The 69,432-nt window shown below is 39.0% G+C and overlaps 2 protein-coding genes across 2 annotated transcripts; one reads left to right on the plus strand and one right to left on the minus strand.

The window, feature by feature from the left end:
* The first annotated feature begins 29,275 nt into the window (after positions 1-29,275).
* Positions 29,276-31,419, plus strand: LOC139354301 (apical junction molecule ajm-1-like). Its single transcript, XM_070998522.1, has 3 exons — positions 29,276-30,299; positions 31,120-31,305; positions 31,370-31,419. Exons 1-3 carry the CDS (start codon positions 29,276-29,278, stop codon positions 31,417-31,419), a joined length of 1,260 nt encoding a protein of 419 aa, XP_070854623.1.
* A 19,928-nt stretch (positions 31,420-51,347) lies between these two features.
* On the minus strand, positions 51,348-53,690 carry LOC139354302 (cylicin-2-like). The gene is made up of 4 exons (XM_070998523.1): positions 53,578-53,690; positions 52,040-52,217; positions 51,526-51,749; positions 51,348-51,450 (listed from the first exon to the last, which is right to left on the minus strand). The coding sequence occupies exons 1-4, from the start codon at positions 53,688-53,690 to the stop codon at positions 51,348-51,350; spliced, it is 618 nt and encodes a 205-aa protein (XP_070854624.1).
* Positions 53,691-69,432: the final 15,742 nt, after the last annotated feature.

Here is a 69,432-nt window from a genome sequence, read left to right on the forward strand (position 1 = left end):
TATAACTATAACTATAACTATAACTATAACTATAACTATAACTATAACTATAACTATAACTATAACTATAACTATAACTATAACTATAACTATAACTATAACTATAACTATAACTATAACTATAACTATAACTTAACTATAACTATAACTATAACTATAACTATAACTATAACTATAACTATAACTATAACTATAACTATAACTATAACTATAACTATAACTATAACTATAACTATAACTATAACTATAACTATAACTATAACTATAACTATAACTATAACTATAACTATAACTATAACTATAACTATAACTATAACTATAACTATAACTATAACTATAACTATAACTATAACTATAACTATAACTATAACTATAACTATAACTATAACTATAACTATAACTATAACTATAACTATAACTATAACTATAACTATAACTATAACTATAACTATAACTATAACTATAACTATAACTATAACTATAACTATAACTATAACTATAACTATAACTATAACTATAACTATAACTATAACTATAACTATAACTATAACTATAACTATAACTATAACTATAACTATAACTATAACTATAACTATAACTATAACTATAACTATAACTATAACTATAACTATAACTATAACTATAACTATAACTATAACTATAACTATAACTATAACTATAACTATAACTATAACTATAACTATAACTATAACTATAACTATAACTATAACTATAACTATAACTATAACTATAACTATAACTATAACTATAACTATAACTATAACTATAACTATAACTATAACTATAACTATAACTATAACTATAACTATAACTATAACTATAACTATAACTATAACTATAACTATAACTATAACTATAAGTATAACTATAACTATAACTATAACTATAACTATAACTATAACTATAACTATAACTATAACTATAACTATAACTATAACTATAACTATAACTATAACTATAACTATAACTATAACTATAACTATATGTGTGCTTAGGTATTGCGCTGAGACTTTGTGTAGACCATTGCACAAACTGTTTACTTTGTCTTTAGAAACATCCGATTTCCCACACAGATGGAAGGAATCGTTTGTTATCCCGCCTCATAAAAAATGGAGTAAATTGAACGCATGTAATTACAGAGGTATTTCAAAGCTATCAGCTATACCGAAGCTCTTTGAGAACATTATTACGCCTCATTTACAACACAGTTGTAGGTCCCTTATTTCATCTTGTCGACGCGGATTTATAAAACGTAGGTCAACGACAACCAACATTTTGGAGTTTACTTCATTTGTTATAAGAGGTTTTAGAAAGAATCGTCAGACTGATGTGGTCTACACTGATTTTTGTAAGGCGTTTGATTCTGTAAGTCACCCGATTTTAGTCCGGAAATTGGACCTTTTGGGGTTTTCAGGTGATCTTCTTATGTGGATTTTAAGTTATTTGAATGATAGGACTCAAAGGGTCTTTTTAAAAACTCTTTGTCATCCCTAATCCGAGTTACTTCCGGTGTACCACAAGGAAGTCATCTTGGTCCGCTCCTGTTTACATTATTTATAAATGACCTTCCATTAGTCTTAACGAAGTCACGGGTTCTTATGTACGCAGATGACGTTAAGTTGTGCCTGCAATATAATGACCCCGCACAAAGTTTAGCTTTACAATCGGATCTAAATGCATTTCAAACATGGTGCATGGATAATGAATTGAATTTAAATGGTTCTAAGTGTAAACTAATGACCTTTTTTCGTGTCAGCCCCCACTACTCAACGTATACTTTGAGTGGTTGTGCTTTAGATAAGATAACGCATGCTGACGACCTTGGAGTCTACATGGATCCTAGACTTAAATTTTCCGATCACATTACTACTATGGTAAATAAAGCCAGGGGCGTGCTTGCATTTATCAAAAGGTGGTCGAAGGAATTCGATGATCCCTATGTCACAAAGACCTTGTTTATTTCATTAGTCCGACCAACTCTTGAGTACTGCGCTCCTGTTTGGAGTCCCCAATATGGGGTGCATATAGACCGGATTGAGTCTGTGCAAAAAAACTTCTTAATATTTGCCTTACGGAGACTTAACTGGGATACAAGCCTAATACTACCGTCCTACTCTAGTAGACTACTTCTAATTAACTTACCATCGTTAGCTAACCGTAGAACTATGCTTGGTATTACGTTTATTAGAAATCTTATTCATGGTGATGTAGAGAGTCCCGAGTTACTGGGTCGCCTGCATTTTAATGTGCCAAATAGATTCACTAGAAACTATATTCCTTTAGTATTAAATCACTGTATCTCTAATTACGCAATGCATGAACCTTTTAGAGTACTTTGCAATGATTATAATAGACTATATCATCTAATATCTACTACTGACTCACTTCCTATCTTTAAATCAATAATACTATCCTCCCTAGTAACTAATTAGTTTTACTTGATGTATTTTGTCTATTCGTATATTGACCTGTATTTTTAATTGTCTATTGTTACATTGTCTTTTTCTTTGTCCGCGATTATGTTTACTCGCACAAAACGGTGATGGGCTCCGCGCGTAACAAGCTTTGCTTGGTGTCGCAGGGCCACTTGTTTGTACTGACCATAGTGCATCAACGTCCAAGATTATAAAACTATAACCATAACTATAACTATAACTATAACTATAACTATAACTATAACTATAACTATAACTATAACTATAACTATAACTATAACTATAACTATAACTATAACTATAACTATAACTATAACTATAACTATAACTATAACTATAACTATAACTATAACTATAACTATAACTATAACTATAACTATAACTATAACTATAACTATAACTATAACTATAACTATAACTATAACTATAACTATAACTATAACTATAACTATAACTTAACTATAACTATAACTATACTTAGCTATAACTATAACTATAACTATAACTATAACTAGTAACTATAGCTATAAACTATAACTATAACTATAAACTATAACTATAACTATAACTATAACTATAACTATAACTATAACTATAACTATACTAACTATAACTATAACTATAACTATAACTATAACTATAACTATAACTATAACTATAACTATAACTATAACTATAACTATAACTATAACTATAACTATAACTATAACTATAACTATAACCTATAACTATAACTATAACTATAACTATAACTATAACTATAACTATAACTATAACTATAACTATAACTATAACTATAACAATAACTATAACTATAACTATAACTATAACTATAACTATAACTATAACTATAACTATAACTATAACTATAACTATAACTATAACTATAACTATAACTATAACTATAACTATAACTATAACATATAACTATAACTATAACTATAACTATAACTAAAAACTATAACTATAACTATAACTATAACTATAACTATAACCTACTAACTATAACTATAACTTAACTATAACTATAACTATAACTATAACTAAACTATAAATATAACTATAACTATAACTATAACTATAACTATAACTATAACTATAACTATAACTATAACTATAACTATAACTATAACTATAACTATAACTATAACTATAACTATAACTATAACTAAAACTATAACTATAACTATAACTATAACTATAAACTATAAACTATAACTATAACTATAACTATAACTATAACTATAACTAACTATAACTATAACTATAAACTATAACTATAACTATAACTATAACTATAACTATAACTATAACTATAACTATAACTATAACTATAACTATAACTATAACTATAACTATAACTATAACTATAACTATAACTATAACTAACAATAACTATAACTATAACTATAACTATAACTATAACTATAACTATAACTATAACTATAACTATAACTATAACTATAACTATAACTATAACTATAACTATAACTATAACTATAACTATAACTATAACTATAACTATACTAAACTATAACTATAACTATAACTATAACTATAACTTATAACTATAACTATAAAACTATAACTATAACTATAACTATAACTATAACTATAACTATAACTATAACTATAACTATAACTATAACTATAACTATAACTATAACTATAACTATAACTATAACAATAACTATAACTATAACTATAAACTATAACTATAACTATAACTATAACTATAACTATACTATAACTATAACTATAACTATAACTATACTATAACTATAACTATAACTATAACTAAAAACTATAACTATAACTATAACTAATTAACTATAACTATAACTATAACTATAACTATAACTATAACTATAACTATAACTATAACTATAACTATAACTATAACTATAACTATAACTATAACTATAACTATAACTATAACTATAACTATAACTATAACTAACTATAACTATAACTATAACTATAACTATAACTATAACTATAAACTATAACTATAACTATAACTATAACTATAACTTAACTATAACTATAACTATAACTATAACTATAACTATAACTATATACTATAACTATAACTATAACTATAACTATAACTATAACTATAACTATAACTATAACTATAACTATAACTATAACTATAACTATAAACTATAACTATAAACTATAACTATAACTATAACTATAACTATAACTTAATATAACTATAACTATAACTATAACTATAACTATAACTATAACTATAAACTATAACTATAACTATAACTATAACTATAACTATAACTATAACTATAACTATAACTATAACTATAACTATAACTATAACTATAACTATAACTATAACTATAACTATAACTATAACTATAACTATAACTATAACTATAACTATAACTATATAACTATAACTATAACTATAACTATAACTATAACTATAACTATAACTATAACTATAACTATAACTATAAACTAATAACTATAACTATAACTATAACTATAACTATAACTATAACTATAACTATAACTATAACTATAACTATAACTATAACTATAACTATAACTATAACTATAACTATAACTATAACTATAACTATAACTATAACTATAACTATAACTATAACTATAACTATAACTATAACTATAACTATAACTATAACTATAACTATAACTATAACTATAACTATAACTATAACTATAACTATAACTATAACTATAACTATAACTATAACTATAACTTATAACTATAACTATAACTATAACTATAACTATAACTATAACTATAACTATAACTATAACTATAACTATAACTATAACTATAACTATAACTATAACTATAACTATAACTATAACTATAACTATAACTAACTATAACTATAACTATAACTAACTATAACTATAACTATAACTATAACTATAACTGGATGTGTGCTTAGGTATTGCGCTGAGACTTTGTGTAGACCATTGCACAAACTGTTTACTTTGTCTTTAGAAACATCCGATTTCCCACACAGATGGAAGGAATCGTTTGTTATCCCGCCTCATAAAAAATGGAGTAAATTGAACGCATGTAATTACAGAGGTATTTCAAAGCTATCAGCTATACCGAAGCTCTTTGAGAACATTATTACGCCTCATTTACAACACAGTTGTAGGTCCCTTATTTCATCTTGTCAACACGGATTTATAAAACGTAGGTCAACGACAACCAACCTTTTGGAGTTTACTTCATTTGTTATAAGAGGTTTTAGAAAGAATCGTCAGACTGATGTGGTCTACACTGATTTTAGTAAGGCGTTTGATTCTGTAAGTCACCCGATTTTAGTCCGGAAATTGGACCTTTTGGGGTTTTCAGGTGATCTTCTTATGTGGATTTTAAGTTATTTGAATGATAGGACTCAAAGGGTCTTTTTAAAAACTCTTTGTCATCCCTAATCCGCGTTACTTCCGGTGTACCACAAGGAAGTCATCTTGGTCCGCTCCTGTTTACATTATTTATAAATGACCTTCCATTAGTCTTAACGAAGTCACGGGTTCTTATGTACGCAGATGACGTTAAGTTGTGCCTGCAATATAATGACCCCGCACAAAGTTTAGCTTTACAATCGGATCTAAATGCATTTCAAACATGGTGCATGGATAATGAATTGAATTTAAATGGTTCTAAGTGTAAACTAATGACCTTTTTTCGTGTCAGCCCCCACTACTCACGTATACTTTGAGTGGTTGTGCTTTAGATAAGATAACGCATGCTGACGACCTTGGAGTCTACATGGATCCTAGACTTAAATTTTCCGATCACATTACTACTATGGTAAATAAAGCCAGGGGCGTGCTTGCATTTATCAAAAGGTGGTCGAAGGAATTCGATGATCCCTATGTCACAAAGACCTTGTTTATTTCATTAGTCCGACCAACTCTTGAGTACTGCGCTCCTGTTTGGAGTCCCCAATATGGGGTGTATATAGACCGGATTGAGTCTGTGCAAAAAAACTTCTTAATATTTGCCTTACGGAGACTTAACTGGGATACAAGCCTAATACTACCATCCTACTCTAGTAGACTACTTCTAATTAACTTACCATCGTTAGCTAACCGTAGAACTATGCTTGGTATTACGTTTATTAGAAATCTTATTCATGGTGATGTAGAGAGTCCCGAGTTACTGTGTCGCCTGCATTTTAATGTACCAAGTAGATTCACTAGAAACTATATTCCTTTAGTATTAAATCACTGTATCTCTAATTACGCAATGCATGAACCTTTTAGAGTACTTTGCAATGATTATAATAGACTATATCATCTAATATCTACTACTGACTCACTTCCTATCTTTAAATCAATAATACTATCCTCCCTAGTAACTAATTAGTTTTACTTGATGTATTTTGTCTATTCGTATATTGACCTGTATTTTTAATTGTCTATTGTTACATTGTCTTTTTCTTTGTCCGCGATTATGTTTACTCGCACAAAACGGTGATGGGCTCCGCGCGTAACAAGCTTTGCTTGGTGTCGCAGGGCCACTTGTTTGTACTGACCATAGTGCATCAACGTCCAAGATTATAAACTATAACTATAACTATAACTATAACTATAACTATAACTATAAACTATAACTATAACTATAACTATAACTATAACTATAACTATAACTATAACTATAACTATAACTATAACTATAACTATAACTATAACTATAACTATAACTATAACTATAACTATAACTATAACTATAACTATAACTATAACTATAACTATAACTATAACTATAACTATAACTATAACTATAACTATAACTATAACTATAACTATAACTATACATAACTATAACTATAACTATAACTATAACTATAACTATAACTATAACTATAACTATAACTATAACTATAACTATAACTATAACTATAACTATAACTATAACTATAACTATAACTATAACTATAACTATAACTATAACTATAACTATAACTATAACTATAACTATAACTATAAACTATAACTATAACTATAACTATTAACTATAACTATAACTATAACTATAACTATAACTATAACTATAACTATAACTATAACTATAACTATAACTATAACTATAACTATAACTATAACTATAACTATAACTATAACTATAACTATAACTATAACTATAACTATAACTATAACTATAACTAAATATAACTATAACTATAACTATAACTAACTAAACTATAACTATAACTATAACTATAACTATAACTATAACTATAACTATAACTATAACTATAACTATAACTATAACTATAACTATAACTATAACTATAACTATAACTATAACTATAACTATAACTATAACTATAACTATAACTATAACTATAACTATAACTATAACTATAACTATAACTATAACTATAACTATAACTATAACTATAACTATAACTATAACTATAACTATAACTATAACTATAACTATAACTATAACTATAACTATAACTATAACTATAACTATAACTATAACTATAACTATAACTATAACTATAACTATAACTATAACTATAACTATAACTATAACTATAACTATAACTATAACTATAACTATAACTATAACTATAACTATAACTATAACTATAACTATAACTATAACTATAACTATAACTATAACTATAACTATAACTATAACTATAACTATAACTATAACTATAACTATAACTATAACTATAACTATAACTAAACTATAACTATAACTATAACTATAACTATAACTATAACTATAACTATAACTATAACTATAACTATAACTATAACTATAACTATAACTATAACTATAACTATAACTATAACTATAACTATAACTATAACTATAACTATAACTATAACTATAACTATAACTATAACTATAACTATAACTATAACTATAACTATAACTATAACTATAACTATAACTATAACTATAACTATAACTATAACTATAACTATAACTATAACTATAACTATAACTATAACTATAACTATAACTATAACTATAACTATAACTATAACTATAACTATAACTATAACTATAACTATAACTATAACTATAACTATAACTATAACTATAACTATAACTATAACTATAACTATAACTATAACTATAACTATAACTATAACTATAACTATAACTATAACTATAACTATAACTATAACTATAACTATAACTATAACTATAACTATAACTATAACTATAACTATAACTATAACTATAACTATAACTATAACTATAACTATAACTATAACTATAACTATAACTATAACTATAACTATAACTATAACTATAACTATAACTATAACTATAACTATAACTATAACTATAACTATAACTATAACTATAACTATAACTATAACTATAACTATAACTATAACTATAACTATAACTATAACTATAACTATAACTATAACTATAACTATAACTATAACTATAACTATAACTATAACTATAACTATAACTATAACTATAACTATAACTATAACTATAACTATAACTATAACTATAACTATAACTATAACTATAACTATAACTATAACTATAACTATAACTATAACTATAACTATAACTATAACTATAACTATAACTATAACTATAACTATAACTATAACTATAACTATAACTATAACTATAACTATAACTATAACTATAACTATAACTATAACTATAACTATAACTATAACTATAACTATAACTATAACTATAACTATAACTATAACTATAACTATAACTATAACTATAACTATAACTATAACTATAACTATAACTATAACTATAACTATAACTATAACTATAACTATAACTATAACTATAACTATAACTATAACTATAACTATAACTATAACTATAACTATAACTATAACTATAACTATAACTATAACTATAACTATAACTATAACTATAACTATAACTATAACTATAACTATAACTATAACTATAACTATAACTATAACTATAACTATAACTATAACTATAACTATAACTATAACTATAACTATAACTATAACTATAACTATAACTATAACTATAACTATAACTATAACTATAACTATAACTATAACTATAACTATAACTATAACTATAACTATAACTATAACTATAACTATAACTATAACTATAACTATAACTATAACTATAACTATAACTATAACTATAACTATAACTATAACTATAACTATAACTATAACTATAACTATAACTATAACTATAACTATAACTATAACTATAACTATAACTATAACTATAACTATAACTATAACTATAACTATAACTATAACTATAACTATAACTATAACTATAACTATAACTATAACTATAACTATAACTATAACTATAACTATAACTATAACTATAACTATAACTATAACTATAACTATAACTATAACTATAACTATAACTATAACTATAACTATAACTATAACTATAACTATAACTATAACTATAACTATAACTATAACTATAACTATAACTATAACTATAACTATAACTATAACTATAACTATAACTATAACTATAACTATAACTATAACTATAACTATAACTATAACTATAACTATAACTATAACTATAACTATAACTATAACTATAACTATAACTATAACTATAACTATAACTATAACTATAACTATAACTATAACTATAACTATAACTATAACTATAACTATAACTATAACTATAACTATAACTATAACTATAACTATAACTATAACTATAACTATAACTATAACTATAACTATAACTATAACTATAACTATAACTATAACTATAACTATAACTATAACTATAACTATAACTATAACTATAACTATAACTATAACTATAACTATAACTATAACTATAACTATAACTATAACTATAACTATAACTATAACTATAACTATAACTATAACTATAACTATAACTATAACTATAACTATAACTATAACTATAACTATAACTATAACTATAACTATAACTATAACTATAACTATAACTATAACTATAACTATAACTATAACTATAACTATAACTATAACTATAACTATAACTATAACTATAACTATAACTATAACTATAACTATAACTATAACTATAACTATAACTATATCTATAACTATAACTATAACTATAACTATAACTATAACTATAACTATAACTATAACTATAACTATAACTATAACTATAACTATAACTATAACTATAACTATAACTATAACTATAACTATAACTATAACTATAACTATAACTATAACTATAACTATAACTATAACTATAACTATAACTATAACTATAACTATAACTATAACTATAACTATAACTATAACTATAACTATAACTATAACTATAACTTTAACTATAACTATAACTATAACTATAACTATAACTATAACTATAACTATAACTATAACTATAACTATAACTATAACTATAACTATAACTATAACTATAACTATAACTATAACTATAACTATAACTATAACTATAACTATAACTATAACTATAACTATAACTATAACTATAACTATAACTATAACTATAACTATAACTATAACTATAACTATAACTATAACTATAACTATAACTATAACTATAACTATAACTATAACTATAACTATAACTATAACTATAACTATAACTATAACTATAACTATAACTAAAACTATAACTATAACTATAACTATAACTATAACTATAACTATAACTATAACTATAACTATAACTATAACTATAACTATAACTATAACTATAACTATAACTATAACTATAACTATAACTATAACTATAACTATAACTATAACTATAACTATAACTATAACTATAACTATAACTGGATGTGTGCTTAGGTATTGCGCTGAGACTTTGTGTAGACCATTGCACAAATTGTTTACTTTGTCTTTAGAAACATCCGATTTCCCACACAGATGGAAGGAATCGTTTGTTATCCCGCCTCATAAAAAATGGAGTAAATTGAACGCATGTAATTACAGAGGTATTTCAAAGCTATCAGCTATACCGAAGCTCTTTGAGAACATTATTACGCCTCATTTACAACACAGTTGTAGGTCCCTTATTTCATCTTGTCAACACGGATTTATAAAACGTAGGTCAACGACAACCAACCTTTTGGAGTTTACTTCGAATCGTCAGACTGATGTGGTCTACACTGATTTTAGTAAGGCGTTTGATTCTGTAAGTCACCCGATTTTAGTCCGGAAATTGGACCTTTTGGGGTTTTCAGGTGATCTTCTTATGTGGATTTTAAGTTATTTGAATGATAGGACTCAAAGGGTCTTTTTAAAAACTCTTTGTCATCCCTAATCCGCGTTACTTCCGGTGTACCACAAGGAAGTCATCTTGGTCCGCTCCTGTTTACATTATTTATAAATGACCTTCCATTAGTCTTAACGAAGTCACGGGTTCTTATGTACGCAGATGACGTTAAGTTGTGCCTGCAATATAATGACCCCGCACAAAGTTTAGCTTTACAATCGGATCTAAATGCATTTCAAACATGGTGCATGGATAATGAATTGAATTTAAATGGTTCTAAGTGTAAACTAATGACCTTTTTTCGTGTCAGCCCCCACTACTCAACGTATACTTTGAGTGGTTGTGCTTTAGATAAGATAACGCATGCTGACGACCTTGGAGTCTACATGGATCCTAGACTTAAATTTTCCGATCACATTACTACTATGGTAAATAAAGCCAGGGGCGTGCTTGCATTTATCAAAAGGTGGTCGAAGGAATTCGATGATCCCTATGTCACAAAGACCTTGTTTATTTCATTAGTCCGACCAACTCTTGAGTACTGCGCTCCTGTTTGGAGTCCCCAATATGGGGTGCATATAGACCGGATTGAGTCTGTGCAAAAAAACTTCTTAATATTTGCCTTACGGAGACTTAACTGGGATACAAGCCTAATACTACCGTCCTACTCTAGTAGACTACTTCTAATTAACTTACCATCGTTCGCTAACCGTAGAACTATGCTTGGTATTACGTTTATTAGAAATCTTATTCATGGTGATGTAGAGAGTCCCGAGTTACTGGGTCGCCTGCATTTTAATGTGCCAAATAGATTCACTAGAAACTATATTCCTTTAGTATTAAATCACTGTATCTCTAATTACGCAATGCATGAACCTTTTAGAGTACTTTGCAATGATTATAATAGACTATATCATCTAATATCTACTACTGACTCACTTCCTATCTTTAAATCAATAATACTATCCTCCCTAGTAACTAATTAGTTTTACTTGATGTATTTTGTCTATTCGTATATTGACCTGTATTTATACCCGTTACTCGTAGAGTAAAAGGGTATACTAGATTCGTCGGAAAGTATGTAACAGGCAGAAGGAAGCGTTTCCGACCCCATAAAGTATATATATTCTTGATCAGGATCACTAGCCGAGTCGATGTAGCCATGTCCGTCTGTCCGTCTGTCCGTCTGTCTGTCCGGATGAACGCTGAGATCTCGGAAGCTATGAGAGCTAGGCTATTGAGATTTGGCGTACAGATTCCTGAGCTTCTTACGCAGCGCAAGTTTGTTTCAGTAGACTGCCACGCCCACTCTAACGCCCACAAACCGCCCAAAACTGTAACTAGAAGTTTTGATGCTAGATAGAAAATTTTAACTGAAATGTATTAGTCTTGTCAATACCTATCGATTGACCCAAAAAAAAATTTGCTACGCCCACTCTAACGCCCACAAACCTCCCAAGAAAAAAAGCTATGACGTCAGAGCCAGACAATGCGAAATGTTTTTACGCGTGTATGTGTGTGTATGTAAATAGTTGCCGGCCGAGCTTAGCGGCAAAGAAAAAAGACCTGCCGGCGCTCAGAGAGAGCAAAGTGCGCGGCTAACTTGTTCTATTGAATAATGAACAATTTATCCATTTGTCCCATTGACGGGCAAAAACCTTTAAAGATCTGTAAATCTTTATTTATCTCTTTCAATGAATATGTATTAGTTTAATAAATACCTATAGATTTTCCCAAAAAACTTTCCCGTTTTCAGTCCAATGCCCTCAAACCAAGGTAGTTAAGACAAGCCTACATACACATGTATTTATGCATGTGTGTGGGTGTAAAAATTGCAAACTAATATCCGGGGCGAATAGAACTTTTTCAAACAAAGCTATTCAACCAAATATTTTATTGAATACCTAGTGCAAACATTTGTGTATATTTAAATGTACAGAATGTGCCTTAAAATTGTGTATGTTTAGCAAGCATACATAAATATAAATGTTTTTTGTCTATTTTATGTGTTGCTTTCTCAGCAGAGCCGAAAAAAGAGAGCAAGGGAGAGAGAACAAAGTGCGCGGCTAACTTATTCAATTAAATATTGAACAAAAAAATAAACTATTTGTCCTTTTTTCTTTCTGTCCTCCAACCACTTATAGCTGTAATTTTGTTGATTGCTTATGTTCAACGAACATACATATATTAATACAAATGTTTTTATTCTATTTTATGTTGTGCTCTCTCTTTCTTGGCGCAGGCTGTAACAAATGCTGGTCAAAAAAACAACGGCAATTACAGCGCTGCCAACGCTAAGAGAGAGCAGGTCAAAAAAAAAGAGAATGAAAAGCGCTGCCAACGATAAGAGCGTACAGTGCGCAGCTAACTTATTTTATTGAATATTAAACAATTTACTCCTGTTCTCTACCCTAACACCAATTCATTGGTCTAACAATTTCAATTACCTATTTCTGATTATTGTTAGATTTAAATTGCTGAAAAGCAACAGCATGGGCGCGGGAGGGAGGGCTTTTGCTCTTTGCATTTTTCCCTTCTTAGTTCATTTTTATGCGCCAAAAGAGAGGTATATTTGGGGGAAAAGGACCGAAATCCGTGCACGTTAAATTGGCGGGCTAAAAGTTTACAGCGCTGTACATATTTCTGTTGTCTTTTAAAAGATATGTATGTATGTTTATTTATGTTGTTTGTATGTTTAATCAATGCCTTTGATTGTCAAACAAAATAGCCAGTTCACTCCAACGCCCACAAACCGACGTCACTCAGACAATGTACATATGTATGTATACATCATTTTATTTCTGCATGTTTGTATGTAAATAGTTGCAAACTGAATTAAGCAGCGATTAGAACTTTTAAATTGAACATGTAACATTTAAATTGAAGAAAACATTATAGGCTCTAAAATTGTTCATATTAAGCAAACATACATATTAACGTTTTCAGTATATTTTATATTTTGCTCGTCGTTTTAGACTCCCCTGTTTTCTACCCTTACACCATGTTATTGGTCTACTTAATTCCGATTAGGTTAATATAAGATTTAAGTGCCTGACAAACAATGGTATGGGCGCGGGAGGGAGGGCTTTTCGCTCTTTGCATTTTCTCACCGCAGTGCATTCACATGGGCCAAATGAGACGGAAGATTGAAGTAAAAGGACCGAAAATCCGAGCACGTAAAATTGGCGCGAAAAACTTTACAGCTCTGTAAATCGTTCTGTCTTCAGATATGTATCAGATCAGATATGCATATGCACTGTTTTAACCAATACCTATAGACTGTCTTATAAAATATTTGCCACGCCCACTCCAACGCCTACAAATTTCCCAAGGAGTTAGGAAAAGCAATGACGTCAGGCCAGATAATGACATATATTTACATATGTATGTTTGGGTGTAAATAGTTGCAAACTGAATTGCGCGGCGAATATAACTCTTTTAAACTACATATGTATGTTTTGCTCTCTCTTTCTCGGCGCAAGCTGAAACAAAAAGAATGATAATGTAAAGCGCTGCCAATGCAAAGAGAGAGCAGAGTGCGTGGCTCACATGTTATATTGAATATTTGACAATTTAAACTATTTATCCTTTTCCCGTCTTTCCTCTGGCCAATTTACTTATTGCTATTATTTTGCTGTCTGTTGTTGCTTAACAAACATACATTAATATAAATGTTTTCAGTCTGTTTTATGTCTTGCTCTCTCTTCCTTGGCGCAGGCTAAAACAAAAGCGGGACAACAAAATGAGAATGAAAAGCGCTGCCAACGCTAAGAGAGAGAACAGTGCGCGGCTAACTTGTTCTATTGAATATTTAGCAATTCAAACTATTTGTCCTTTTCCCCTCTGTCCTCTGGCCAATTTACTTAATGCTATTATTTTGTTGTTTGTTGATGCTTAACAAACATACATTAATATAAATGTTTTCAATCTGTTTTGTCTTGCTCTCTCTTACTTGGCGCAGGCTGAAACAAAAGCGGGACAAGAAAATGAGAATGAAAAGCGCTGTCAACGCTAAGAGAGAGCACAGTGCGCGGCTAACTTACTCTATTGAATAATAAGCAACTTAATTTTGTTCCCCTTTTGGCTTTACCCGAACACCAGTTCATTGGTCTACCACTTGTATTTACCAAATTCCAATCAGGTTAATGTATGATTTAAATTGCAAAAACAATAGAAAGGCGCGGGAGGGAGGGCTTTTTGCTCCTAGCATTTTCTCTCTTTGTGCATTTTTATGCGCCAGAAGAGAAGTATATTTCGGGGAAAAGGACCGAAAATCCGTGCCCATAAAATTGGCGGGCAAAAACTTTACAGCGCTGTAAATCTTCTGTTAGCTCTTTAGTCTACGACTAACCATCGTAAGCGAATATACTGCCCGTGTGCCGAATGCGATTTTTGCTAATTTTTCAAGTGTCCAATTTAATGGAGATTTAGCGTCGCTTGTGAACGGTTGTGTTTACTCTTGTACTCCGAATTTTTGTCTATTCTGTGATTTTTTGCGAGTGTTTTGTGTTTGTTTACTAACAAAGCTTAGTCTAACCGCTGGGTTAGTGTGTTTAGTGTTTTTTACTAGATCTCCCAGTGATTATAGTTATTTTAACATTTATATTAGATTTGTTTTATCTACTAGCTTTGTTAGTGTAATTCTTATACTCACTAAACTTGCTAAAACTCTTCGATTCTCACTCTCTCTCCCGCTCTATATTACAACTGTAACTTAAACTCTCTCTGAACCTGCCAAATTTCTGGTAGACTTTTGGTGTGCTATTCTCTTGTCTCTCTCTCTCTCTCTCTTGCTTGCTTTACATTGTAACTGTTCCTGCGTAAAGTTGTCAGTGTCCCACAAGCAACGCTCAATCGATAGAAGATTTTTTCTCTCGTGCTCTCTTACGTTTAAATTATTACGCGATCTCGCGCTCTTATTTTTTTTCGTGTTTTGTGCCTTTGTGGTTTTGGAATTTGATCCCAGTGCCAAATTTACTCGAGGTATTTTTCATATATTATTTTATTTTATTTAATCTCCTTAAAATGGCTCTTGTCTGCTCTAAGAAAAATTGTACTCTTTCGTCTTCAACTAAAGACCCTTTTATTTTCTGCTGGCTCTGCGAGTCGATAATGCACGTTAAATGCGCAGGATTTACTGGTAGAGTCAAAGACTTCATTGATCAGAATTCTGGACTCATGTGGTCATGTGGATCCTGCAAGGAAATGGTTGTTGAGATGAGCGGCTTTATGAAGCAGACTCGAGACAGCCTTTTGAATCTCTCTGGTGCTTTTAAACAGCTCAATAAGGGGTTCAATTCCGTTTGTGCCCAATTTAATAATAAAAAATTACTAACTGAGTCACCTCAACGTAAAAAAAAAAAGCTCAGAGGCAGTTAATACGGTCACGGTATCCACCCCAAATCCGAACTTGGTGGCTGCAGCAGTCTCTGTTGACACTGTGGTAAGTGAACCTACTGCGCCTATGGATACAGCTGTTTTAGGTGAAGTCACTGCTTCTCGAAGTCGGGTGGTAAAAAAACCTTCAGTGCCGGCTACGGTGCCGACCGTACCTATAGGTACAGAAGTTAGCGTTTCTGGCTCTCAGCTTAGTGAGGTGCAATCTGCTGCTGGGGGACGTAAGAAATTATCAGTTGTTCCACATAGAAAACAATTATTTGTTTAAGGTACTACTTTCTGAAAGCTTTTGGCTTAATGATGATTTAGTAATAAAAGATAAAAGATATAACTATAACTATAACTATAACTATAACTATAACTATAACTATAACTATAACTATAACTATAACTATAACTATAACTATAAGTATAACTATAACTATAACTATAACTATAACTATAACTATAACTATAACTATAACTATAACTATAACTATAACTATAACTATAACTATAACTATAACTATAACTATAACTATAACTATAACTATAACTATAACTATAACTATAACTATAACTATAACTATAACTATAACTATAACTATAACTATAACTATAACTATAACTATAACTATAACTATAACTATAACTATAACTATAACTATAACTATAACTATAACTATAACTATAACTATAACTATAACTATAACTATAACTATAACTATAACTATAACTATAACTATAACTATAACTATAACTATAACTATAACTATAACTATAACTATAACTATAACTATAACTATAACTATAACTATAACTATAACTATAACTATAACTATAACTATAACTATAACTATAACTATAACTATAACTATAACTATAACTATAACTATAACTATAACTATAACTATAACTATAACTATAACTATAACTATAACTATAACTATAACTATAACTATAACTATAACTATAACTATAACTATAACTATAACTATAACTATAACTATAACTATAACTATAACTATAACTATAACTATAACTATAACTATAACTATAACTATAACTATAACTATAACTATAACTATAACTATAACTATAACTATAACTATAACTATAACTATAACTATAACTATAACTATAACTATAACTATAACTATAACTATAACTATAACTATAACTATAACTATAACTATAACTATAACTATAACTATAACTATAACTATAACTATAACTATAACTATAACTATAACTATAACTATAACTATAACTATAACTATAACTATAACTATAACTATAACTATAACTATAACTATAACTATAACTATAACTATAACTATAACTATAACTATAACTATAACTATAACTATAACTATAACTATAACTATAACTATAACTATAACTATAACTATAACTATAACTATAACTATAACTATAACTATAACTATAACTATAACTATAACTATAACTATAACTATAACTATAACTATAACTATAACTATAACTATAACTATAACTATAACTATAACTATAACTATAACTATAACTATAACTATAACTATAACTATAACTATAACTATAACTATAACTATAACTATAACTATAACTATAACTATAACTATAACTATAACTATAACTATAACTATAACTATAACTATAACTATAACTATAACTATAACTATAACTATAACTATAACTATAACTATAACTATAACTATAACTATAACTATAACTATAACTATAACTATAACTATAACTATAACTATAACTATAACTATAACTATAACTATAACTATAACTATAACTATAACTATAACTATAACTATAACTATAACTATAACTATAACTATAACTATAACTATAACTATAACTATAACTATAACTATAACTATAACTATAACTATAACTATAACTATAACTATAACTATAACTATAACTATAACTATAACTATAACTATAACTATAACTATAACTATAACTATAACTATAACTGGATGTGTGCTTAGGTATTGCGCTGAGACTTTGTGTAGACCATTGCACAAACTGTTTACTTTGTCTTTAGAAACATCCGATTTCCCACACAGATGGAAGGAATCGTTTGTTATCCCGCCTCATAAAAAATTGAGTAAATTGAACGCATGTAATTACAGAGGTATTTCAAAGCTATCAGCTATACCGAAGCTCTTTGAGAACATTATTACGCCTCATTTACAACACAGTTGTAGGTCCCTTATTTCATCTTGTCAACACGGATTTATAAAACGTAGGTCAACGACAACCAACCTTTTGGAGTTTACTTCATTTGTTATAAGAGGTTTTAGAAAGAATCGTCAGACTGATGTGGTCTACACTGATTTTAGTAAGGCGTTTGATTCTGTAAGTCACCCGATTTTAGTCCTGAAATTGGACCTTTTGGGGTTTTCAGGTGATCTTCTTATGTGGATTTTAAGTTATTTGAATGATAGGACTCAAAGGGTATTTTTAAAAACTCTTTGTCATCCCTAATCCGCGTTACTTCCGGTGTACCACAAGGAAGTCATCTTGGTCCGCTCCTGTTTACATTATTTATAAATGACCTTCCATTAGTCTTAACGAAGTCACGGGTTCTTATGTACGCAGATGACGTTAAGTTGTGCCTGCAATATAATGACCCCGCACAAAGTTTAGCTTTACAATCGGATCTAAATGCATTTCAAACATGGTGCATGGATAATGAATTGAATTTAAATGGTTCTAAGTGTAAACTAATGACCTTTTTTCGTGTCAGCCCCCACTACTCAACGTATACTTTGAGTGGTTGTGCTTTAGATAAGATAACGCATGCTGACGACCTTGGAGTCTACATGGATCCTAGACTTAAATTTTCCGATCACATTACTACTATGGTAAATAAAGCCAGGGGCGTGCTTGCATTTATCAAAAGGTGGTCGAAGGAATTCGATGATCCCTATGTCACAAAGACCTTGTTTATTTCATTAGTCCGACCAACTCTTGAGTACTGCGCTCCTGTTTGGAGTCCCCAATATGGGGTGCATATAGACCGGATTGAGTCTGTGCAAAAAAACTTCTTAATATTTGCCTTACGGAGACTTAACTGGGATACAAGCCTAATACTACCGTCCTACTCTAGTAGACTACTTCTAATTAACTTACCATCGTTCGCTAACCGTAGAACTATGCTTGGTATTACGTTTATTAGAAATCTTATTCATGGTGATGTAGAGAGTCCCGAGTTACTGGGTCGCCTGCATTTTAATGTGCCAAATAGATTCACTAGAAACTATATTCCTTTAGTATTAAATCACTGTATCTCTAATTACGCAATGCATGAACCTTTTAGAGTACTTTGCAATGATTATAATAGACTATATCATCTAATATCTACTACTGACTCACTTCCTATCTTTAAATCAATAATACTATCCTCCCTAGTAACTAATTAGTTTTACTTGATGTATTTTGTCTATTCGTATATTGACCTGTATTTATACCCGTTACTCGTAGAGTAAAAGGGTATACTAGATTCGTCGGAAAGTATGTAACAGGCAGAAGGAAGCGTTTCCGACCCCATAAAGTATATATATTCTTGATCAGGATCACTAGCCGAGTCGATGTAGCCATGTCCGTCTGTCCGTCTGTCCGTCTGTCTGTCCGGATGAACGCTGAGATCTCGGAAGCTATGAGAGCTAGGCTATTGAGATTTGGCGTACAGATTCCTGAGCTTCTTACGCAGCGCAAGTTTGTTTCAGTAGACTGCCACGCCCACTCTAACGCCCACAAACCGCCCAAAACTGTAACTAGAAGTTTTGATGCTAGATAGAAAATTTTAACTGAAATGTATTAGTCTTGTCAATACCTATCGATTGACCCAAAAAAAAATTTGCTACGCCCACTCTAACGCCCACAAACCTCCCAAGAAAAAAAGCTATGACGTCAGAGCCAGACAATGCGAAATGTTTTTACGCGTGTATGTGTGTGTATGTAAATAGTTGCCGGCCGAGCTTAGCGGCAAAGAAAAAAGACCTGCCGGCGCTCAGAGAGAGCAAAGTGCGCGGCTAACTTGTTCTATTGAATAATGAACAATTTATCCATTTGTCCCATTGACGGGCAAAAACCTTTAAAGATCTGTAAATCTTTATTTATCTCTTTCAATGAATATGTATTAGTTTAATAAATACCTATAGATTTTCCCAAAAAACTTTCCCGTTTTCAGTCCAATGCCCTCAAACCAAGGTAGTTAAGACAAGCCTACATACACATGTATTTATGCATGTGTGTGGGTGTAAAAATTGCAAACTAATATCCGGGGCGAATAGAACTTTTTCAAACAAAGCTATTCAACCAAATATTTTATTGAATACCTAGTGCAAACATTTGTGTATATTTAAATGTACAGAATGTGCCTTAAAATTGTGTATGTTTAGCAAGCATACATAAATATAAATGTTTTTTGTCTATTTTATGTGTTGCTTTCTCAGCAGAGCCGAAAAAAGAGAGCAAGGGAGAGAGAACAAAGTGCGCGGCTAACTTATTCAATTAAATATTGAACAAAAAAATAAACTATTTGTCCTTTTTTCTTTCTGTCCTCCAACCACTTATAGCTGTAATTTTGTTGATTGCTTATGTTCAACGAACATACATATATTAATACAAATGTTTTTATTCTATTTTATGTTGTGCTCTCTCTTTCTTGGCGCAGGCTGTAACAAATGCTGGTCAAAAAAACAACGGCAATTACAGCGCTGCCAACGCTAAGAGAGAGCAGGTCAAAAAAAAGAGAATGAAAAGCGCTGCCAACGATAAGAGCGTACAGTGCGCAGCTAACTTATTTTATTGAATATTAAACAATTTACTCCTGTTCTCTACCCTAACACCAATTCATTGGTCTAACAATTTCAATTACCTATTTCTGATTATTGTTAGATTTAAATTGCTGAAAAGCAACAGCATGGGCGCGGGAGGGAGGGCTTTTGCTCTTTGCATTTTTCCCTTCTTAGTTCATTTTTATGCGCCAAAAGAGAGGTATATTTGGGGGAAAAGGACCGAAATCCGTGCACGTTAAATTGGCGGGCTAAAAGTTTACAGCGCTGTACATATTTCTGTTGTCTTTTAAAAGATATGTATGTATGTTTATTTATGTTGTTTGTATGTTTAATCAATGCCTTTGATTGTCAAACAAAATAGCCAGTTCACTCCAACGCCCACAAACCGACGTCACTCAGACAATGTACATATGTATGTATACATCATTTTATTTCTGCATGTTTGTATGTAAATAGTTGCAAACTGAATTAAGCAGCGATTAGAACTTTTAAATTGAACATGAAACATTTAAATTGAAGAAAACATTATAGGCTCTAAAATTGTTCATATTAAGCAAACATACATATTAACGTTTTCAGTATATTTTATATTTTGCTCGTCGTTTTAGACTCCCCTGTTTTCTACCCTTACACCATGTTATTGGTCTACTTAATTCCGATTAGGTTAATATAAGATTTAAGTGCCTGACAAACAATGGTATGGGCGCGGGAGGGAGGGCTTTTCGCTCTTTGCATTTTCTCACCGCAGTGCATTCACATGGGCCAAATGAGACGGAAGATTGAAGTAAAAGGACCGAAAATCCGAGCACGTAAAATTGGCGCGAAAAACTTTACAGCTCTGTAAATCGTTCTGTCTTCAGATATGTATCAGATCAGATATGCATATGCACTGTTTTAACCAATACCTATAGACTGTCTTATAAAATATTTGCCACGCCCACTCCAACGCCTACAAATTTCCCAAGGAGTTAGGAAAAGCAATGACGTCAGGCCAGATAATGACATATATTTACATATGTATGTTTGGGTGTAAATAGTTGCAAACTGAATTGCGCGGCGAATATAACTCTTTTAAACTACATATGTATGTTTTGCTCTCTCTTTCTCGGCGCAAGCTGAAACAAAAAGAATGATAATGTAAAGCGCTGCCAATGCAAAGAGAGAGCAGAGTGCGTGGCTCACATGTTATATTGAATATTTGACAATTTAAACTATTTATCCTTTTCCCGTCTTTCCTCTGGCCAATTTACTTATTGCTATTATTTTGCTGTCTGTTGTTGCTTAACAAACATACATTAATATAAATGTTTTCAGTCTGTTTTATGTCTTGCTCTCTCTTCCTTGGCGCAGGCTAAAACAAAAGCGGGACAACAAAATGAGAATGAAAAGCGCTGCCAACGCTAAGAGAGAGAACAGTGCGCGGCTAACTTGTTCTATTGAATATTTAGCAATTCAAACTATTTGTCCTTTTCCCCTCTGTCCTCTGGCCAATTTACTTATTGCTATTATTGTGTTGTTTGTTGATGCTTAACAAACATACATTAATATAAATGTTTTCAATCTGTTTTGTCTTGCTCTCTCTTACTTGGCGCAGGCTGAAACAAAAGCGGGACAAGAAAATGAGAATGAAAAGCGCTGTCAACGCTAAGAGAGAGCACAGTGCGCGGCTAACTTACTCTATTGAATAATAAGCAACTTAATTTTGTTCCCCTTTTGGCTTTACCCGAACACCAGTTCATTGGTCTACCACTTGTATTTACCAAATTCCAATCAGGTTAATGTATGATTTAAATTGCAAAAACAATAGAAAGGCGCGGGAGGGAGGGCTTTTTGCTCCTAGCATTTTCTCTCTTTGTGCATTTTTATGCGCCAGAAGAGAAGTATATTTCGGGGAAAAGGACCGAAAATCCGTGCCCATAAAATTGGCGGGCAAAAACTTTACAGCGCTGTAAATCTTCTGTTAGCTCTTTAGTCTACGACTAACCATCGTAAGCGAATATACTGCCCGTGTGCCGAATGCGATTTTTGCTAATTTTTCAAGTGTCCAATTTAATGGAGATTTAGCGTCGCTTGTGAACGGTTGTGTTTACTCTTGTACTCCGAATTTTTGTCTATTCTGTGATTTTTTGCGAGTGTTTTGTGTTTGTTTACTAACAAAGCTTAGTCTAACCGCTGGGTTAGTGTGTTTAGTGTTTTTTACTAGATCTCCCAGTGATTATAGTTATTTTAACATTTATATTAGATTTGTTTTATCTACTAGCTTTGTTAGTGTAATTCTTATACTCACTAAACTTGCTAAAACTCTTCGATTCTCACTCTCTCTCCCGCTCTATATTACAACTGTAACTTAAACTCTCTCTGAACCTGCCAAATTTCTGGTAGACTTTTGGTGTGCTATTCTCTTGTCTTTCTCTCTCTCTCTCTTGCTTGCTTTACATTGTAACTGTTCCTGCGTAAAGTTGTCAGTGTCCCACAAGCAACGCTCAATCGATAGAAGATTTTTTCTCTCGTGCTCTCTTACGTTTAAATTATTACGCGATCTCGCGCTCTTATTTTTTTTCGTGTTTTGTGCCTTTGTGGTTTTGGAATTTGATCCCAGTGCCAAATTTACTCGAGGTATTTATCATATATTATTTTATTTTATTTAATCTCCTTAAAATGGCTCTTGTCTGCTCTAAGAAAAATTGTACTCTTTCGTCTTCAACTAAAGACCCTTTTATTTTCTGCTGGCTCTGCGAGTCGATAATGCACGTTAAATGCGCAGGATTTACTGGTAGAGTCAAAAACTTCATTGATCAGAATTCAGGACTCATGTGGTCATGTGGATCCTGCAAGGAAATGGTTGTTGAGATGAGCGGCTTTATGAAGCAGACTCGAGACAGCCTTTTGAATCTCTCTGGTGCTTTTAAACAGCTCAATAAGGGGTTCAATTCCGTTTGTGCCCAATTTAATAATAAAAAATTACTAACTGAGTCACCTCAACGTAAAAAAAAAAAGCTCAGAGGCAGTTAATACGGTCACGGTATCCACCCCAAATCCGAACTTGGTGGCTGCAGCAGTCTCTGTTGACACTGTGGTAAGTGAACCTACTGCGCCTATGGATACAGCTGTTTTAGGTGAAGTCACTGCTTCTCGAAGTCGGGTGGTAAAAAAACCTTCAGTGCCGGCTACGGTGCCGACCGTACCTATAGGTACAGAAGTTACCGTTTCTGGCTCTCAGCTTAGTGAGGTGCAATCTGCTGCTGGGGGACGTAAGAAATTATCAGTTGTTCCACATAGAAAACAATTATTTGTTTAAGGTACTACATTTTGAAAGCTTTTGGCTTAATGATGATTTAGTAATAAAAGAATTTGCTCCCAATAAACCGAGAACAAATAACAGACCTTCCACTGCGCCAAAAAACTAAAAAGTTTATTTTTGGCTTATCAAAATGTTAGGGGACTAAATATGAAGCTACCCAAGCTTTATGCTGACTCCTCTGCATTTACTGCTGATATTTTGGCTTTTACGGAAACTTGGCTGAAACCAGAGATATCTGACAATGAAGTTCTGTCAAACAATTTTAATGCCTATAGGACCGATCGCCCCTCACGTAGGGGAGGCGGTGTGCTGATTGCCGTTAGCACTAGCCTAACATCCGAGAGAATTCACTCTGATACTCCTAATGAAATTGAATTTGTTAGTGTGAAAGTTTCCTTGCAATCATTCTCAATATTTGTTACATGTTCCTATATTCCACCTGGCTCTGATTTAATAATTTATGAGCACCACCTGTCTGCGATAAAATCTGTTCTATCCCTTCTTTCTAACAGTGACCTTTTGATTGTTTTGGGTGACTTTAATCTCCCTGATATTTCTTGGTCTCCTCCTACTGACTCACTAGTCGCTATACCTCTATCCGCCCATGATTTTGTTGATGGTCTTTTAGAATTATCGTTACAGCAAGTAAGCTTTATACGGAATTCATTAAATAGACAACTAGATCTTGTGTTTGTTTCAGACCCGTCTGAAGTCACGGTATCTAGAATTGACGCTCTTGTTGTACCTGAAGACCGATATCATCCAACAATGGAATTGACAATCTGTCTCCCATGCGTTGATACCCTCTCTCCTTTAGTTTCTCAAACTAAAGTGAGATGTTTCCGAAAATGTAACTATAAAAAACTTAACGACATGATTTCTCAATATAATTGGACAGAATTGTACAATTGTATGGATATTGAAAGTGCCACTGAACACTTCTATATAGTGTTAAATACCTTTTTTAATGAATGCGTTCCTGATAGGTTTCCTTCAAAGACAAACAGGCCACCTTGGTTTACCAATGCGCTTCAAAGACTTAAAAACCTTAAGACAAACACTTATAAAAAGTATAAGAAATCGGGTAAGTCATCTGATTTTTCGAAATATGTGGTGGCGCGATCGGATTTTAATGTTCTCAATAGTCATTGCTATTCTATGTATTTAAGTCGATGTAAATTTGAATTTTCAAATGATCCGAAGCAGTTTTATAACTTTGTCAATGCCAAGCGTAAGTCGTCAGCATTGCCTTCATCGGTACGTTTTAACTCAATGGAGGCATCGACGGATTCTGAAATTGCTGATTTATTTGCCGAGTTTTTCCAAACTACTTATAGTTCGGCTGCTTGGTCAAATTCTAACTACCCTAATCCCTTAAATAAGGCAAATTGCATCTTTACCCCTGAAATTACGGAAATTTCTCTCGTAAGAGACTTAGAAAAAACAACGCCAACTTATTCTCCCGGTCCTGATGGACTCCCCGGGTGTGTGCTTAAGTTTTGTGCGTCAACCATATGTAAACCGATTCTTAAACTTTTTAATTTGTCTATTTCATCGTCAGTTTTTCCTACTATCTGGAAGGACTCTTTTATCATTCCACTTCACAAAAAGGGTGCGAAGGCGGATGTCCAGAATTACAGAGGTATTTCTAAATTGTCGGCAATTCCTAAAGCATTTGAACGTATTATTACTTCTCATTTGCAACATTTATGTTCCTCGCTAATATCACCGTGTCAGCATGGTTTTGTTAAGCGAAGATCGACCACCACCAACCTTCTGGAATTGTCATCTATTGTAATAAATGGATTTAAGAATAAAATGCAGACTGACGTTATATACACTGATTTTAGTAAGGCCTTTGCCTCTGTCAACCACTCTCTTCTCTTATTCAAATTAAATCAGCTTGGGTTTCCATGTAATCTATTAACTTGGACTTCAAGTTATTTGAATGGTAGGACTCAGAGGGTTATATTCAAGAACGCTGCCTCAAAACTGATCTATGTGACATCTGGAGTGCCTCAGGGTAGTCATTTGGGCCCTTTGCTGTTTACTTTGTTTATTAACGATCTTCCCTCTATCATAACACACTCTCGTGTACTAATGTATGCTGATGATGTTAAGCTTTGTTTATCACATAATGATATAGCGTCGGGTTTCAACTTACAGTCAGATATTGATTGTTTTCAGGGATGGTGTGAGTATAACCTTTTAAATTTGAACTGCCTTAAATGCAACGTTATGACTTTTCATAGGGGTACTCCTACTTTTGTAAGTTACTCTCTTCAAAATACGCCACTCGACCGTATAAATTCAGTTAAGGACTTAGGCGTTCTTCTGGACCCAAAACTTAAATTTGACTGCCACATAATGTCCACTGTCAGCAAGGCCATGAGTGTTCTTGGGTTTATAAAGCGTTGGTCAAAAGAATTTGATGATTGACAACCAAATTATTATTTACCTCCCTTGTCCGTCCTATTTTGAAATATTGTTCTTCGGTTTGGAGTCCACAATATCAAGTGCATATTGACCGTATTGAGTCGGTACAAAAAACATTTCTTCTTTTTGCCCTTCGTAGTTTGAACTGGGATCAAAACATAAGGCTACCTTCCTATCAGAGTAGATTACTATTGCTTAATTTACCTACCCTTGCAAATCGTAGAACAATGCTTGGTACTATTTTTATGCAAAATCTTATAAGAGGTGATATTGATTCTATAGAACTTGTAAACCGCCTAACTTTCAATGTTCCTGTTAGACTAACACGAAATTATTATCCCCTAAATTTGCCAAGATGTACATCTAATTTTTGTCTGCACGAGCCCTTTCGCGTTCTATGTAATAATTATAACAACCTTTATCATTTAATTTGCACTTCAACTTCTATCCCGGTATTAAAAACTAATATTTGAACTCATTTTCTTCATTCTTAGATGCTTCCTTTATTTTCATTTGTGTCCCGTCTCTATTTGTTTTTTGTATCTTCCTCGCGAACTCGTATGTTTTGCCCAAATTGATAAAAGGGCCCCACGCGTAACAAGCACGTGCTTGGTATCGTTGGGCCACTTGTTTGAACTGCTCGTAGTGCATCAACGTCCATCATATAAAAGCGATATTCCTAACGTAAATTAACCTTTGCAAGCAATTTAACGTAAACTCAAAAAATTAATTTTCCTTTGCTAAGAAGTTAACGTAAATTTGTGTTTTTCCTTTGCTAAAAAGTTAACGTAAATTTGTGTTTTTGCGCGCACGCGAATTGTTGCTGCTTTTGCCGACGTCGCTGCCGCGATTTGCTGATGACTGGTTGCTGCGCACTTTGCTAAGTACCATTTTTAAAGTAATTTTATTAACAATAACAAACATTTCTATTTTCATATTATAAATTTTTTTCTGGTAAATTTCCATTTAAAATTGTTTTCATTTGTTCATTTTTCATTTTTCATTTTAAAGTAGTTTCTTTGACAATTATAAATATTTATATTTTCATATTTAAAATTTTTTCCGATTAAATTTTGATTTTAAATTTTTCTAATCGCTTCGCACTTTTTTCTTACTTATAGAAATATAAAAAAATTGCCTTTTTAAAGGCTTTTTTTATATTTTTATAAATTTACGTATTTATTATCTAATAGTCCTATAAGTTTTAGTCTTTTTAAAGACTAACACTTATAATTCTATTTATAAATTAAGGTATTTTTTTATTCACTTAATTAAGTGTTTTAATATTTTAATAATATTTGTTAGGTAGTTAAAGTAGACATTATAATAATATTTGAAGACTAGGTCTTTTTAAAGACTTTTTCTTTGATTACTATTATTTTATATTTTCAATATTTCTATATACTAATAAAATAGTTCTATTAATTTTGCTTAAATAATCCTTTTTTAAAAAATTATATTTATTATTTATATTTTATTTATATTTTAAAGATATATTTTCCATTGGGGAAATTTAAAAAATTGTATAAAAATGCCTCGTTTAAATAGACCTACAGCATCTCAACGGGCTAGGAATCAGTTATTAAGAAATAGGGCAAATAGGGAAAACATTGAGTATGCAGAGATGGAGAGGATAGAAAATGTAGAAGCTCATCGTAGGCGAAGGGAAAATATTTTAGTCAGGGATGCAGAGCAGGGCGTTAACACAGCGTCTCGTAGGTCAAGACGCCTTAATCTTACCGCACGTGCAGTCGAACAAGCTGCCGATACTCAGCGTCGTTCAGAAAGGCGACAGGAGCAGGATCAAGACACAGCGAACCGTAGGGAAAGGCGGCGAAATAGCCATGTCCGAGCTACAGAGCAGGTTCAAAATACTGCTGACCACTCGGAAAGGCGCTTGAATCCTGCTTTCCGTGCGGATGAGCAAGCAGCCGATACTCGGCGTCGTTCTATTAGACGGCGAAATAGCCAAGTGCGAGCTACAGAGCAGGCTCAAAACACTGCTGACCACTTGGAGAGGCGCTTGGATCCTGTTTTTCGTGCGGGTGAACAAGCAGCCGATACTAGTCGTCGTGCTATTACGCGGGAAAATAGCCAAGTCCGAGCTACAGAGCAGGCTCAAAATACTGCTGACCACTCGGAAAGGCGCTTGAATCCTGCTTTCCGTGCGGATGAGCAAGCAGCCGATACTCGGCGTCGTTCTATTAGACGGCGAAATAGCCAAGTGCTAGCTACAGAGCAGGCTCAAAACACTGCTGACCACTTGGAGAGGCGCTTGGATCCTGTTTTTCGTGCGGGTGAACAAGCAGCCGATACTAGGCGTCGTGCTATTAGGCGGCACAATAGCCAAGTCCGAGCTACAGAGCAGGTTCAAAATACTGCTGACCACTCGGAAAGGCGCTCGAATCCTGCTTTCCGTGCGGATGAGCAAGCAGCCGATACTCGGCGTCGTTCTATTAGGCGCTTGGATCCAACGTATCGTGCGGGTGAGCAAGAAGCAAATACCCTGCAACGAGCACAGGTTAGATCAACACAGGATCGCCTGTTGGAAAGAGCGCAGGATAGGGCTAGGAGAGCTACAGCTAGAAGTGTTAGGGATCGCAGGGTCGTCGAGCAGGCGAGGAATACACTGGCTCGACGAAGTGCACGTATAGCTGCTCGACAAGCAGCCATCGATGCAATTCAAAATATAAGTCAAAGAGCTAGTCAGTATAGAAGCCTTAGTGGAAACAGGGAAGCAGAAAACCTTCGGAACTCAATCCGAAGTCAGGAGATACGGCTTATTATGTCTCAGGAGCATAGGCCCAGTAGAAGACCTACTGAATTGGAAGTTCTTATAGACACTTTTAATAGAAAAGTGAAGCTTGGTCCCGATCAGATTTGCCTTTGTTGTAAAGGATTGTGGTTCCCAAAGCAAATAAATAAGCTTTCTAGAGCCTATTTAGAAGAACATTGCGAGTTCAGGGAAGAGATTTACCAAAATGCAAGCCAGCTTGCTTTCACTGGTGAATCTTTTAAGTTCTGTGCAACCTGTCACAGCAATATAAAAGCCGGCAGAAAGCCCAAAGGTGCCATTTCCAACGGCCTAGATTTCCCAGAAATTCCTCATTGCTTAAGGGGGCTTACTCCCTTGGAGGAACGACTGATTTCACCTCGCCTTCCATTCATGATTATTAAGTCGATAGGTCATGAGCGTCAGAGTGCTATAAAAGGAGCTGTTGAAAATGTTCCAATTCCAGTAAGCAATATTGTGACGTCCCTCCCACGAGCTTTTAGCTGAGGTTATACAGTTCCACCTCAAGCGAAGAATGGAATATGGACATGATTTCATGGCAGAGACCATTAGGCCTTCTAAAATTGCTGACGCTATTAGATACTTAGTGAATACCGAGCTTTACAGAAAACATAATGTGTCAGTAAACGAGCAGTGGATCTCTGATTTTACATCCGAAACTGTTCCCTTCATAGCATCTCAAGCTGACTTAGCATTAGTAGAGGAGCAATTAGCCATCCAGCAGGAGGATGTAAATTCGGAGGCGACTAATTCCGATGAGAATGCGGAAGCCGAAGAGCTAAATCCTGGAGGACAAGAAACGATGCTTGAGAATAACCAGACACACAATGTAGGAATTCCGAGAATTACAATGGCTCCAGGTGAGGGCCAAAGACCTCTCGACGTGATTCTCGATGCTGACTCTGAAGAATTATCGTTCCCAAGCATATATGCTGGCGTCAAGAGACCATCTTCAGAGAGTTATACAACCGTAGTTAGGTCTGAGCTTAGAAACGTAGATAGAAGAGGTTGTAGAACTGACAAATTATTCTTCAATTATAAGAAGTTGGAATTAATTAAAATTCGAAACAATATTTCAACTTGCTTACGTAAGCGCAGCGCCTCCAGCGCTATAACAGCTGCTAACGTACTTGATGAAGATTTTATGGGCAACTTAATTAGCCATGATGATGGATATCGAATTCTTAAAGATATTCGCACGTCTCCTGCTCACTGGGAAGAAGAAAAGAAGAAAGTCATGGCTATGATTCGCCAGTTTGGCTTGCCAACTTTCTTTATAACTCTGTCGGCCGCTGAAACTAGTTGATATGTAGATAGGGTTGAAATAAATGAAGAAGAAGCTTTAAATTTACAATTTAGGGAAAAGGCGCGCCTGATTAGGACAGACCCAGTGACGTGTGCTAGATATTTTGATTATAGATATAGGGAAGTTCTTAAGTTAATGAAGAAACCTGGGGGTATCTTTGGAAGTAATTTTGTTACTACCTATTATTGGCGAGTTGAGTTTCAACAGAGAGGTTCACCTCATATTCACGGTATGTTTTGGCTGAAAGATGCCCCGGAAGTGGATTTCAACAATGAAGAATCTATGTCTAGTGTAATAGCCTTCATTGATCAGTTTGTAACTGTGGATGTTACAAACACAGATTTGGCTCCGTATGTTGAATACCAAAAGCATAATCACGGGCATTCGTGTCTTAAAAAGGTGCGCGGACAATCTGTTTCCTGACTTTGGTTCAACATTTCTAAACTTAAACAAGGATTATCTTAGTTTTGTTGCAGAATGTCCACATACCATAGACGTGACAAATGCTCAAGTTCTACGAGGGCACAATTTCAGTCCCCACGGTAATGTCAATTTTATCGCAAAGGGGAGAGTTAAGCAGCATCAAGAAGATGTGAAGGACCTGAATCACAAACATGATCCTCAGTTGAAGGAAAGATCCACCTTGGTCAATGATTTGTTAGGTGCTTCCTATAAAATTCGGTCAAGGGCTGACCGACATCACGACTTAATTGAGGGTACCCCTCAATGGGGGGGAGAATGTTCGTACCCAAAGGTACTCAACATGACCACACCCAACAAATCAAGCAGTAGCCAAGTTGGGAACAGTACCAGGCGCTCAGTAGCTCCCACTGCATATGAGAATTGCTGATCATCAGACCGTGTTCCAAGTAGTATATAAACATGTTCCAAATGAAGCATTTTTTTTTTTTTTTTTTTAAATGCTTTGCTATTTATTTATTGAATCTTCTCCCTTTGGATACTAACAATAAGTGTATCAAATCTTAGACTAATTAATGTAACTCACAGTCATATGACTGATGTTGTGCTAAAGGGGCCCGAAAGTTATAGCTGGCTTGGCAGGTCGTTGCGTTGTAGACGGGATCGGCTGGAAACCCAAGTCAAGCCTCTTGCGAGGCGATTGGGGTGCACAGAGAGTTTTTCGTTGTAGGACGCTTTTTGTTTGTCTATTTCATCTTTAACGGTAAGAATGCTTAGGTCCCTGTGGATGTTTTGGTTGCGAATATGCCATGGTGCCCCAGTGATAGTTCGCAGGATTTTCGATTGAGCGCGCTGTATAATGTCTATGTTGCTTCTGCTGGCGTTCCCCCATAGCTGGGAGCCATATGTCCAGATGGGCTTGAGAGTGGAGTTGTAGAGCAAAACCTTGTAGTCCAGACGCAGGGGCGAACGAGCGTTAAGAATCCAGTGGAAGCTGCTGGCCTTTAGTTTTAGATGTACTTTCTTGCGTTCGATGTGTCTTCTCCAGGTTAGTCGTCTGTCAAGGTGGACGCCGAGATACGTTACATCGTTGACTTGGGGAATCTGCGTATTATTCAATAATAGTGGAGGGCATGTTTGCCTGTTGAGAGTAAACGTTATGTGTTTACATTTTTGTTCATTTATTTTAATCCGCCAATCAGATAGCCACCTCTCTACTACGAGGAGGTGGTTTGCTAGCTGTGTTGTGGCTCGGCCTGGGCACCTCGAGCGACTTAAAATTGCGGTGTCGTCAGCGAACGTAGATGTTGTTAGCTGCTCGTTCTTGGGAATATCCGCTGTGTATAGGAGGAACAGAGTAGGCCCTATCGCGCTTCCTTGCAGCTTTGATAATGTAGTCGTCGGATGTTGTTGTATTGCACCTTACTGCGAAGGTCCTGTTGTATAGATACGACTCAAGAAGCTTGTGAGTGTAATCAGGTAAGTGTGTTTTGATTTTGTGCATGAGGCCATCTAGCCATACTCGATCGAAGGCTTGAGATACATCGAGGAATATTGCGCTGCAGTATTCCCGATGCTCAAAGGCTGTGCGTATTTCTGATGTTATTCTGTTAACTTGTTCGATTGTTCCATGGTTTTGACGAAATCCAAATTGATGAGCAGGGATAACATTGTGTGCTCCTAGATATGGTGTTATGCGAGTTAGAAGGCATTTTTCGAACAGCTTAGACAGACACGATAATAAACTAATTGGTCTGTAGGATGACGGAATTGTGTGGTCTTTTCCGGGCTTCGGTATCATAATGATAATAGATTTTTTCCATTTTTTCGGATAGTAGCCGAGAGTTATAATCCCATTGAAGAGCTTACAGATAACCTCAATGGCAGAGTTTGGAAGTTCAATTAACATTTTTGGGGTTATTTGGTCACCGCCAGGGGCCTTTTTTGGTTTCAGTTCCCCAATGACTTTCGCGATCTCCTTTGGCTGAAACAACGGTGGTAGGGAAATAGATTCAGATTCGATTTGTGGTAGGAAAAATGAACCAGTGGCAGGGTTCGGCTGGAAGACGTTTCTTAGATGTAACGCAAAAGTTTCGGCTCTATCTTCGTCGCTGCGAGCCCAGATGCCAGATGAGTTTCTTATCGGAGTCACTGTTTCGATTGGAGAGCTCAGATTTGGGTGAGCCCTCCACAGAGGATGTTTTGTACTGGTTGGCGATAGTTTTGTAATGTACTGCAGCTGTGCATTTTCTGTTTCTTGCTTTAGAGCTCGATTTAGTGAGCGAGTGGCTTCCTTAAGACGTTGTTTTGATGACGGCGATCTGTTGGCTTGCCAGGCACGTCGCAGGCGCCTCTTTTCTAGGACTAACCGTTCAATTTGCAGATTAGTTTTGAAGTGGTTGGTTTGCGCGTCCCTGCCTTGTGGTGTTGAGATAGTGGCTGCCTCCACGAATACTTCTTCAAGAGCATCGGTAGAGCAGTCGATGTTGAAGTGAGGTGTTCATTTGATGTGTGAGCTTACATACTTTTTATATTTTAACCAGTTGGTTCTGTGCAACGTCAGCCTGAGGGGGTGATCTGTGGTTCTTGTGCTTTGAAGAAGAGTTATTAGCACTGGCGAATGGTCTGACGACAGGTCCGAAAGCGCTTTGGCGCTTTTTATATTGCGGGGAATGTTTTTTGTCACCGCAAAGTCTATTAGGTCTGGAACTTTCCTGGGGTCTGTTGGCCAGTATGTGGGGCTGCCAGGGGAAACATAGTCTAATTTGTTGTTCGGTTTTATGATTGCATTGTATAATTGCCTTCCTTTGGGAGTCACAAGGCGTGATCCCCAGTGCGTGTGTTTGGCATTATAGTCCCCTGCAGCTATAAAGCGGTCTCCAAGCAAGTTGTAGAAGTCCATGAATTGTCCTTCAGAAATTGTAAAGCGAGGCGGGCAGTAGACAGCGGCTATGGTGAGGTTTCCGTTGCCTGACTGCACTTTGATAGACGTGGCTTGCAGGTAATTAGTTGAAAACCTTTGGTGAAAGTGGTGCTTGATGCGTTCCCTGATTAGGATGCCGGTTCCGCCGTGGGCTTTACCATCTGGATGGTCTGTGCGGTAGAAAGTGTAGCCTCTTATTTGAAAGTTGTATTTGTTTGTGAGGTGCGTCTCTACCAGTAGCATAATGTCGATATGATTTTCATTCAGGAACTGTGTTACTTCAAGGTTGTGCCGTGAAACGCCATTGGCGTTCCACATTGTTATTCGTAGGTTTGCCATCTGATTATTTGGACTGCTTAGCTGCAAGTAGCTGTAACACCATGTTCTGGTTTTGAACCAGTGTTTGCATGGTCGTTTTCATGAATGACATGAGTTCCATCATACTTTGTTGCATGGTGACCATCATAGTTTCCAGAGTGCTTTGCGACTGTTCTTGGATCTGCTGAGCGTTTCCTAGATTAGACTGGAGTGGGTTTTCCGTCCCCGATCGAAGGGCATCGGCGTATGAGAATCCTGTCTGGGTATTTAGTTGACCAAAGGAGGATCTTGCAGCCGTGCCGAAAAATACTTCCGGCGTCGTACGCGAGTAAGTGTACGCATTTTGGGTTTTCTGATGACGCGTTGCTATCACTTTTCGCATGCGGTCCTTCATCTCCTTGTAGACCGGACAGCCCCTGTAGTTTGCCGTGTGGTTACCTTGGCAGTTAACGCATTTTTTCTTTTTGGGGTCTTCTTTGTTGGCAGGGCAGTTAGCCGAATTGTGGAAGTCTCCACAAGCTACACAGACTGTTCGAAGCGAACAGTATGCCCTGGTGTGTCCATACTCCTGACAATTTGTGCATTGCACTGGGCCGTTCCTTTTATGTGGCTCCTCCACGTTAATTCTTCGGTGCAATAAGTATTGCAGGTTATAAATGGGGTGCACTTCATTTTTCTTCAAGACTCTGCTGTCTGGCTCCAGCTCGACCCTGAAGAGTGGTTGCGGCTCCTTGTTCCTGTTTATAATGTTACTGACGTTCTTTGCAGAAAACCCCTTTTCCTTAAGAGCATCGATAACTTCCTTGGCGGTTACGTCGGGCTCGATTCCTTTTATTACCACTTGCAGGCCCTTGCTGCTTTTTAGTTGGTACGTGTAGTAGCTTTTCCTAGCTTCCTCCAGGTTTTTGGATACTGCTCGGAAATGTTCTTCAGATTTGGTCTGAAGCTTGGTTTCATGGATATCCCCTTTTGTGACCGGAACAACATGAAAGTTTCCGTCTCCGGTCAGCGCAACAATTTTGTTGACCAGGGCGTTCGAGATTTTCTCCCTAATGTAAATTGGTGGGGGCTTAGGTTTCGGTTGGGTCTCCTGAGCCCTTCCTGATTCATTTTCTGCTAGAAGCGCAAATCGATTGCTGTCGGATCTCCCGGGTAATATATCTTCTACTTGGACACGGTTTTTTTTTGACTTGTTACCTACCGCGGTGTTCTGCGGGCTAAGCTTACGCTTGATATGGATGTACCGATCTAGTCCGGTCTGTATGGCCGGACCCGCTTGCTGAATTTTGTTTTGGTTTTGATTTGTTGTCGTTGTTTTTGTTGCCGTTGTATTTAGAGCTGCGGTTGCAGTCGATTCCGAAATAATAGTCGTAGCTGTGGTTGTCGTTGGTTTTTTTGCCGTAGCCGTAGTTGTTGCTGACAAATTTAGTGCGGATGCAGAAGTTTTACCGTTGCATGTTGTTGGTGCGCCAGGGGTCGAAACTGATGGTGGGGGGGTTTTGCATTGTTGACTCCACGCCGTTGGAGTAGGGGTAGCCGTAAGTAAGCATGGTGAGCAAGATCGTGCTCTTTGGCTATCGACCGAAAGTAGGGTCGTTTTTTGCACTTCGCTATCACGCGTTGAGACATACGAAAAGTAACCGTCTCTTCGGCTCGCGGAGCTGAGTCGCTCTTTATTCTGTTCGTAGCTCATTGAGCTTTATTAGCGTGGCACTTATTTATTATTATAAGATAAAATAATTATGTGCTAGTTTAAGACATTACACCGATTTTGTGGGTTGAAACCTAAATTTCTTTGGGTTTTAGCGTCTTTTCGCTTATTTGAAATTAACCTGTTTAGTTTTTGTGTTTTGTTTGCATTAATTTATCAACTTTCTTGCACTTTTCGCGGAGCTCGCACAAGACACGTCCACTCTCTTCAGCGGTCGCAAAACAAACCAAATGAAGCATAAAACAGTTATCAACACACCTCTTAAGTCCGCGGTTCTACTTCCTACATCTGGGAATAGGGCTCGTAATACACTATCTTAACTAGCAGCTAACCACGTTAGCTCAACCTCAGCGCAGCTCAGCATCGCCTGTGGTCCGGCATCACAGTAACCATCGTTACCATTGCCGCGACACGATCGTCCTGCCATCAAAGCGTCCCCGTGCCGGCGACAAGTGCTCATTACCCCCTTGTCCCGCAGTGTGACCCGGAAGTGTCTACTTCGGTTAGGCACAAACATATACTACAAATCGACTCCAAGGATACTACAGGGCAACTACAAAGGTGCAAAGAAATACATAAAGGACATCAGGAGAACGTTAAGAACACAAAGGGAGCAAACCAGAGCGTCCAAAGACTCGATTGGGACTGATTGGAGGAAAGAAAAAAAACACGCATCAACAGTCTGCCGAAGGAAGGGGGAAGACGGCACAGAGCAGAGAGCTGTACCGTAGATCTGAGTAGTAAGAAGGAGAGACCGAAGAAAATAGCGGGATTGAGCAAAGAGGAAGGCTCGGAACCGAGGTGTCGTTGAAGGGAGCCCAGGCTTCAAATGAACAATCAAAATCGACAAGCATCATGAGCACACATGTGACGAGGAGCGAAGCGCGCAAGATGATGGCTGCCCACCAGCCGTCCGGAGGATCCAGCCCGGTGAAAGGATAGTCGACAGCTTGGCCTACCCGAACCTCGCGGCGGATCTCCGGGCAGGGCGTTCCCGAGCCGGTCATCAGCTCCGACAGCGACGTCGAGTTGGTGGAAGACCCGCGGGTGAAGCAGCGGCGTTGGCGGCTTCGCAAAGCGGTCAACCGGGACGACGGCCGCATCCCGACTGGCGCGGCGGAGGTCGAATGGGCCAGCGAGGAACCGCCCCACGACCAGCAGGCTCCCGGTAGCCATGCCGAGTCTGTGGCAGCGGCCACGTTGGAGCGAGGAAGGAGGTAAAGAAATCGCCGTAGTGGCAGGCCCAACTGCGGACGGTCGTGGCGGAGGAGCAGCAGCTGTGGGAAAACCCAGGGTACCCATCCACGCCGAGGTGTGCGCCCGAGCCCTGCATCCCACCGCCAGAAGTGGCAGAAGACTGAACTCACCTCCTCACTTCCGCGGTGACTGCCCGAAATCCCACCCACACCGCGGTACGAGGGATCACCGCAGTGGACGCCAGCACGACCACCCACGCCGAGGTTCGAGCAGCCACTAGCGCAGCAGCAGCCACCAGCCAGCAGCAGCTCGAACGCGAGCAGCCACCACCGCTGCAGCAGCCACCACCGGAAAAGCAGCTCGAACGCGAGCAGCAACCACCGCAGCAGCAGCCACCACAGCAGCAGCAGACCGAACGCGAGCGACGCCAGCAGTAACAGACCGATCCGCCGCAGCAACAGCCAGGGAACCCGACGGGACAACACATCCGGACGGACATACCGGCGGCAGACGGTCTTCTGGACCTGCCCGGAGGGACCGGCGGAGGAGACGGCGGCAACGGAAGCGCCCCGAATCTGGGAGGAGAGTGGTCCCCGGGTGAGCCCGCTGGACCCCAGGACCCGCGTCGCACCGGACCGACGATGCCAAGGATAGGGCCATCGACGCCAGCGCCAACAGGGAGCGCGACGGTAACCGCGGATCCAGACGAGCCGCTGGAGCGAGGACCCTGGGAGTGGCCCGAACCCGTGGAAGGTGGCCGACCTCCGCTCAAGCGACAGCACTCGGCGCCCGAAGTGTCCGAGGTGGTGGCACGCCCGAAATTGTCGCGGACGGTGTCGGCGCCGGAGGGCCAGCGATGGCGAGAGATCGCGGAGCACGAATGGCCCGAAGGGATCGCGGAGGCACCGGCGGTGAAGGAGGCTCGCATCCTGGGCGGCAGGCGCAGCGTGCGCGTATGGAGAGAGGGGGGCGCGTTCCGAGTCCGGTTGGGGCTTGCGGGCACGAGAGTGTTCGAGGCGCAGCCAAACAATGTTTAAAAATAAAAGAAACGAAACAGAGTTTAAAACCGGCATAGGACGGGAAACGCAGCTGAAACAGAGGCCAGAAGAGAGGGGCATACTTGGCAGCTCCGGCATCCTGAAATTCACATTGGGTTAAGACAGGTAGCAGCCAAACGAATACCAAAATAATCACCTGCTGCGAAGCAAATGCGAAGTCCTCTCCACACCCGCTCTCGAGTGTTGCCAGCGCGGAGCCAGGATCAGCCGGCTGAGGACGATTGAAGGGCGAGAGAGAGAGACGAGAGGCGAGAGAGGTCGTATGGGGAGAGAAAGGATGAAATAGAAAGGAGTGAAGAAATGCGAAAACTCACCTAGACAGTTACAAAATCACCATGAGACAGGGAAGGGGGCGTCTCGATAGGCGATCGATTGGCACTGGACGATAGTGCGATCGATGGGCACACGAAAATGGAAATATCGGCAAAGGTGGAAAAATCGCAACGAGCAGTTGGCAACGCCGCACCGTCGGTATCGATAGTCGCAGAAACATCGATCACGCACGGATGGTGTGACCAGGCGGAGGAACCGTGGAAAGGTGTGGACGCAGCAATGAGCAGCGAGCTGGGGATCGATAGCCCATGAGTATCGATGTCCCAGTGGAAACACGGGAAATATCGGCGCGGGAGACTTAAAGTTGCTACGAGGAGGATGACCAGCGCTGTAGGAACTCGGTAGAGTTAAGAGCGTCGAGGGAGCATCGAGGGAGCAACGAGAAGCGCCGCGGGAATCACAAGGACTCGAAGGCTAGGATATGCAAGGAAACGCATATATGAACAAGTTTTAAATGTTTCCCGAAGCAAGGGGGGAATGTGAGGAGTTGAACAACTCCCCACAAATAGAAGCAGCAGCAGATGGCCGGCCGCTTACCAGACACGCGGAGAGTTTGGAGACTTGGATGGAGAAAGAGAGAGTTTGGAGACTTGGATGGAGAACGAGAGAGTTTGGAGAACAAGGATGGAGAGCGAGAGAGTTTGGAGACCAAGGATGGAGAGCGAGAGAGTTTGGAGACCAAGGATGGAGAAGGAGAGAGTTTGGAGACCAAGGGTGGAGATCGAGAGAGAATGGAGATTGCGCGGGCAAGGCAAGAGTGCCGTGTGCAAAAGCGGATAACGGAACTCCACCGGACTTTGGACTCTCCCGTGAATTTTGTACCGGGAGAAGAAGTGCCACATCTCGGAAGTGGAGTGGCACACAGACGTGCCACAAGCACCACGGAAACCAGCGGGACGGCAGCAGTGGGCGGAGCATCGATTGGAAGCGGTACGTGAAGGACACGTGGGTCAACCAGGAGGCACGGACTTTGGACCCGGAGTGGAGAGACCCAGCGGGCCATGCGCAAAAGGGAAATAACGGTTCCCGGAGGACCTATATTAGGCCCCAGAGCGCTGGCAGCTGGATCAGTCGATCACAAGGAGTCAAACCGTCATGATCAATCAGATTAACAAAGTGAACAATCAAAACAGCCAGAGTCGTCGGTGAAGCAGCGCCGTGGGAGCCTACGAGGAACAAGATTGCTACGTCGAGACGTTAGGGATTGGGATACCAGGAATCTCCGAATTGAGACGCAGGTAACTGAGGTCCAGAGGGCATCAATCGGATACGTCAAGGCGGTCGGCTTAACCCTATCAACAAAGTCCTGGTACGCCTGGTGGTTAACGAGTATAACAAGCCAGAAGGGAGAACGGTCGATCGGTACGGTCTCAAGTGGAGTTGTCCAGGAGAGCCATACGGTCTCGACTTGCGAGGTCCCGGAGCGGCGTGCCCGAACCCCAAGTATAACAAGCCAGAAGGAAGACCGGTCAATCGGTACGGTCTCGAGTGGAGATGCCCAGGAGAGCCCTACGATTTCGACTTGCGAGGTCCCAGAGCGGCGTGCCTGAACCCCGAGTACCAAAGCCACGCTACGTCCAGTCGCGCAGCCAGCACCGCCAGGAGCAGTGCGTGAGAGATAGCGTCAGCAGCAAACCAGCCACCACATCACGACAGCCACGCAACACAGAGCGAGCCATGCGGAAACGTCCCGGACCACACGCAGAAGGGTGAGGCTAGGGTGGAACGTTCGTTTACACTAGGCGTAGAAGCAAAGTAAAGCGAGAGGCAGCTTCCTGGTGTTCCGCCTTGACTGTCCGCGCGGGCTGAGCAGAAACCCCAATGGGACCATCCGGGACAGAGCAAGGGACAGGCGGCGGTGTGTCGAAAGGAGTGATCCTGAAGAGCGCAGTTTCTGTTCACCCTAGTCTGAGAACGATGACGCTTCCCTAAGCCCGTACGGCTGATCCCCCTCGCGAGTCCGAGTCGTTACCAGCAGTCACCAAGTCAACGCGTCAGGAGCGAGCAGCGAGCGAGCATCTTCAGGGAGCTGCGAGGATCTTCAGGGAGCTACAGGACTGGAGCGCCGAGTCATCAAGGCGAGAGGTCGTCGAGTCCATCAGGACCGTCGGAACTACCGAAGGTCACAAGCGACGAGTCAAGGCCAACCAAGCTACCAAGACATATGTAATAATATACCCGCAATAAGCCCACTACAAGCCCGTAAATTCTGTGCTTTCTCACTGAGCTACAGGTCGGTCACGTTTATATAAATTTGGTGGGACGATCACACAATTTACTGAGCTAGACGCACGATTCTCGTAGCGAGCAGACCACAAAAATCAGTTCGTTACAAGGTTTAAAACGGGAACAGCTGGAGAAATTGCAAGAAGAAGTACAAGAAGACGACTTTGCAAGGCAAACACGGAGCAATACCACTTCTTCAATGGCAATCAACAGCAGCAGGTCAGAATCAGCCGGACATAGCCCGGCGTATATATTATTATTACCGGCAAACCTGTTCAACGAAACCACACCCGGATCCGGAATCGTGCAGGAGACGATAGAGGCGCGATTACAACGAATTATAGAATCAAGCAAGTTGCCACATTGGCACATGGGAAAAGCAGCACAATATCAAGCCAGGGCGTATAACTACCGAAAAAGTGACTGGAGGCACAAGAGAAGAGACATCGTATGGGAACGACAACACCCATTATCCGAAGCAGCTATTGGGTTCGCAGCCAAGCTAGCACCAAAGTATGAGGACCCATTTAAAGTGACAGGCTTCGTGTCTACAGTGATAGCAACGATCAAACACACGGCGACAAGAATGACACACAGAGCGGACATAACGAACTGAAACCCGTAGTAGAGATCGAACTAACCACCCCGTGTCGAATTAGACTTTACACTGAACAACAGGCCATCCATTACAGAATGAAATACAAGCTAAAGAACTCGCTAGCGAAGTAACGAGAGAACTTTCAGCTCCTAAACCAGCAGCGGCGGAAGGTCGTAGTACTCGGGGCTGCTTACGTAGCTGACCCAAAAGGAGTACGAAGGCCGACCTGAGCAGCACCAGTCGCGAGACAGGCACCCCGACGACGACACGGCAGACACATGGCAACGAAGAAGGACACCAAGATAAAGAACGACGAACCCAAGGAAATAATAGCCCAAGCCACCGATCAAGATCCCCCAGACCAAAGACAACAACCGGTACTAAAGAGGCCTGGACTCAGTCATCGGACCAGAGATAGAACCATTTGCATTTGCATACCTGGATCACAAGTGGTCATCGGACGTACGAAGCGGAGAAACTGGAGAAACTGCAAGAAGTGATAAGACGACTTCGCAAGGCAACCATAAGGATCAGCAAGGAGCAATGACACTTCATCAAAGTAGAGCTAACATATCTGATCACTTAGTCAGCGCAAGAGGATACACAATGATTCGGAAAAGATAGCTGCGATCCTCAACATGCCAAGCCAAAAGGCTACGAAGCAGGTACACAGCTTCCTGGGTTCATTATCATGGTACAGAAGGTTCGTTCCTAACTTCACGGAACTGGCGCATCCGCTGTACAACCTGGTCAAAAAGGGTACGAAGTTAAAATGGAACGAAGAGACAGAAGAGGCAACCAAAAACTTGAAGAAAGCTCTAACAGAAACACCAATCCTAACTTGCCCTGACTTTGAAAAGACCTTTGTACTCCAGACGGCCGACAGTAACTGCCGATTAGGAAAACGGCGAAGACGTTTTCTCATACTCCAGTCGAAAACATACAAAGACAAAGCAGATATACTCGGCCACCGAAAAGGAGTGCCCGGCAATCCACTGCATTATCCCAGATGCTCAAGGAAGAGGTACACGGAGCCAAAGTCGAGGAAGACGAGTGGATAAGACAGAAACTCCTGGCGAAAGAAAGAGATCCAGAAACGTGACCAGATTATGCATTTATGGAAGGAAAACTATTTAGACATCTATTGTCATGGGACGCAGACGAGGATACACAACCGTGGAAACTATGCGTGGCATAGAACCAACAGGAAGGAGCTGTATGGGAAATCACAGCGAAGCAGCAGCAGGACACCTAAGTATTATGAAAAGTAAGCACCGGATAGTGGCGTCATACTACTGGCAAGGGATGCACAGGGATATACAGCAAAACGTGCCAACGTTACAAGACTTCACAACAACAGGCTTTGGGAAAAATGATGACATAAATAGCAAAAGAACCCTGGGAAACCCTTTGCATAGACTTCGTTGGCCCACTACCTAGATCTAGCCACGGCAACAACATCCTACTGGTTGTGTTTAACAAGTTATCGAAATGGGTAGAGCTAGCAGCCGTCAAAAAAGCAACATAGGAAATCGTTATGAAAGTAGTACGAGAGCAAATCCTAACACGGTATGGAGCACTGAAAAAACTCATCTCGGATATTTGCGTAAAGTTCACGAGTAACAAGTTTAAGGCACAGTTCCAAAATGGGAAATTGTTAACCAGCTAACAGCCCCATACACTCCGCTGGAGAACCCGGAAGAGAGTGCAAACAGGACAATCACAACAATAAAAGCCCAATTCTTTGGACGACTGGGTACCCGAGATATCAATGGCAATCAACAGCAGCAGGTCAGAATCAACCGGAATAGCCCTGCGCATATAATTTACGGACGTGAAATACGATATCCGGGAAGCCTGTTCAACGAAACCACACCCGGATCCGGAATGGTTAAGGCGACGATCTAGGCACTATTATAACGATTTATAGAAACAAGTAAGTTGGCACATCGGATCATAAGAAAAGCAGCACAAGATCAAGCCAGGGCGTATAACCTACGAAAAAGTGACTGCAGGCCCAAGAGAGGGGACATCGTATAGGAACGACAACACCCATTATCCAAAGCAGCTATTGGGCTCGCAGCCGAGCTAGCACCAAAGTACGAGGACCCATTTAAAGTGACAGGTTTCGTGTCTACAGTGATAGCAACGATGAAACACACGGCGACAGGAATGACACACATAGCGTACATTAACGAACTGAAGCCCATAGTAGAGATCGAATTAACATAAAAACTAACCACCCCGTGTCGAATCAGATTTCACACTAAACAAAAGGTCATCCGTTACAGCGTGGAAAACAAACTAAATAACTCGATAGCGAAGTACCGGGAGAACGCGCAGCTCCTGAACCAGCAGCGGCGGGAGATCGTAGTACTCGGGGCTGGCCCAACAGGAGTACGAAGGCAGCACCCTGGCCCACCGTCACAATAACACGATATAGAAACCAAACCAAACAGAAAACACCCCAAAACAATGGTCTTTCATTTAGAAATCCTACTCCCGCACAACTATTCAAATGCGTGCACAAAGCTGGTCACACATATTCAGCGGAAATATCGTAGTCGATAGTCACCAGTGCCGTAACCCGATAATTATCGAAGCGGGATTATCACCATCGACCGCCCTGATCACACTAAACGGCGTCTATATAAACAGAAGCCCAGCGCTTTAGGAACTCGATAGAGTTAAGAGCGTCGACGGAGCTTTGAGGGAGCAACGACGGAGCGCCGCGGGAATCACAAGGACTCGAAGACTAGGATATGCAAGGAAACGCATGTAGGAACAAGTTTTAAATGTTTCCCGAAGCAAGGGGGGAATGTGAGGAGTTGAACAACTCCCCACAAATAGAAGCAGCAGCAGATGGCCGGCCGCTTACCAGATACGCGGAGAGTTTGGAGACTTCGATGGAGAAAGAGAGAGTTTGGAGACTTGGATGGAGAACGAGAGAGTTTGGAGAACAAGGATGGAGAGCGAGAGAGTTTGAAGACCAAGGATGGAGAGCGAGAGAGTTTGGAGACCAAGGATGGAGAAGGAGAGAGTTTGAAGACCAAGGGTGGAGATCAAGAGAGAATGGAGATTGCGCGGGCAAGGCAAGAGTACCGTGTGCAAAAGCGGATAACGGAACTTCACCGGACTTTGGACTCTTCCGTGAATTTTGTACCGGGAGAAGAAGTGCCACATCTCGGAAGTGGAGTGTGTGTCCGCCTGTCCACAAGCACCACGGAAACCAGCGGGACGGCAGCAGTGGGCGGAGCATCGATTGGAAGCGGTACGTGAAGGACACGTGGGTCAAACAGAAGGCACGGACTTTGGACCCGGAGTGGAGAGATCCAGCGGGCCATTCGCAAAAGGGAAATAACGGTTCCCGGAGGCCCTATTTAAGGCCACTGAGCGCTGGCAGCTGGATTAGTCGATCACAAGGAGTCAAACCGTCATGATCAATCAGATTAACAAAGTGAACAATCAAAACAGCCAGATAATATACAAGGGAGCAACAGCAAGTCGAGTCGTCGGAGAAGCAGCGCCGTGGGAGCCTACGAGGAACAAGATTGCTACGTCGAGACGTTAGGGATTGGGATACCAGGAATCTCCGAATAGAGACGCAGGTAACTGAGGTCCAGAGGGCATCAATCGGATACGTCAAGGCGGTCGGCTTAACCCTATCAACAAAGTCCTGGTACGCCTGGTGGTTAACGAGTATAACAAGCCAGAAGGGAGAACGGTCGATCGGTACGGTCTCAAGTGGAGTTGTCCAGGAGAGCCATACGGTCTCGACTTGCGAGGTCCCGGAGCGGCGTGCCCGAACCCCAAGTATAACAAGCCAGAAGGAAGACCGGTCAATCGGTACGGTCTCGAGTGGAGATGCCCAGGAGAGCCCTACGATTTCGACTTGCGAGGTCCCAGAGCGGCGTGCCTGAACCCCGAGTACCAAAAGCCACGCTACGTCCAGTCGCGCAGCCGGCACCGCCAGGAGCAGTGCGTGAGAGATAGCGTCAGCAGCAAACCAGCCACCACATCACGACAGCCACGCAACACAGAGCGAGCCATGCGGAAACGTCCCGGACCACACGCAGAACGGTGAGGCTAGGGTGGAACGTTCGTTTACACTAGGCGTAGAAGCAAAGTAAAGCGCGAGGCAGCTTCCTGGTGTTCCGCCTTGACTGTCCGCGCGAGCTGAGCAGAAACCCCAGTGGGACCATCCGGGACAGGCGGCGGTGTGTCGAAAGGAGTGATCCTTGAGAGCGCAGCTTCTGTTCACCCTAGTCTGAGAACGGTGACGCTTCCCTAAGCCCGTATGGCTGATCCCCCTCGCGAGTCCGAGTCGTTACCAGCAGTCACCAAGTCAACGCGTCAGGAGCGAGCAGCGAGCGAGCATCTTCAGGGAGCTGCGAGGATCTTCAGGGAGCTACAGGACTGGAGCGCCGAGTCATCAAGGCGAGAGGTCATCGAGTCAATCATGACCGTCGGAACTACCGAAGGTCACAAGCGACGAGTCAAGGCCAACCAAGCTACCAAGACATATGTAATAATATACCCGCAATAAGCCCACTACAAGCCCGTAAATTCTGTGCTTTCTCACTGAGCTACAGGTCGGTCACGTTTATATAAATTTGGTGGAACGATCACACAATTTACTGAGCTAGACGCACGATTCTCGTAGCGAGCAGACCACAAAAATCAGTTCGTTACAACGTTTAAAACGGGAACACCTGGAGAAATTGCAAGAAGTACTGAGACGACTTCGCAAGGCAAACCAAAGGATCAACACGGAGCAATGCCACTTCTTCAATGGCAATCAACAGCAGCAGGTCAGAATCAACCGGACATAGCCCGGCGTATATATTATTATTACCGGGAAACCTGTTCAACGAAACCACACCCGGATCCGGAATCGTGCAGGAGACGATAGAGGCGCGATTACAACGAATTATAGAATCAAGCAAGTTGCCACATTGGCACATGGGAAAAGCAGGACAATATCAAGCCAGGGCGTATAACTTACGAAAAAGTGACTGGAGGCACAAGAGAAGAGACGTCGTATGGGAACGACAACACCCATTATCCGAAGCAGCTATTGGGTTCGCAGCCAAGCTAGCACCAAAGTATGAGGACCCATTTAAAGTGACAGGCTTCGTGTCTACAGTGATAGCAACGATCAAACACACGGCGACAAGAATGACACACAGAGCGGACATAACGAAATGAAACCCGTAGTAGAGATCGAACTAACCACCCCGTGTCGAATTAGACTTTACACTGAACAACAGGTCATCCATTACAGAATGGAAAACAAACTAAAGAACTCGCTAGCGAAGTAACGAGAGAACTTTCAGCTCCTAAACCAGCAGTGGCGGAAGGTCGTAGTACTCGGGGCTGCTTACGTAGCTGACCCAAAAGGAGTACGAAGGCCGACCTGAGCAGCACCAGTCGCGAGACAGGCACCATCCCGAGAAGGCAGACACCCCGACGACGACACGGCAGACACATGGCAACGAAGGAGGACACCAAGATAAATAATGACGAACCCAAGGAAACAATAGCCCAAACCACCGATCAAGATCCCCCAGACCAAAGACAACAACGGGTACTAAAGAGCCCTGGACTCAGTCATCGGACCAGAGATAGAACCATTCGCATTTGCATACCTGGATCACAAGTGGTCATCGGACGTACGAAGCGGAGAAACTGCAAGAAGTGATAAGACGACTTCGCAAGGCAACCCTAAGGATCAACAAGGAGCAATGACACTACTTCAAAGTAGAGCTAACATATCTTGGTCACTTAGTCAGCGCAAGAGGATACACAATGATTCGGAAAAGATAGCTGCGATCCTCAACATGCCAAGCCAACAGGCTACGAAGCAGGTACACAGCTTCCTGGGGGTATCATCATGGTACAGAAGGTTCGTTCCTAACTTCACGGAACTGGCGCATCCGCTGTACAACCTGGTCAAGAAGGGTACGAAGTTAAAATGGAACGAAGAGACAGAAGAGGCAACCAAAAACTTGAAGAAAGCTCTAACAGAAACACCAATCCTAACTTGCCCTGACTTTGAAAAGACCTTTGTACTCCAGACGGACGCCAGTAACTGCCGATTAGGAAAACGGCGAAGACGTTATGTCATACTCCAGTCGAAAACATACAAAGACAAAGCAGATATACTCGGCCACCGAAAAGGAGTGCCCGGCAATCCACTGCATTATCCCAGATGCTCAAGGAAGAGGTACACGGAGCCAAAGTCGAGGAAGACGAGTGGATAACACAGAAACTCCTGGCGAAAGAAAGAGATCCAGAAACGTGACCAGATTATGCATTTATGGAAGGAAAACTATTTAGACATCTATTGTCATGGGACGCAGACGAGGATACACAACCGTGGAAACTATGCGTGGCATAGAACCAACAGGAAGGAGCTGTAAGGGAAATCACAGCGAAGCAGCAGCAAGACACCTAAGTATTATGAAAAGTAAGCACCGGATAGTGGCGTCATACTACTGGCAAGGGATGCACAGGGATATACAGCAAAACGTGCCAACGTTACAAGACTTCACAACAACAGGCTTTGGGAAAAATGATGACATAAATAGCAAAAGAACCCTGGGAAACCCTTTGCATAGACTTCGTTGGCCCACTACCTAGATCTAGCCACGGCAACAACATCCTACTGGTTGTGTTTAACAAGTTATCGAAATGGGTAGAGCTAGCAGCCGTCAGAAAAGCAACATAGGAAATCGTTATGAAAGTAGTACGAGAGCAAATCCTAACACAGTATGGAGCACCGAAAAAACTCATCTCGGGTATTTGGGTAAAGTTCACGAGTAACAAGTTTAAGGCACAGTTCCAAAATGGGAAATTGTTAACCAGCTAACAGCCCCATACACTCCGCTGGAGAGCCCGGAAGAGAGGGCAAACAGGACAATCAAAACAATAAAAGCCCAATTCTTTGGACGACTGGGTACCCGAGATATCAATGGTAATCAACAGCAGCAGGTCAGAATCAACCGGAATAGCCCTGCGCATATAATTTACGGATCCGGAATGGTTAAGGAGACGATCTAGGCACTATTATAACGATGTATAGAAACAAGTAAGTTGGCACATCGGATCATGGGAAAAGCAGCACAAGATCAAGCCAGGGCGTATAACCTACGAAAAAGTGACTGCAGGCCCAAGAGAGGAGACATCGTATAGGAACGACAACACCCATTATCCAAAGCAGCTATTGGGCTCGCAGCCGAGCTAGCACCAAAGTATGAGGACCCATTTAAAGTGACAAACACACGGCGACAAGAATGACACACAGAGCGGACTTAACGAACTGAGACCCGTAGTAGAGATCGTCTGGGGGCCTTCGGAAGCCCGCTTCCAGTCGGCATGTTGTCCAGAAAGATATTCTGATATTTGTCGACCAGCTCTTTAAGTGCTACTAGTCGTGAAGAGTACTCACTTCCAGTGGGTAGTTCCGCTTGCTGGACTTCTTCATCTAGGTCGCAAAACTGCTGCCAGAGATCGTTTAACTGATTTAGCTTACCGGAATAATAGCCGTCTCGGTGACGTCGGTCGGCAGAATCCTTGCCATAATTCTTAATGAGCTGTTGGATTTTCCCTTGCAGCTTATTTTGGGTGTCTAGTAATCGATTGTGTAAATCGATTCTTGTGTGACTTGTTTCCTCAATGAATGAAGTAGACATATTGTGTGTCTTGGAAACAAAGAATCCTGTAAAGCCGGATAAAGCTGTGTGTCCTGTGAAGCTGGATGAAGCTGAGTATCCTGTGAAGCTGGATGAAGCTGAGTATCCTGTGAAGCTGGATGAAGCTGAGTATCCTGTGAAGCTGGATAAAGCTGAAGTTCCTGTGACGCTGGAAGAAGAAGCGAATCCTGTGGAGCTGGATTAAGCTGAAGTTCCTGTGACGCTGGAAGAAGAAGCGCATCCTGTGAAGCTGGATTAAGCTGAAGTTCCTGTGACGCTGGAAGAAGAAGCGAATCCTGTGAAGCTGGATGAAGCTGAAGTTCCTGTGACGCTGGAAGAAGAAGCGTATGCTGTGAAGCTGGATTAAGCTGAAGTTCCTGTGACGCTGGAAGATGAAGCGTATCCTGTGAAGCTGGATTAAGCTGAAGTTCCTGTGACGCTGGAAGAAGAAGCGTATCCTGTGAAGCTGGATAAAGCTGTGAGTCCTTTAGTGGGAAGGGGGTTGCTTAAGTGTGATCCTTTGTTGTTAAAGGATCACGTCGGGGTCACCAATGTTTGTGCCTAACCGAAGTAGACACTTCCGGGTCACAACGCAGGACAGGGGGGTAATGAGCACTTGTCGCTGGCACGGGGACGCTATGATGGCAGGACGATCGCGTCGCGGCAATGGTAACGACGGTTACTGTGATGCCGGACCACAGGCGATGCTGAGCTGCGCTGAGGTTGAGCTAACGTGGTCAGCTGCTAGTTGAGATAGTGTATTACGAGCCCTATTCCCAGATGTAGGAAGTGGAACCGCGGAGTTAAGAGGCGTGTTGATAACTGTTTTATTCTTCATTTGGAACATGTTTATATACTACTTGAAACACGGAAGTTTAGTGTAATATTGGTGAAGTAAGCTATATTCTAAAGTTGGTCAGGGAATTATGATTATGGTAGCAGTTTGCGTAGTTGGCTTTGCGTAGTTGGCTGACACTGCAAAATGTGCTGACTGCATTGGCGGGTCAGTGTGCCGTTCAGTCGGTGAGACGGTGAGTTAGTGAGACATATAATATGCTGATCAGCAATTCTCATATGCAGTGGGAGCTACTGAGCGCCTGGTACTGTTCCCAACTTGGCTACTGCTTGATTTGTTGGGTGTGGTCATGTTGAGTACCTTTGGGTACGAACAGTATACCTTTCGCATCCTTGGAGGTATCCTTGGAGTGTGTTCGTAGTATCCTTTGGGAATCCTTGGAGGTATCCTTGAAGTCTTTTCGTAGTATCGTTTGGGAATCCTTGGAGGTATCATCGGACTCCTTTCGTAGTATCCTTCGGGCATCCTTGAAGGTTTCCTTGGATTTTTTTCGCAGTGCCCTTTGGGAATCCTTGGAGGTATTCTTGGACTCCTTTCGTAGTCTGCTTTGGGCATCCTTGGATACGTCTTTGGAGTCTTTTCGTCGTATCTTTTGGGAATCCTTCGAGGTATCCTTGGACTCCTTTCGTGGTATCCTTTGGGCATCCTTGGAGATGTCCTTGTACTTTTTTTTTGTAGTATCCTTTGGGAATCCTCGGACTTTCAATGTTATTTTGCGTCTGTTGTGTCTGCTTGCTATAGCCGCTCGCTTGTGTTTTCCGTTTTTTGCTGTTTCAGCTCGCTTACGTGGATGGTCCGCTCTTTCTTTGTGTTTATGTGTCGTATTTTGCAGATTACTGGTGACGCAATCCAATGACTTGGTAAGGTCCGTCGTATCTTTAGGGCAAATTTTGCCGCGAACACCTCGGCCGCTTTTGATAAGTGGTGTTCCTTGGCCCACACGACGTCACGCACCTTTGGCGTCCATTGCCTCCTCCTTAGGTTATAATGCCTAGCCTGATCCTGGGATGCTTTCTCCTGATTCCGCCTTACAATCTTGAAGATTTCTATGAGTTTGTTTGCCTTCTCTTCCGGGGTCTCAGTCGGTCGTCCGGTCCCTACGGTTTCTCTAGGGCGCTCGGTAGTCTTGGTTCTGTGCCTTGGGTAATGAACGACGGTGTGTAACCTGTGGATTCTGAAACGCTCGTGTTTACTGCCAGCATGATTTCCGGCCATTTTTCGTCCCAGTTTCTTTGGTTTTGCCCTGCGAACTGCGCTATCATTGTTTTCACCGTCCTATTTGCTCTCTCAGTCGGGTTCTCCTGTGGGGTGTATGGAGCTGTGAACTGTTGCTTGGCTCCCATTTCGGCCAGGAAACTCTTGAAAATGTTGCTGGCAAACTGTACTCCGTTGTCCATTATAAGTATTTTAAGGAACCAATACCTCGCGATTATGCGTTCTTTAAAAGCTTTCTTCAGGGATTCGGCCGTCGCGCTTCGCAGCGGCACCAACTCAGTCCACTTGGAGAACCGGTCTATCAACACCAGCAGCATTTGGTTTCCGTGCTTCGAACGCGGCAGGGGTCCGACGAAGTCCGCACATACCGTAGCCCATGGTTCCTCTTGCCTTGCCCGCGCAGTCTCCATTCTCTTTCGATCTCCATCCTTAGTCTCCAAACTCTCTCGTTCTCCATCCTTGGTCTCCAAAATCTCTCGTTCTCCATCTCTCGTCTCCAAACTGTCCTCGCCGCGCCGTTACTACGCGAATTCGCCGCGTATCTGGTAAGCGGCCGGCCATCTGCTCCTGCTTCTATTTGTGGGGAGTTATTCAACTCCTCAGAACGTCTGATTATCAATATTTTATCTAGTTATGCGAATGAGGTCCGACGACTGAGTCCAGGGCTCGTGGGAAAGTGGCTGGGTGGGGGTATTCCGAAAGGCTTTACTTTCCACTAAAACTGTCCGCGTCCTGGTACAGTTAAAGGGGTGTAATGCTTACTTCTTTCGTACATCGGTATCTGCCAGTAGCCACTTTTCAGGTCTAGTGTGCGTATGTATTTTTTCTCGCGTAGTTGGTTGAGTATGTGATCCATTCGCGGTTCCGGGCATCTCGTTCTGAGTGCTCGTTCAGCTGCCGTAGTCTACGCATTGTCTCCATTTTTGTTTTTATTTTCTACGATTACTACTGGCGAGCTGTAAGCGGAATGCTAGGGTTCTTTGAGGTTTTGTGGCTCCCGTGTCAATGGCCCCGCGAAATCCTGTGTTGCTTATATTGACTGCGAGTAAGTGCGAGTAAGCGTCGGCCGTTTAAATTTAATGCCGATGCAGGTGTGGTGTGTTCTGGGTGCCCGCTCTGATCCCATGGGCTTCTGTCGTTTCCCGTCGCTTCCTTCCGGCGACAGCAATGAATCGTGCGTGTTCCATTCTGTCCGCAAACCCAGCAGAGCAGTCTTGGCTGATTGTTGCACCACCGTGCCATGTGTCCCACTGCTTTGCACCTTGAGCATCTGTTACTCATGTCGAACGATCTTGTAATGCCTCCGGTTAGTGCTTGTGGTGGCTCTTAAGGTCTCCACTGGATTCTTGGTGTTCTCCAGAAAATTCCAGGTGGGTGTTGGTGTCCCCATCGAGTTTCCGGCGTTTGTTGTGTTCTCTGCTGTGTTGTGTGTTCATTTGATTGGAGGGCCTCGAATTCCTAATCGGAGGTATTCCGCTAGTGATCGGCATACTCCTCGCTTAGCATACCGTTTGAACTCTACTCGACTGTTTCGGTAAGCCCACTCAAGTTATTTCACTTCTGTGAGCATAGTAAGTCTCATGATTTTCCGGAGTTCTCGTGTATATTACTTCGCTGGCTCATCCTCCCCCTGTTGCCTGCATGTAATGCTTTCCATTGCATTTTCCTCGTGGTCCGCTGGTTTGTAGTACTCCAGAAATTCTTTTCTAAAGATACTCCATGATGGCATTGGGGTTGGGCGAGTGAGCCACCAGTCTATGGCACAACAACTGAGTAGTATTAACATGGCTCCTGCTCCGTGATCGAGTTCTATCCCGTAAGTCTCCGATTGTTCCTCCAGGGATCTTTTGCTATTTATGTCATCATTTTTCCCACAGCCTGTTGTTGTGAAGTCTTGTAACGTTGGCACGTTTTGCATTGTCGTACGTAATGCTGTATATCCCTGTGCATCCCTTGCCAGTAGTATGACACCATTATTCGGTGCTTACTTTTTATAATACTTAGGTGTCCTGGTGTTGTTTCGCTGTGATTTCCCTCAGAGCTCCTTCCTGTTGGTTCTATGCCACGCATAGTTTCCACGATTGTGTTTCCTCGTCTGCGTCCCATGACGATAGATGTCTAAATAGTTTTCCTTCCATAAATGCATAATCTGGTCACGTTTCTGGATCTCTTTCTATCGCCAGGAGTTTCTGTGTTATCCACTCGTCTTCTTCGACTTTGGCTCCGTGTACCTCTTCCTTGAGCATCTGGGATAATGCAGTGGATTGCCGGGCACTCCTTTTCGGTGGCCGAGTATATCTGCTCTGTCTTTGTAAGTTTTCGACTGCAGTATGAGATAACGTCTTCGCCGTTTTCCTAATCGGCAGTTACTGGCGTCCGTCTGGAGTACAAAGGTCTTTTCAAAGTCAGGGCAAGTTAGGATTGGTGTTTCTGTTGGAGCTTTCTTCAAGTTTTTGGTTGCCTCTTCTGTCTCTTCGTTCCATTTTAGCTTCGTACCAGGTTGTACAGCGCATGCGCCAGCTCCGGGAAGTTAGGAACGAACCTTCTGTACCATGATGATACCCCCAGGAAGCTGTGTACCTGCTTCGTAGCCTGTTGGCTTGGCATGTTGAGGATCGCGGCTATCTTTTCCGGATTATTGTGTATCCTCTTGCGCTGACTGTGACCAAGATATCTTAGCTCTACTTTGAAGAAGTGTCATTGCTCCTTGTTGTTCCTTAGGGTTGCCTTGTGAAGTCGTCTTATCACTTCTTGCAGTTTCTCCAGTTTCTCCGCTTCGTACGTCCGATGACCAATTGTGATCCAGGTATGCAAATGCAAATGGTTCTATCTCTGGTCCGATGACTGAGTCCAGGCCTCTTTAGTACCGGTTGTTGTCTTTGGTCTGGGGGATCTTGATCGGTGGCTTGGGCTATTGTTTCCTTGGGTTCGTCGTTCTTTATCTTGGTGTCCTTCTTCGTTGCCATGTGTCTGCCGTGTCGTCGTCGGGGTGTCTGCCTTCTCGGGATGGTGCCTGTCTCGCGACTGGTGCTGCCCAGGTCGGCCTTCGTACTCCTGTTGGGTCAGCTACTACGAGTACTACGACCTTCCGCCGGTGCTGGTTCAGGAGCTGAACGTTTTTCTTGTTACTTCGCTAGCGAGTTCTTTAGTTTATTTTCCATGCTGTAACGGATGACCTGTTGTTCAGTGTGAAGTCTAATTCGACACGGGGTGGTTAATTCGATCTCTACTACGGGTTCCAGTTCGTTATGTCCGCTCTGTGTGTCATTCTTGTCGCCGTGTGTTTGATCGTTGCTATCACTGTAGACACGAAGCCTGTCACTTTAAATGGGTCCTCATACTTTGGTGCTAGCTTGGCTGCGAACCCAATAGCTGCTTCGGATAATGGGTGTTGTCGTTCCCATATGATGTCTCTTCTCTTGTGCCTCCAGTTACTTTTTCGTAAGTTATACGCCCTGGCTTGATCTTGTGCTGCTTTTCCCATGTGCCAATGTGGCAACTTGCTTGATTCTATAATTCGTTGCAATCGCGCCTCGATCGTCTCCTTCACCACTCCGGATCCGGGTGTGGTTTCGTTGAAAAGTTTTCTCGGTAATCGTATTTCCCGTCCGTATAATATATACGCAGGGCTATGTCCGGTGGATTCTGACCTGCTGCTGTTGATTTCCATTGAAGAAGTGGCATTGCTCCGTGTTGATCCTTAGGTTTGCCTTGCGAAGTCGTCTCAGTTCTTCTTGCAATTTCTCAAGGTGTTCCCGTTTTAAACGTCTGATTACCAATATATAATCTAGGTATGCGAATGAGAATGGTTCTATCTCTGGTCCGATGACCGATGACTGAGTCCAGGGCTCTTGGGAAAGTGGCTGGGGCTGTTTGTAATCCGAAAGGCTTTACTTTCCACTTAAACAGTTCGCGTCCTGGTACAGTTAAAGGGGTGTAATGCTTACTTCTTTCGTCCATCGGTATCTGCCAGTAGCCACTTTTCAGGTCTAGTGTGCGTATGTATTTTTGCTCGCGAAGTTGGTTGAGTATGTGATCCATTCGCGGTTCCGGTCATCTCGTTCTGAGTGCTCGTTCAGCTGCCTGTAGTCTACGCATTGTCTCCATTTTTATACCCGTTACTCGTAGAGTAAAAGGGTATACTAGATTCGTCGGAAAGTATGTAACAGGCAGAAGGAAGCGTTTCCGACCCCATAAAGTATATATATTCTTGATCAGGATCACTAGCCGAGTCGATCTAGCCATGTCCGTCTGTCCGTATGAACGCTGAGATCTCTGAAACTATACAAGCTACAATACTGGGATTGGGCATTCCAATTCCTGAGATTCCTGCGCATCGCAAGTTTGTTTCAGCAGAGTGCCACGCCTACTCTAACGCCCACAAGCCGCCCAAAACAGTGGCTCCTACAGTTTTGATGCTAGAATAAGAATTTGAACTGAAATGTATTGTTCTCATCAATGCCTATCGATTGACCCAAAAAAAAGTTTGCCACGCCCACTTTAACGCCCACAAACCGCCCAAGCCTGTAGCGCCCACAATTTTCATGCTAGATAAAAACTGAAATTTTAACTGAAATGTATTGGTCTCGTCAATACCTATCGATTGGTTAAAAAAAAATTTACCACGCCAACTCTAACGCCCATAACGCTTAAATCTGTCTACCGCCGGTAGGGGGCGCATTTCAAACTCGCTTTGCTGTTTGCATATCTCCATTTCCCTTTGGTCCCATTAGCTGAGTAACGGGTATCTGATAGTTCTTCCTTGTTTGTTTTTCTTTTCTACGATTACTACTGGCGAGCTGTAAGCGAAATGTGAGGGTTCTTTGAGGCTTTGTGGCTCCCGTGTTAATGGCCCCGCAATGGTTATATTGACTGCAAGTAAGTGCGAGTAAGCGTCGGCCGTTTATGTTCTGGGTGCCCGCTCTGATCCCATGGGCTTCTGTCGTTTCCCGTCGCTTCCTTCCGGCGACAGCAATCAATCGTGCGTGTTCCATTCTGTCCGCATACCCAGCAGAGCAGTCTTGGCTGATTGTTGCACCACCGTGCCATGTGTCCCACTGCTTTGCACCTTGAGCATCTGTTACTCATGTCGAACGATCTTGTAATGCCTCCGTTTAGTGCTTGTGGTGGCTCTTACGGTCTCCACTGGTTTCTTGGTGGTCTCCAGAAAATTCCAGGTGGTTGTTGGTGTCCCCAGCGAGTTTCCGGCGTTTGTTGTATTCCTCGGCTTATCGGAGGTATTCTCCTCGTTAAGCATACCGTTTGAACTCTACTCGACCGTTTCGGTAAGCCCACTCAAGTTTTTATACTTCTGTGAGCATAGTAAGTCTCATGATTTTCCAGAGTTCTCGTGTATATTACTTCACTGGCTCATCCTCCCCCTGTTGCCTACATGTAATGCTTTCCATTGCATTTTCCTTGTGGTCCGCTGGTTTGTAGTACTCCAGGAATTCTTTTCTAAAGATACTCAATGATGGCATTAGGGTTGGGTGAGTGTGCCACCAGTCCAAGGCACAGCAACTGAGTAGTATTACCATGGCTCCTGCTCCGTGATCCAGTTCTATCTCGTAAGCCTGCTTATTTCTCCGTTCTGCTTATAAACTCTGCCGGGTCGCCAGTGCCATCGTATTCTTCTCCCCAACTCCGAATCACTCCCATTGCGGCCACTTTATTCCTGTCGGTCCTCTGCTTGCTTCGTTGTGTCGGCGCTGTCGAAGGGTCGAGTTTTGTACTGCTTGCTCCGTCGTGTCTCGTCTTTCGGTTAGGTCGTGCTCTGGGTCGTTGGGAGGAACGATCCATTTGGATTTCGAGTGGGATTCAAGAGAGTAGGGCATCGATAATTTCGGTCTGCCGGGCGTCGTTAGTTTCGACCTTCTGGGGGTCTGGGAAACTCACTGAGATGGGCCTGAATTACGAAAACCGAGCCGGGCTCAGGGATCACGACCGGGCCTGGTCTGAATTATGAAAACCAAGCTGGGACGCCGGTAATCCTCACCAGGTCGTAGAGCCAATTTAAAATCGAGCCTTTACGGATCCAATACAAAGACTATCTACCAGAACACTAACCCGGATACTCCCCCTTGTTGATGCTTGTCGGAACGCAAGTAACTGGCCTGAGGCTGGGCCTCTGTTTATATAGGCGCCGTTTTGTGTGACCAGGGCGGTCGATGGTGATAATCCTGCTTCGATAGTTGTGCGGGCGTGGGATTTCCAAATGAAAGACCATTGTATTGGGATATTTTCTGTTTGGTTTTATTTCTATATGATGTTATTGTGACGGTGGGAACAGAACAGTTAAATTTGTATTTCGTTATTATAATTTTTCAACTTTTCCTGAAGAAAAATTAAATAATTTTCACACCTGCATAGAGTTTTAGTGTTTATTTATCAGTTCGTCACCTTACCATACAACATGAAATAGTGAAAAAAAATTTTTTTTGGCTAAAATAGAAATTTTGTATTTTAAGACACAAATCCAAATTTTGAATACAGTTTTTATTTCATATAAAAACCCACGCGAAATCTGTATATTACGCGGTACAAGTGTATATAACTTCTAAAATAATAAATAAACATCTTTAAATTAAAAATGGCCAAACAAATTTTGACACGCCCACTCTAATGCCCACAAATGGCAAAACCTTGTGGCGCCCACATTTTTTACAATTTTTTATTATTTTATTTGTCAATATCTATCGACGTGTCAAAAGTTGATTGAGTATGAAGATTATTAAATTAGTTATATTGGTTATCTGACTAACGGGTATATGATTATAGCGTTCTCTTGTTTATTCTGTGATCTTGTTGGTGTTAAGTTTAGAAGAAGCGAATTAGGGCTAATATTAATAATATATCTCGAGTTTCTAATTTTTATAAAGATAACCGTGTTCATTAATACTAATGTCCTGGTACAGACATATGCAAACAAGAAAGAACGCTATAGCCGATACCCGTTATTCTGCAAATGCAAGCTGCAAAGACACTGTTTGAAAGATTTCACACCTCCCCACTGCGTCACCTAGTGTCGATTCCTTTATTTCCGACAAACATTTTATTTAGATTCTCTGGTGAAGAATAACCGAGGTTAGACCGAGAAATACTTAGAAATAGCTAAAAGTACCAAGCAAATACCAAAGACCGAAATAAGACCCCACCTTTGTAAAAAAAAAATTCGGCCAATAACTAGTGTCGCCCTTAGGAACATGAATCTACTAACATTTCTGTCTACCCTCGCTATGCAGTTTAGTTGATAGCTGGTGGAATGGCAGAGACTCTAACAGAAACTCTAACAAAAGTGAATTTATATTAGCCAAGTTAATTAATAGTGCACTAATTTAAAACAGGGAACTAAATAAAATCGTTTCAAATTTTGCAATAACCCCGCCCATTGTGCGTAGTCAGTGCAGACACGAGGTAGTACGGTTTACGCAACCGACATAGCCCTTCAGTCGTCGGAGACTAGATTTTAATCTATGACTTGGTGTACAACCCGAAAATATAACCAATTATATCGGTTAGCTGGATTCATCTTTAAAACGACAATTTCGGCTGTCCCGGCTTTAAATTTTAATCGCTTTAGGGTGGCACGTGTGCTAAAACATGTTGCGGCCGTCATAGCTAAAATAAAATACCTGCTCAAGTGAATACTTCTGTTTTGATCTTTGTTTTCGTGAAACTCTTGTTTTAATCACGCTGCGCTGCTGTTTCACTTTTTCTTTGCCTTTCGCTAAAATCTGTTTAAAATTATATCAGATAATACTTTTTGTTGGGGCGGTGCGGCTTGATCGATTAAATAGTTGAAGCCCCAATATCGAGTGGTACCCAAAAAACACGGGAGTAGTTTGGGGTTTTTTACGCGACGTGCGTAGATGTTTATTGTATCACTTTGAAACAAGAACTGCTTAAGCCTAACTTAACTTAAGCGCTCCAGAGCAGAGCGGAGACTTAGGGGAGAGATGGAGAGCGGACGGCAGTGCGAGCGCGCGAGATATAGAAATCTGGATAAAACTGCCGCTCGACACTGCCTCCTGAAATTAAACGCCCTTTTGGCGTGAACATTCTCCCCCCCCTTGCGAGGACACCCGTAGCAAGAACCTCAGGATAGTAGGCTCAGGAATATGTTGGAAGTGTAGATCGGTCGTCCGTATGTAGGAGAGTGTGGTGGGCCTTTCCACACTGGTGGCAGTGATGACCACTGCGGCAGGAGTCCTTGGAATGATTGTGAGCCAAGCAATTGGAGCAGTACTTCTGGATATGTACTTCCTGAAGCCGATTCTGGGGGCTTAGCCGTAGAAAGTGGTGGCACTTCCGTAGAGGATGGATCTTTTGGCAGACTCGGCATTGGTAGGATTTAATACCTCGAGTACGTCTGCCATCCAAGGCGGGGTATGGAACCCAATATTCGGATGGAGTATTCTTAGGAGGACTTTTTTGTACGGAAACTTGCGTTGAATAGGACGCAATGATGTGTGGAACTGAGGCGGATACTGGCCTTGGAGGGTCGGATGGAATCGTCGGAGTAGTAGGACCGCTGTTTCTATGCAGCAATGTGTGATGCCGATCTTGGCAAGTGAGACAGTTGTGAGCGCTTGTGCAATCCCGGAATTGATGGCTACTTGCAAAGCAATTGGAGCACAACTGCTTCCTTTGGATATAGGCTAAGCGATCTTCTACCGTCATCTGTAGGAAGCGTGGACATATACGCACGGGGTGGTTCTTCTTCGAACACAGATCGCAGCCTTTGGTTATCGGAACTAACCTTGTGTTGAAGGAATTTATTTTTGGAAATTCTGCCTCTCGATTTGTGTCTTTGGACTGGACGTGGTGGAAATTGGAAGATCGGAAGCTATCGACGGCCTCAAGAGTTAGATGGCGCTCCGTCAAATATGCATCAAGCTCAAGCCACGTAGGAATTTCGGCTTTATTTTGGATGGATTGCTCCCATAATGAGAGAGTGAGCTTTGGTAGTTTTGTCGAGCACATATAAACCAGGATAGGGTCCCAATTCTCAATATTAACACCGGAAAATTTTAAGGAAGCAACCTTGAAAAGTGCGTTGAAGTTCCTTTAAGGCTGCTCCCGACTCCTGTGCTACGGATTGCACATTGAAAAGTGTTTTCAGGTGACTGTTCACCTGCAATCGCTTATTTTCGAAACGCTCAGTTAGGTTATTCCAGGCTGAGCGAAAGCCATCATTGGTGAGTGGGGATCTTGAAACTATGGAATGAGCTTCGCCACTAGTTTTTGAATTTAAATGGAATAATTTTTCAACGGGCGTTAGATTAGGATTGTCTATGTATATTGCCGTGAAAAGGTCCCGGAAAGTCGGCCAGCGAAGATAATCGCCAGAGAAAACCTCTGTGTCGATAGGAGGGAGCCGACAGCCATAAGACGTGGAATTTTGGGACGGAGTTACTGGAGCTTGAGGTATTTGGGAGGAGCCCTTTTGGATTTGTTCCATCAGCTGCGCGGCAAATATTTCGTAAGTGGAGTACGTTTGGTAATACTTGGACTTTAGTATGGATTTTGTGTCTGCGGCGCTCTCGCCTGCAGCTATAATGCAGTCGGAGCATATGTCGTATGCTGCCTTTACCGATTGCCACAAGGAATTGAGGTGATCGCGTCGGATTTTACAGGCGTATAACGTTGGTGTAGGAGCACCTGGAGTGTTCACAGTGGCCTCAAAGTGGATCAGACAGTCAGCTGTGGCCATAAATCGGGTTAAAGCGGATTTTACTGATGTTGCCATGACGTTAAATAATTTCGAATTTTAATTCAGATGTAAGGAAACGGATTGGAATCAAATTGGAATTTAGGAACCAATTAAGATTGTAAATATATACGGTCACACTGTAGGGTAGGCAGAGTCAATAAATATTTATTGTATCGGATTGTCGGACTTATGTAAAGAATTACGGACTTTAATATTGTATGTTTGGAAGGAACATTTATTGTGAGCTCTTGACCCACTGTGCACTGGCGAAGGTATCGATATACGTATGTATGTGTGTACATATGTGGATTGCGAGTAGCAGAATAACGTTGCGGGAATGGGAAAGACTTCGCTTATGTTTGTATGTCGGTGCGTTTGTTTGTCACCTGCACAACTAAATTGCAAACGATTTGCTGGAGTAAATTTGTGGAATTTGTAACTTTGTTCTTAATAATTGGAAATAGTTTAGCCGTATTTGTTGGTCGAGAAAAGTAGTTGGAGTGGACTGTATTAGAATATTAATGTAAATATACACACGCAGCTGGAGCACAGTAAAAAATAAAGAGTGCAAATCTTAAGGAAAAATTTTATGACCGGGAATTTTTTACTGCGGCTGAGTTATATTTTACACAGGATTGGAATTGAAAATATATTTGACAAATATTTTCGTTGAATAGTAGCACTGAAATATTTACTGGAATTGTTTCAAGTGTGCAACTGTGGGCAAAGGAAACTGGAATATTGTCGGGCACAAGTAACGGAATTGAAATACATATATTAAATGCCGTTGCGTCGGATTAATCTCTTTTGGATTTAGACAATATATCATACAGAAAGTTAGTCGAAATAGGGTTCGAAAAACTGGCTGTATGACCGGCAATTATAGTAAGCGGAACTTATCTGGAGTGTTTCAAGCCTGCTGGGACAAAATCAAAGGAAACTCCAGCAGAGGAAAGTCCAAAGATTTTGAAATCCTGCTCGAACTGGACCAAAATGTTGGGGCGGTGCGGCTTGATCGATTAAATAGTTGAAGCCCCAATATCGAGTGGTACCCAAAAAACACGGGAGTAGTTTGGGGTTTTTTACGCGACGTGCGTAGATGTTTATTGTATCACTTTGAAACAAGAACTGCTTAAGCCTAACTTAACTTAAGCGCTCCAGAGCAGAGCGGAGACTTAGGGGAGAGATGGAGAGGGAGAGCGGACGGCAGTGCGAGCGCGCGAGATATAGAAATCTGGATAAAACTGCCGCTCGACACTGCCTCCTGAAATTAAACGCCCTTTTGGCGTGAACACTTTTGATTAACAGCACATTTAAATATAACCTAAATCTATAAGTACTGTGAGCAATTTTTTATTTTGGGACTTAATACGTTGATGAGTATTATTTTACGTCCGTGAGTATTCTAATACATGTATGCATGCTTACTTCTTCTACCACTTATATATATATGTATATATATATTTATATTGAAAGAAAGAAATAATGTTATATATGAAAGGCGATATATAAGTAATTATTGTTAAATGCTAACATAATTGTTATTCTTTTCTTTTGTTATTGAACATCGAAATGATAATGGAATCTTTGTCTACGTTTGTGAAAATGATCGTGATGGCTTAAATTATTCTTGTATCCGTCGGTAGAGTATTTATGCTTATCTTAAACAAAATGCAGTGACATAATTTTAGTCTATGTATTGGGGCAACGCCTAAACTAAACAAGTTGCCATGGATGGGTGGCTAAAGATCAGGGAAAGTTTACATCTTTGATCCCTTCATCGGGAATACATTTTCTCTAATATACTAATTCTTTCAAATGCGTGTCGGCGCAACATAGTACATTAATTTTTACGCACTACTTAGGGATTTGTTTCTTTTTTTTGTTCTTCGCATTGTGTTAGTTACCTTAAATAGCTGGAGGAGCTAGCCGAGTACAGCTAGAATGCGCACCGTCAATCCCAGTTCCTATTATCCGTAAATCAGAACCAATATCAAGTGGCCAATGTGAAGGAACATTCTTTTAGATTTTGAACATTGCTCCTTATCCCAAGCTGAACAGTACACAATCTGGCGTCCAAAGTGGGGCGAAAAGATTATTTTCCGTCCCAATTTTTCTTTAAAAATCCATCTTTTGTTATATAAGTTTAACCTTTGAACACCAGCTTTCAGAAAGTATTTTGATGTTTGTTGATGAATTGGCGATTGTAATTCGCTTACGGTTTGATCGACCCTTTTAAATTCTGGCTGACCAAGATAAAGAAATAAATTCAGATATCTTTAAATGAAAGTTCGAGGAAAACTTAACAGGGTCTGTAAATAATGATTATTGATCTGTTTTTTTAATCAGAAAATAACCCACCTAGGATCGACATATATATTATAAAAAAAATCAAAAATAATTATTCCTGAGCGAAAAAATAAAAATCAAAAATTATGGTTATTTCTGATTTTTTTTTTGATGCAGATGATATTTTTATGCATAGTAATAAAAACAAGGGAAACAGATACCCGTTAATCAGCTAAAGGAAATGCGCCACCTACCGGCGGTAGACAGATTTAAGCGTTATGGGCGTTATAGTGAAAATTGTAGGCGCCACAGGTTTGGGCGGCTTGTGGGCGTTCGAGTGGGCGTGGCGAACTTTTTTTTGGATCAACCGATACATATTGACAAGACTAATAAATTTCAGTTAAAATTTTGTATTTAGCATATAAATTGTGTGCGCCACAGGTTTGGGCGGTTTTTGGGCGTAAGAGTGGGCGTGGCATATTCGCGTAACAAACTTGCGCTGCGTACAAGGCTACGGAATTTGAATCTGAGATCCCATTTCTCTATCTTTGATAGTTTTTGAGATATCCGCGTTCATATTTACGATTTTTTGAAGTTTGTGGGCGGTTTGTGGGCGTTAAAGTAGGCGTAGCACAATGCTGAAACAAACTTGCGCTGCACAGGAATCTCAGGATTCTGCATGCCTAACCCAGCATTGTAGCTCCTATAGTTTCCGAGATCTCAGCGTTCATACGGACAGACGGACAGACGATCAGACGGACATGGCTAGATCGACTCGGCTAGTGATCCTGATCAAAAATATTTATACTTTATGGGGTCGGAAAAGCTTCCTTCTACCTGTTACATACTTTCCGACGAATCTAGTATACCCTTTTACTCTACGAGTTACGGGTATAAAAATAGATAAAGACATCCCTTTGCAATAAAGTAATATTGAGTACGGAACTAACGGCATGCGCTCCATGAAAACATGGATTTCATGAGAAATGTATTTTGGAAGCAATTCGAATCACACCGGCTTGCCCAGCGTACATGTTGTCTTCCATCACAATTAAGTTATAATAACAATATGTATAACAAATCATCCTTGAGCAGAGGAAACGAGGAAACGTAAGTTCAGTAAAGAAATGACCAAAAATGAGTTAGATTCAAAACTAAAAATCGAAGTAGAGGTAGGCCTCTAAGTTTATAAACAGGCATGTCTACTAGATACCAAATACGTCACTAAAAAGACCTTTGACCTGTAGGGATGAATTTTTTATAGTTATAGTTATAGTTATAGTTATAGTTATAGTTATAGTTATAGTTATAGTTATAGTTATAGTTATAGTTATAGTTATAGTTATAGTTATAGTTATAGTTATAGTTATAGTTATAGTTATAGTTATAGTTATAGTTATAGTTATAGTTATAGTTATAGTTATAGTTATAGTTATATTTATAGTTATAGTTATAGTTATAGTTATAGTTATAGTTATAGTTATAGTTATAGTTATAGTTATAGTTATAGTTATAGTTATAGTTATAGTTATAGTTATAGTTATAGTTATAGTTATAGTTATAGTTATAGTTATAGTTATAGTTATAGTTATAGTTATAGTTATAGTTATAGTTATAGTTATAGTTATAGTTATAGTTATAGTTATAGTTATAGTTATAGTTATAGTTATAGTTATAGTTATAGTTATAGTTATAGTTATAGTTATAGTTATAGTTATAGTTATAGTTATAGTTATAGTTATAGTTATAGTTATAGTTATAGTTATAGTTATAGTTATAGTTATAGTTATAGTTATAGTTATAGTTATAGTTATAGTTATAGTTATAGTTATAGTTATAGTTATAGTTATAGTTATAGTTATAGTTATAGTTATAGTTATAGTTATAGTTATAGTTATAGTTATAGTTATAGTTATAGTTATAGTTATAGTTATAGTTATAGTTATAGTTATAGTTATAGTTATAGTTATAGTTATAGTTATAGTTATAGTTATAGTTATAGTTATAGTTATAGTTATAGTTATAGTTATAGTTATAGTTATAGTTATAGTTATAGTTATAGTTATAGTTATAGTTATAGTTATAGTTATAGTTATAGTTATAGTTATAGTTATAGTTATAGTTATAGTTATAGTTATAGTTATAGTTATAGTTATAGTTATAGTTATAGTTATAGTTATAGTTATAGTTATAGTTATAGTTATAGTTATAGTTATAGTTATAGTTATAGTTATAGTTATAGTTATAGTTATAGTTATAGTTATAGTTATAGTTATAGTTATAGTTATAGTTATAGTTATAGTTATAGTTATAGTTATAGTTATAGTTATAGTTATAGTTATAGTTATAGTTATAGTTATAGTTATAGTTATAGTTATAGTTATAGTTATAGTTATAGTTATAGTTATAGTTATAGTTATAGTTATAGTTATAGTTATAGTTATAGTTATAGTTATAGTTATAGTTATAGTTATAGTTATAGTTATAGTTATAGTTATAGTTATAGTTATAGTTATAGTTATAGTTATAGTTATAGTTATAGTTATAGTTATAGTTATAGTTATAGTTATAGTTATAGTTATAGTTATAGTTATAGTTATAGTTATAGTTATAGTTATAGTTATAGTTATAGTTATAGTTATAGTTATAGTTATAGTTATAGTTATAGTTATAGTTATAGTTATAGTTATAGTTATAGTTATAGTTATAGTTATAGTTATAGTTATAGTTATAGTTATAGTTATAGTTATAGTTATAGTTATAGTTATAGTTATAGTTATAGTTATAGTTATAGTTATAGTTATAGTTATAGTTATAGTTATAGTTATAGTTATAGTTATAGTTATAGTTATAGTTATAGTTATAGTTATAGTTATAGTTATAGTTATAGTTATAGTTATAGTTATAGTTATAGTTATAGTTATAGTTATAGTTATAGTTATAGTTATAGTTATAGTTATAGTTATAGTTATAGTTATAGTTATAGTTATAGTTATAGTTATAGTTATAGTTATAGTTATAGTTATAGTTATAGTTATAGTTATAGTTATAGTTATAGTTATAGTTATAGTTATAGTTATAGTTATAGTTATAGTTATAGTTATAGTTATAGTTATAGTTATAGTTATAGTTATAGTTATAGTTATAGTTATAGTTATAGTTATAGTTATAGTTATAGTTATAGTTATAGTTATAGTTATAGTTATAGTTATAGTTATAGTTATAGTTATAGTTATAGTTATAGTTATAGTTATAGTTATAGTTATAGTTATAGTTATAGTTATAGTTATAGTTATAGTTATAGTTATAGTTATAGTTATAGTTATAGTTATAGTTATAGTTATAGTTATAGTTATAGTTATAGTTATAGTTATAGTTATAGTTATAGTTATAGTTATAGTTATAGTTATAGTTATAGTTATAGTTATAGTTATAGTTATAGTTATAGTTATAGTTATAGTTATAGTTATAGTTATAGTTATAGTTATAGTTATAGTTATAGTTATAGTTATAGTTATAGTTATAGTTATAGTTATAGTTATAGTTATAGTTATAGTTATAGTTATAGTTATAGTTATAGTTATAGTTATAGTTATAGTTATAGTTATAGTTATAGTTATAGTTATAGTTATAGTTATAGTTATAGTTATAGTTATAGTTATAGTTATAGTTATAGTTATAGTTATAGTTATAGTTATAGTTATAGTTATAGTTATAGTTATAGTTATAGTTATAGTTATAGTTATAGTTATAGTTATAGTTATAGTTTTATAATCTTGGACGTTGATGCACTATGGTCAGTACAAACAAGTTGCCCTACGACACCAAGCAAAGCTTGTTACGCGCGGAGCCCATCACCGTTTTGGGCGAGTAAACATAATCGCGGACAAAGAAAAAGACAATGTAACAATAGACAATTAAAACAAGGAAGAACGCTATAGTCGAGTACCTCGACTATCAGATACCCGTTACTCAGATAACAAACTTTAAAATAAATATGCCTTCATGTATGTTTTTCGGCGCTCGAATTTGCTTCCGATTACTATGTTAAAATCGGTACCCAGGGAACACCACGAGGAGGCCGTTGCTTTGCAACGGGGTCTTTCAAACCAAAATTCAATTTTGGGGACCTTCGAGTCGACTTGTGTTGTCAATAGTTAGCAATAAGCTAACTACTTAATTTTCTATGTTTTTTTTAGGAATATTTATTTTACCTTATTATTAGCTAATATTTGTGTTTTTTTGTAAGACATACAAACAGACAGCCAGCCAGCCAGACAGACAGACATTCAGACAGACAGACATTCAGTCAGACATTCAGACATTCAGACAGACAGACAGACATTCAGACAGACAGACAGGCAGACAGACAGACATTCAGACAGACCGACAGACATTCAGACAGACAGACAGACAGACAGACAGACAGACAGACAGACAGACATTCAGACAGACAGACAGACAGACAGACAGACAGACAGACAGACATTCAGACAGACAGACAGACATTCAGACAGACAGACAGACATTCAGACAGACAGACAGACAGACAGACAGTCAGACAGACAGACATTCAGACAGACATTCATACAGACAGACAGACAGACAGACAGACAGACATTCAGACATTCAGACAGACAGACAGACAGACATTCAGACAGACATTCATACAGACAGACTGACAGACAGTCAGACAGACAAACAGACAGACAGACATTCAGACAGACAGACAGACATTCAGACAGACAGACAGGCAGACAGACAGACATTCAGACAGACAGACAGACATTCAGACAGACAGGCAGACAGACAGACAGACATACAGACAGACATTCAGACAGACAGACTGGCAGTCAGACAAACAGACAGACAGACATTCAGACAGACAGACAGACATTCAGACAGACAGACAGACATTCAGACAGACAGACAGACAGACAGACAGACAGACAGTCAGAAAGACAGACATTCAGACAGACATTCATACAGACAGACAGACAGACAGTCAGACAGACAGACATACATTCAGACAGACAGACAGACAGACAGACAGACATTCAGACATTCAGACATTCAGACAGACAGACAGACAGACAGACATTCAGACAGACAGACATTCAGACAGGCATTC

The sequence above is a fragment of the Drosophila suzukii genome (genome assembly GCF_043229965.1).
Source record: "Drosophila suzukii chromosome 2 unlocalized genomic scaffold, CBGP_Dsuzu_IsoJpt1.0 scf_2c, whole genome shotgun sequence".
NCBI classification, from domain to species: Eukaryota; Metazoa; Arthropoda; class Insecta; order Diptera; family Drosophilidae; genus Drosophila; species Drosophila suzukii.

What these genes read in the sequence shown, in the direction of transcription:
- LOC139354301 (XM_070998522.1), top strand. Translation starts at nt 29,276, where the DNA reads ATGGAGAGGATAGAAAATGTAGAAGCTCATCGTAGGCGAAGGGAAAAT. An exon ending in ACTGGCTCGACGAAGTGCAC is followed by an intron (nt 30,300 to 31,119) that starts GTATAGCTGCTC and finishes TTCCCTTCATAG; the next exon opens with CATCTCAAGCTGACTTAGCA. An exon ending in GAGAATTACAATGGCTCCAG is followed by an intron (nt 31,306 to 31,369) that starts GTGAGGGCCAAA and finishes ATCGTTCCCAAG; the next exon opens with CATATATGCTGGCGTCAAGA.
- LOC139354302 (XM_070998523.1), bottom strand. Translation starts at nt 53,690, where the DNA reads ATGGGGACACCAACACCCACCTGGAATTTTCTGGAGAACACCAAGAAT. An exon ending in GGAGGCAATGGACGCCAAAG is followed by an intron (nt 51,750 to 52,039) that starts GTGCGTGACGTC and finishes ACAAAAAAAAAG; the next exon opens with TACAAGGACATCTCCAAGGA. An exon ending in CGAAGGATACTACGAAAGGA is followed by an intron (nt 51,451 to 51,525) that starts GTCCGATGATAC and finishes GGATTCCCAAAG; the next exon opens with GATACTACGAACACACTCCA.